At 65.0% G+C, this 52,006-nt stretch overlaps 4 protein-coding genes across 8 annotated transcripts; 3 read left to right on the forward strand and 1 right to left on the reverse strand.

Annotated features, from left to right (window-relative positions):
* The first annotated feature begins 721 nt into the window (after window positions 1-721).
* Window positions 722-16,253, forward strand: PI4K2A (phosphatidylinositol 4-kinase type 2 alpha). Its single transcript, XM_067537082.1, has 9 exons — window positions 722-1,239; window positions 6,061-6,261; window positions 6,521-6,652; window positions 6,727-6,880; window positions 7,629-7,690; window positions 12,688-12,787; window positions 13,174-13,307; window positions 13,636-13,695; window positions 13,872-16,253. Exons 1-9 carry the CDS (start codon window positions 796-798, stop codon window positions 14,031-14,033), a joined length of 1,449 nt encoding a protein of 482 aa, XP_067393183.1. The 5' UTR covers window positions 722-795; the 3' UTR covers window positions 14,034-16,253.
* A 352-nt stretch (window positions 16,254-16,605) lies between these two features.
* AVPI1 (arginine vasopressin induced 1) lies at window positions 16,606-19,202 on the reverse strand. 2 transcript variants are annotated; one of them, XM_067537084.1, is made up of 3 exons: window positions 19,067-19,202; window positions 17,978-18,325; window positions 16,606-17,563 (listed from the first exon to the last, which is right to left on the reverse strand). In XM_067537084.1, exons 2-3 carry the CDS (start codon window positions 18,295-18,297, stop codon window positions 17,416-17,418), a joined length of 468 nt encoding a protein of 155 aa, XP_067393185.1. In that variant the 5' UTR covers window positions 18,298-18,325; window positions 19,067-19,202; the 3' UTR covers window positions 16,606-17,415. The 2 variants fall into 2 exon arrangements, with proteins under 2 accessions (XP_067393185.1, XP_067393184.1); XM_067537083.1 differs by lacking the exon at window positions 19,067-19,202 and adding an exon at window positions 18,472-18,908.
* Window positions 19,203-22,295: 3,093 nt separating this feature from the next.
* On the forward strand, window positions 22,296-26,553 carry MARVELD1 (MARVEL domain containing 1). The gene is made up of 2 exons (XM_067537085.1): window positions 22,296-23,192; window positions 24,598-26,553. Exon 1 carries the CDS (start codon window positions 22,485-22,487, stop codon window positions 23,001-23,003), a length of 519 nt encoding a protein of 172 aa, XP_067393186.1. The 5' UTR covers window positions 22,296-22,484; the 3' UTR covers window positions 23,004-23,192; window positions 24,598-26,553.
* Window positions 26,554-31,996: 5,443 nt separating this feature from the next.
* On the forward strand, window positions 31,997-40,789 carry ZFYVE27 (zinc finger FYVE-type containing 27). Of its 4 annotated transcripts, none has more exons than XM_067537120.1 (13): window positions 31,997-32,095; window positions 32,500-32,697; window positions 32,789-32,859; window positions 33,085-33,271; window positions 33,918-34,013; window positions 34,330-34,442; window positions 35,564-35,706; window positions 36,143-36,214; window positions 36,539-36,559; window positions 36,760-36,904; window positions 37,260-37,306; window positions 38,606-38,687; window positions 40,062-40,789. In XM_067537120.1, the coding sequence occupies exons 2-13, from the start codon at window positions 32,501-32,503 to the stop codon at window positions 40,124-40,126; spliced, it is 1,239 nt and encodes a 412-aa protein (XP_067393221.1). In that variant the 5' UTR covers window positions 31,997-32,095; window position 32,500; the 3' UTR covers window positions 40,127-40,789. The 4 variants fall into 4 exon arrangements, with proteins under 4 accessions (XP_067393221.1, XP_067393223.1, XP_067393224.1 ...); XM_067537122.1 differs by having other exon boundaries at window positions 33,088-33,271; XM_067537123.1 differs by lacking the exon at window positions 36,539-36,559.
* The last annotated feature ends 11,217 nt before the right edge of the window (window positions 40,790-52,006 follow it).

The raw sequence follows: 52,006 nt of genomic DNA on the forward strand, positions 1-52,006 counted from the left end.
CATCTGCAAGAGGAAGTCCTGCTGCTTCTGTCTGAAACAGGCCTGCAGCTGCAGTAGGATAGAAGGGGAACTCGCAGGAGTGGGTGGCGTGGCGTGGCGTGGGAGGGACGCACTGACATTGACTCAGGGGCAGTAGAGCCCAGCGTATGGACCGCTGCAGCTCAACCGACCCTCAGGTGGTTCCCTGGGAGAAGCAGATCCACTCCTTGGACAGACAGAAAATAAAAGGCCCCAAATCAAGCTGGGATGCAGTAAGTGGGAGGAGCTTAGAGGAAGGGCGTGGCCAGTGCAGCCAATGGGAGAAGTTTAAGGAAGGGGCGCGGTCCGTGCAGTGAGAGGGGTGTGGGGAAAGCAGGGGGTTAGCACAGTGGGCGGTGTTGGGGGAGTGGGTGTGGGGGGGGAGCAGTTTAGAGAGGAGCGCGTCATTGAAGTGTGGGAGGAGTTTAAGGAAGGGGCGTGGCCAGTGCAGTCAGTGGGAGGAGTTTAAAGAAGGGCTGAGCTCAGTGCATGCAGAAAAGGCTTAGGGGCGTGATTGGGGGACTGATTCCCGGGGGGGGCGTGGCCAGTGCGGTAAACGGGCGGGGGCTCCGGGAGGGGGCGTGGCCATCGCGGTAATGGGCGGTGCTGGCGGAGGGGGCGTGGCCCGGGCCCCGAGGCTGAGGGCGGGGGCGCGGCGAGTGCGGCCGGTCGGTGGGCGGAGCCCTGCGGGGGCGTGGCCGCGCGCGGGGCGGCCGGCGGTTGGCTGCGGCGGCGGGTCAGCTGACGCGCGCGGGGCCCGGCACAGCCGGCCCGGCCATGGACGAGAGCAGCCCGCTGGTGTCCCCGCAGCGGGCCCAGGCCGCCGACTACGGGCTGCCGGGCGGCGCCGTGCGGACCCTGCCGCCGCTGGCCGCGACCCCCGCCACCCCGACCCCCGCCGCCGGCCCCGGCCCCGGCCCCGGTCCCGGTCCCGGCCCCGCGCCGCCCTCCCCGCCCGGCTCCCCGCGCGGCCGCGACCGCGAGCGCCAGCCGCTGCTGGAGCGGGGCCCGGCGGGCGGGCGGGGCCCCGGGGGGGCGGCGGCGCAGGCCCAGGCCCAGGCGGCGGCGGCGCAGGCCCAGCGCGAGCGGAACGACTTCCCCGACGACCCCGAGTTCGCCGAGGTGGTGCGGCTGGCGGAGGCGGCCAGCGAGCGGGGCATCTTCCCGGAGCGCATCTACCAGGGCTCCAGCGGCAGCTACTTCGTCAAGGACCCGCAGGGGGTGAGGCGGGGGCCCGGCCCGGCCCGGCTGGGGGGGGGGCGTCGGGCCCCGGCCCCTGGCGGCGCCTCAGTCTCCCGGGGGGGCCCATTGGGTGTCCCGGGAGCAAAGAAACCGCCCGAGCCGGGAGGTGGGGTGCGGCCGGGCGACCCCCCCTTTTACCCCGCCGCCGCCGGCCTGGTCCCCCCCGTCCCCAGGGGCTGAGCGAGTCCCCGGGCGGGCCGGAGGCAGCACCGCAGAGTTTGGGTCTCTTCCAGCTTCCTCCTCCGCTGGGCAGTGACGAGAGCCGAGGCCAGGCCAGGCGGTGCTGGCCGGGATGGGCCTGGCCGCTCAGCAGCCCCCCTGTGCTCGGCCCCCCGCCTGTGGGGGTGACCCCGGGCCCCGGCTGCTGCTGAGGGTGGGGGCTGCCCCGGCTCGCTCCCTGCGAAGCGTGGGGTGGCTTCCACCCTTGTAGGTGTCCACGGGGGAGACGAAAGCCAAGGGAAGCGTGCCCTGGGTTGGGGTGTGCTGTGAGTACTTCTCTGGGGACCCCGAGCGAGTGCTCCGCCAATGGTGGGATAGGATCCGGGGTCGGGTGCAGGCCCGGGCTGCGGGGTTCTCTCTCCAGATTCACACTTGCCCACCCCTCGGGGGCTCTGGCTGGGGTGATCCACCCACCAGGGTTTGCCCCACACACGCTCATGTTGTTGGGGCGCTGGGCAGCCTGGGCTGTGGATTGCGGTGTGAATTGGGCAGCAGGTTGGCTGTGTCTCCAGGCTGTAAACATTGCTCAGTCCTGTCTGCATCTCTGAGTGTGCTGCCTGCCGCTGCCAGGGATGGGGTGGCTGGTTGCTAGTGGACCCGCCTGCCTGTGAGCGAGCCATGCTTGACTGGCCACGGAGACCAGGAGGTGGCAGGTCCAGGCCCCTGGGAGGGACTTGCTGGGCGGTGTAGGAAGTGGGTAGGAAGTTTGGCTGCCACAGTCCTCAGCCACGTCCTGCCTCCTCCAGCATGTGGTGACCGCGGCCTAGTGCCGGCTCAGGATGGGGCCCTCTGGGCTGGAGGGCGGCCGAGACCTGAAGTCTGTCAGCCCGCGCTGGTTGAACCCAGTGTGGACCTAAGCTGACTTAGTAGTGCCAGCCCGACGTGACGCTGAGTTGTCTGGCTGGCTCTTTGCTCTCGTTGAAGGTGACTGGGGAAGTGGTTTCGGCTAACCCCAAGTGTGCCCACAGGTTTGCTCTGGTTCACTACATGGCCATAAAGACGGGTTTGAATGTAAACAGTGCGACCGTGGAGTCTGGGCTGTGTGTAGCTGAGGTCTGTGTGGGCCCCGGGATGGCAGTGGCCTAGCCAGGCACCCTGGGAGGGGCGCAGTAAAGGAGATTGATGCTCTCAGCCCAGCTCTGCCCCATTGCCTTAATTGCCTCACTCTGCTGTAGGCGTGGGTCTGCATCCTGACTAGTGCTTCCCCCACTGGGCCCTTCCCGCCTGAAGCCCATCCCTCCCTCCCTCCCACAGAGCGTTCTAGACACTTCCCCACACAGACACACACACTCTGCCTGGGCCCCGACCCGTGAGCTCTCGGGCTTAGACTCCGCAGCCCTGTCCCATGGTACAGAGCAAGGCGTGCTCTCTGCAGGAGGGGGGTGGCCCAAATCAGCATGAAGGCAGTCCTTGATGTAGCTCCATGGCCCGTGGATCCGGTCGGCTGCGCTGCAGCATTCTCCCCAGCACCGCTGCCCAGCTCCGATCAATGCTGGGTGGCTGCCCATGTGACTCTCCCTGCTAACCAGATCAGTCTTGCTGTCACTGCTGCTTGGGCCTGCCTTGGCCATTGCTGCCTCTGGAAGCAGGACTTGGTTTGGCTTGTTTTTTCATGACACCAACTTCCCTGCCCCTGTCAGGGGCCGGCTGGGATTCTGCCCACCCCATCGGCCAGCTGCCGGGGCTCCGGGAGCGTAGGTGGAACAAGGCAGATCTGCCCCGGCCAGAGGTGAGGCAACAGAACCAGTGTGCAGCTTCAAGTCTGATGACATTCCCAGCCAAGAAGTAAGAGCGTGACCTGGAAGCGAGTCAGGAGATGGGGGTTATTCCTGGCTTGGATGCCTGCCTCCTCTTCTCATGGGGAGCCAGGCCTTAGCCTCCCTGTCTGTAGGGCTTTGAGATGGGAGATAGTGCTGCCCGGCAGAGAGCGTTCTCCAGCCAGGAGATTGCAGAGCACCAGTGCCCGTGAGCAGCCATTGCTGCTGGCAGTAGCAGCGCCTGGGGCAGCGAAGCGCACTTGTCAAGCACCTCAAGGAGCGTGTGCAGCTGAGGGGCTGGGGCTGGGTGGGATCCTGCTTCTCTAGCCTTCCCCCCCCCCCCCCCCGGCCCACAGCAATCTCCCAGCCCTGTACGGTCTGTCCTTCCCTTCTCCCTGCTTGTTCATTGGCTCCCTAAGCACTCGGTAAACAAGGAATGAAGCATCCGGCAAGCCCTGGCAGCTAGCTGGGGTGTCAAAGGGACTCGTACAGGGTCACATGGTAAATCAGTGGCAGAACCAGAAGCAAAACTGTCCAGAGCAGCGCTGAAATGTGGCCATCTCTGGGGTGGAGGGCCACAACCCACTGGTCTGTGTGACGGACGGGTGGGGGGAAGTTTGAGGGTACCAGGGAAAATCTTACTGCTGAGGGAAAGGGCCCACCTGCTCTGGCCCTTCCGAGGACGAAGGGCTGAGCTGGCCCCGATGGGATTCAACTCTTTGGTCCCAGGGAGTCCGACTTCCAGACCTGACGCTTGGGCTGCACGGCCGTCCTCTCCAAATGACGGGGCCTGTGCTTCGCTACAGAGCCTGGGCAGGCCGTGCGGTGCTCCAGAGTCCTGGGCCCCCAGCCCGCACAATGCATGTGGCCAGGACCAGCAGCAGGGAGTGGTTTGTCCCCGGGGCAGGGTCTGATGTGCACCCTGCTAAGGGGGTGTGGGGCACTCGAGGGCTCTGAAGCCAGTCTCTGCTCTCATGCAGTGTTGCTACCCTCCCGCTGCCACCTGCATCTCCTTCCACGTTGCCCCCAGGTGGAATGGCCTCAGACCCCTGTGCCTGTCTGCAATCCTGTCTTTGGACGGCTGGGCTCTGTTGTGCTGCTAACACAGCCCTTGGGACCCGGCCCAGCCCCTCTTCCACTGCGAGGGGCAGAGCTGGGCTCTTCCTCCAGCCCGCTTTGCCCACCCGGGTTCAGAGTGGGGCCCCGTCCCTGCCAGGGAGCCTGTTGTCCCCTCTGGCTCAGGATGGCCTGGCTCCGGCGGCTTCGCTGTCACATTTCGGGGTCTCTCCGTGGGGAGACTGTGGGAGTGCAGTGTGGAGAGACGGGCAAGTGCCCTGGGCTGTTGGGGAGTGCCCGGCCGTGCACCACTTCCTGCTTGTGGTCCCAGCTGCGGGAAGTGCCACCCGCTGACGGGGGAGCCTGTGACTGAGCTGCTGAGACTTCTTGGCTCTGGCTCGTCTGGAGGACGGTCAGGTGCCCTGCTGAGTCACCTGCTGCCAGAGCTGTGGGAGGCTGCGGCCTGCTGCTCCAAGCCGGCTGCCCGTCCGCCCCCCGCCGGGCTGCTTTGGATGAGCACCTGAACCCCACGTGTCGGCGACCAGCAGGTAGTATGGAGCTGGCGCTGTGCCCAGCCGTGGGGCCTGGCTCCCCTGGAGAGCCCCTAAGTTGAAGGGGTGCCTCTGACAGTGGGAGGGGGGTGCTGCCAGTGCAGCTGCTGGGGTGCCCCTGTTGCCCAGCTCGGGCTCAGCCCCTTACTACTTCCAGCCTGATGTTGGGTGTCCTGGGGCAGGGTTCGATGGCCGGCATGGTGAGGGGAGCCCCTCCTCCTGAGTGCCCGTGGATCTCGCACGGGCCTGGGCCAGTGGGCCGGGTATGTGCAGCTCGTGCCAGTCCCTGCTCCCTCCCTGAAGGCAGGACAGGCGCTGGGGGATGTCGAGTCCTGGTTGCCTGCACCCCCTGCCACGCACCGCTGGGATCCCCACTGCTGCTGCCCTCTGTAACTAGCTCGCTGCTGTTTCCGCCCAGGCTCCACGGCTCAGACCTGTGGGGTGTGTCAGTCCCAGACCCCCGGACGTCCCCTCCCTTCCTCGATGCTCTGACTCCGGTCTCCCTCTGTCTGCTCTGGCTCTCTGGACCCTGGGCCCTTCTTTGCCCCGTCGTGTGCCTGGCACTGTCTGGGCTGCGTGCCCAGTGCGTGGCTGTGCCGGGGGCAGCTCAGGTTCTGCTCTGCCCTGGCCTGCGGCGACGAATCCTCAGCACGCTCCAGGGCTTGCCTGCTCCTCAGCCAACATGCTGAGTTCGTGCTGCCAGGCGGAGCCGGCCTGGCCAGTGGGAGCAGGCAGGAGCCGAGTCTGACTCCACATGGCAGCTGCATGCAGCGGGTCATGCCAGGATGGGCATGCGTTGGGGAAGGGAACTCCAGGCTTCGGCGTGTCTGAGCAGGCCCCAGCTGGAGGACGAGGATTCTGCGCCTGTTCGATTGCTCTCCAGGCCTGGCTGTCCTCTGCCCATGGGCCAGGCTTCCAGCCACACCCCAAACCTTCCGGATCCTTTACCGAGTGCAGGGAGCTGGGAAATGTCCCTTTCCCGGGAGGCTGGGGGTCCCGGCTCAGCTGTGGATCTGTCAGGGCGGAGGGAGGCTCAAACTCCCTGGTGGTGGAGCCCAACCTGAGCCGGGGTCCCAGGGGTGCTGTGACACGCTGGGCTGGGAGATGGCTGGTGGGGAGCAGGCTGTGCCCTTCTGCTGCCGAGTCCCCGCTTCTCGCCCTACCTAGTGTTTGGGTGGGGGTGGGTTTTCATCCCAGCTCTTCCCCTGTGTCTGCAGAAAATCATCGGCGTCTTCAAGCCGAAGAACGAGGAGCCCTATGGGCAGCTGAACCCCAAATGGACCAAGTGGCTGCAGAAGCTGTGCTGCCCCTGCTGCTTCGGCAGAGACTGCCTGGTCCTCAACCAGGGCTACCTGTCCGAGGCCGGCGCCAGCCTGGTGGACCAGAAACTGGAGCTCAACATTGTTCCCCGCACAAAAGTGAGTTGGGGCGGGGGGCAAACGAAGGGAATTGTGTGGGCTGCTTTTCCATGCCGCCAGCTCCTCCGCTGCCCTGCTATTCCTGACCTGCAGCCCCCAGCTCTGGGAGCACTTCTGTGGGCCCCCAGGCACAGGCAGAGCCCGTACTTGGAGACGATCTGCTGCTGGGCAGGACCCCACCCAGCCCAGCGCCCAGCAGCTCTCGGCCTGCGCCAGCAGGGGCCTGTGCTGTAGGCTGACGGCTTGCTGTCACCCCCAGGTGGTGTATCTGTCCAGTGAGACCTTCAACTACAGCGCCATTGACCGGGTGAAGTCCAGAGGGAAGAAGCTGGCCCTGGAGAAGGTGCCAAAGGTTGGGCAACGGTTCAACCGCATCGGCCTGCCGCCGAAGGTAGGGGCTGTCGGAGACCCCCTGTGGCTGCGCCGTGTCCCTCAGCCCCTGTCACCTGCCCTCTCTCCCCACAGGTGGGCTCCTTCCAGCTCTTTGTGGAAGGCTACAAGGATGCCGATTACTGGCTGCGGCGGTTCGAGGCGGAGCCGCTCCCCGAGAACACCAACCGGCAGCTGCTGCTGCAGTTCGAGAGGCTGGTGGTGCTGGACTACATCATCAGGAACACAGGTGGGGCTGGCGCCGGCCCCGGGCCCCTCCACATTGGCCCTTGCTGACCTGGAGGGAGTCGGGGGCTTGGAGGGTAACGGGTGGGTGCTCAGCAAGTGGCTGCCATGTTACGGGGTGGGCGCAGGGGGCTGGGAAAATGCCTGTCACCATCTTCCCTGCCGATTGCAGTGCTACAGGAGTCCCTTCGCCCGCTGCCACAGGGCAGCCACGGCTGGGATGGGACATGGTCAGACCTGACCAGGCCCATCCTGGCCAGGGCGTGGGGAGGGGAAGGCTTGTCTCTGGCCGGGAAGCCCAGGCCCACGTGACCAGAGCTAGCTCTTCTCTGAGAGGTGCCCCGCTTAGCGCTGTCCTGGGCAGCGCCGCTCCTGAGCATTGTGCCTGGCCCTGCTCTGGCCCCGCGAGATCCTGGCTGGGGGTGGGGCGGGTCTCCTGGTCTGGGGCCCTGAGCTTTGTCCTGCTGCCCAGGTGAGCTGGTGTGGAAGATGCCCCTCCTGGGGGCAGCGACTGTGCTTGTGGATGCTCGGTCCCTGGAGTGGTATTTGGGGGCAGCCCTCACTGGCCTGGGGCCTGGACGAGCTTCCCAGCCACTGTCTGGGTGATCCAACCCCCCCACGGCCCTGGAGGTGTTTGCCTCCCTTCCCGTGTGCCAGGCGCCCCCAGAGAAGACGGCTGCTGCTCTCAGATGGCGATGTGGCTCGGCGCCCACAGGCTGCCTTACTGACATGGCTGGTTCTGCTCCCTGCAGATCGAGGCAACGATAACTGGCTGATCAAGTACGACTGCCCCCTGGACAGCACGAGCGTGCGGGTGAGTGGGGGGAGTCGCTCGGTTAGACTGGCGGAAGCAGAGGCGAGTTCTGAATGCATGGAGGTCCTGGGTCTTTTCTCCCATAGCCTCGGCCCAGGCCCCGGGACGGTTCTCGCCCTCTCTCGCCCGCCTTCCCCGGCGGCTGCCTGATTCCCATGGAACGTGGCTTTTGTGGCGGGGCGGGGCGAGCCAGGGCCCATTCCGTGGGGGTGGTGAGCCGGGCTCTGTTGCACAGGGAGCTGCTGCCAAGTGGCAGGCTGGGGCATGTGCCTGCGATGGTGTTGCTAGGTAAACCCGATGTCCGCACACGAGCCGTGCGCCGTGGGGCTCTCGCTCTTCCAGGCTGCGCGGTCCCAGCCCGGGTGCAGACGGCATTGGCCACTACTTGGCATTGTGTAAGCGGGACAGGCACTGGGAGTCAGAAGGGACCCTTGGGATCATCTCGTCACACCTGCTGTGTAACACAGGCTAGAGACCTGCCCCCAAACAGTTCCTGGGGCAGAGCTTGGAAAACAGCCTGTCTCGCTTCACTGACGGCCAGCAACGGAGAATCCCCCAACCCTTGGGAAGTTGTTTGTGGTTTGATGGCCTTATTTCCAGCCTGAATTTGTGTAGCTTCAGCATTCAGCCATTGGATCCCGTTTTGACCTCTCTCGGCTGGACTGAAGGGCCGGTAGTTGAATTAGTTGTCCTTGGTAGGGATGATACAGACGGCGATCATCACCCCCAGCCTTCTCCTTGCTGAACTAAACAGATGGCGCTCTTTGAGTCTGTGGCTGTAAGGCAGCTTTTCTAAGCCCCACCATTCTGTGACCCCTCTCCAATTTAACCTCCTTCTTGGACTGTGGGCACCAGAGCTGGACACAGGATCCCAGCAGTGGCCGCACCCGTGCCAGCTACAGAGGTAAAAAAACCTCTCTGCTGCTCCTTGAGATTCTCCTGTTTGTGCATCCCAGGCAGAGCTTTGGCTGTCTCGGCTGCATCTTCGCGCTGCTAGATCATGTTACGTTTGGTCACATTTCTAAACTAGAACAAATGGGAGAAAGGTGACGGACTCTGTAGTAATGAACATACATCTCAGGTTAGCACTTGTAGAACATTTGATAAGGGAAGCCAAGGGACACGAGGAGAAACCAGGGCCAGTGGAGTTAAAGGCAATGAGGAGAAGTCCTGCCTATGGTGTCGGTCCATTACTAGCTGGAAATGGAAGATTTATCGATCACAAGGCAGACATGTTCAATACACATTTCTGTTCTGTTTTGGGCAGGAAAACAAATGCTCTAGTTCCGCCATATGGTGGTGATGCTCTGTCCATTCCACTCGTCTCTCTGGAGGCTGTAAACAGAAGCTAGTAAAGTTGGACATTTTTCAAACAGCAGCGCCAGCTAACTTCCATCCAAGAGTTTTAAAAGAACTGGGTCGGGCACTGGCTGAACCCTTAATGCTGGTTTTCAGTAAGTCCGGCGCACTGGGAGAAAGCGAAGATGCCAGTTTTTAAAAAGGGCGAACAAGATGACTGGGGTAATTATAGGTCTGTCAGCCTGATATTGATCCTGGCCAAGATAATGGAGCAGCTGTTGCAGGACTCAGTTAATAAGGAACTAAGGGTGGGTAATGTAACTAATGCAAATGAGCATAGATTTATGCAAAATAGAGCCTGTCAAAGGAACTTGGTATTTTTTATGAGCAGTTTGACAGATAAAGGTCATAGTGTTGATATGACATACTTAGATTTCTGTGAGGCGTTTGACTTGGCATTGCACGACACTTTGAATACAGTCACTAGAATGGTAACATTAACATGGCCCACGTGAAATGGGTGAAGAGCTGGCTAGCTGAGAGGTCTCAGTGTAACTGATAATGGGGAATCGTCACTGGGTGGGTCTGTGTCCAATGGGGTCCCGCAGGGATGGGTTCTTGGCACTACACAGTGTAACAGGTTTAGCAATGACCTGCAAGAAAACATAAAATCATCACTGATGAAGTTTGCAGATGACCCAAAATTTGGGGGAGTGGCAAATAATGGCGAGGACAGGCCACTGATACAGAGCGATCTGGGTCACCTGGGAAATGGGGTGCGAGCAAACAGGGAAACAGGGCAGAGCAAACAATCTGTGTTTGAATGTGGCTAAATGGAAATGTGAACATCAAGGAACAAAGACTGTGGGTCGGGCACACGGGCTGAGGGACTGTCCTGGGAAGATTCCTAACGTCTGATTTATCCTTATTACTACCCACTCCCTCTCCCTTGTGCACACTATCTCTCTATTTCTTACAGCTGCCTTCACTTCCCACTAAACCAGGTCCCTTTTTACCAGCACAGACTTCTTTCTTGATTGGGGATTTTTGGGCATCTGGTCGGGTGTTCTTAAATGATTTCCAGTTATCAGTCAGATCTTTCTCATGAAACCCTTCCTTCCAGATGATCTGGCTCATCATTGTTCTTAGGGTTTGAGACTGACCCTGTCAAAGCACCAAGTGTATATAACTGGTCTGGACTTTATCCTGCTTCCACGTTGTAAGTAAAGCGTCATCAAGTCATGGTCACTTGTACCTAAACAACCGTTCGCTGTTAGTTCTGTGTTCAGTTCCTCTTAGCACAAGCTCTGATATGGGCTCCCCTGTGTTGGTTGCAACAACTTCTTGAGTTAGGAAACTGTCATTTGTAATGTTGGGAAATTCCAGGGGGGTTTTGGAACTGGCAGCAGGAGACCGCCAGCATATGTCGCTCAAATAAAGGCCTCTCTGACTAGGCAGCTTTTTCCTGCATGTTCTAGATAGGTGCGTAAGGAGTGGGCATCCTTGTGTGATCTGAGGGTGTGTGGCAGACACCAGCTAACACCCCATCTTGTGCCTCACCTCTAGGACATCGATCCATAATCATTCAGGGTCACTTTCTTCCAAGTGATCAGTGACTGAAACACTCAATGCCATTTCCCTCTCCTCCCCGCTTGCTCACGTCGTCCTTCCTACATAGGTTATAACCTATACATATGTGAACGTCCCAGCCGTGCAAACCATGGCTTCCGCTTTCAATAACACCAACTCAACTGAATTTTTTCTAATAACTCAGCAATTCAATTCCTTTCTTACCCTGGCTCCTACCATGCATGGACCGGCAAGTCGTGTCCTTTGGTTCTTTAATTTTGTTCTCAATGTCTCGGTTTCGTGCTGCGTGCTCATGTCGTCCCTTTTTTTACTCACTCTTTTGGCCGTTTAACCTCCTCCTGACTACTCTAGCCAGCCTATCCCCCAGGAGATCAGCCCCCCACCCCTTTTACTGAGGTGGAGGCATCCCAAATACACAGCTCCTTCTTGCCACAGAAGGTGGACCAATGTTTCAGAAAACAAAAACCCTCCACCCCGTAGCTAGCCAGTGGTTCACTTCCAGACTCTTCTGTCGTCCTTTGCTCGTGGGAGAGGAAGGATCTTGGAGAAGGTTGTTCTTCAGGACACTGCAAAGGTCCCTGAAGTCATCTGCGGAGCGATCCTGCAGCAGGGTGTCAATGCCAATATGAATAATCAGCACTGGATCCTTGCCCATCAACTCCAGAAGCATCTCCAGTCTGAGTGACATCTCAGCCCCCTGTCCTGCCGTCTGCTTGCCCTTTGCAGAATGTGCTTTAGGTTCTTCGGAGTACTGAATTCCCCACGAAGATCGCCGTCTTCCTTGGACGGTGGGAGACTCTGCAGGCAAGTTTGCTTTTCTTGCAGGTTGGGCTGAGTTGCCATCCACACGTGTCCCGTGCAGCTCTCCCTTTCCATCCACCTGCTGGATCTTGAGAGTTACCTTTCAGAGCTTCCATGTTGAGGGCCTGCTATTGATTCAAAGCTTCTAGCAGTTTGGAATTCCTCCTGGTCACCTTCTCCCTGGTGGCCACAGCCTGCCCACCCTCATTCAGCCCTGCAGAATGCTGCCGTGACATCTTGCCCCTGCTGGAGCCAGGCCTCTGATTTCCCCTCTCCCCGATTCCCTGGTGGCCAGCTCCATTCTTCCCTGAACCTGGGGTCCTGATGTTTTCTGAACCTGGCTGTCTCGGAACTTCTCAGCAGCATCTCAACCTGTCCCTGCAATCCACAACTCTCTTTCTGCAGCACAGCCACCAACCTACACTTCACACATTGGAAATCCCTTCTGGCTTCAGGCAGGGGAGAACACGGCACATCCATAGCCGCTCACCACCATCGCTGGCCATCTTGACGTCACACCCAGCGCTGCAGCTGGAAGGAAAGCCTCCTATACCCCCTCCCCTTCCCCAGACTCCCCTGTTCCCTGCCTCTGTTCGTGGCTCTCGTTTGCCTTTTTATACCAATTCTTCCCTGCTCAGCTCAGTGCCGCCCCGCACTGCTAGGACCGGCTGTGAGGCTGTGGGTAACTCAGCCAGAGGCCAGGGTCTATTACAGGAGTGGGCGGCTGAGGGTCTGTGGCCTGTGACGTGCCGGAGGTCAGACTAGATGATCAGGATGGTCCCTTCTGGCCTTAAAGGCAGTGATCAAAGCCCCCAGGGCTAGAGCCTCCCAGCCGTTAGCAGGAGCCTGCTTGCTCTGGGCCCCAGCCTGCTACACAACAGGCAGAGCAGGCCAGCTCCGAGCACAGGCAGCAGCTCCTGTTCGCAGCCGGGCGCTGGGGTGCGGCCATGCCAGGTTCGCTGCACTGCAGCCCGTTCAGGGCGGGGAGAGCGCCTCTCAGCCAGTCCCCTGGGGCTGCAGCCCCCAGCCTGGCCTCATCCTGGAAGTAAGGCACACCTCCGTGGGAGCGAGACGCCCTCCATCACTGCCGGCAGCCCTGAGTCCTTGGTGCTGTGCAGGCTCCTGAGCGCCTGTCCCAGGGGACCGGGGCATTACGTTGGCAGTGGGGGGCGTCCGGCCGGGATGAGAGCGGGGGAGCCAGGCGGTGGCTGGCTCAGAGCTGGGACCGTGCTGCTGGTGCTACCTGGGGGTGAGTGCTGGGTTCCGGCTCCCCTGCCACAGGTGACTTGTGACCTGCTTCCCTCCAGGACTCCGAGTGGGTGGTGGTGAAGGAACCCATCATCAAGCTAGCTGCCATAGACAACGGCCTGGCCTTCCCCCTGAAGCACCCGGACTCCTGGAGAGCTTGTGAGTCTCTGCCGTGGTGCTGCCAGTCTGGGCCCCATCCGGCCTGGTGCTTTGACAGCTCGCCTTACGCTGGCCACCCCCCCCAGCCACAGCTGCAGGGCTAGGCCTGCAGCCCTGTCCTCGCTCCCCGGAGCCGGCCAGGGGCCGCATGGCACGGCCAGCTGAGCAATGCTAGGAGCAGTGGGGGTGGCTTCCCTTCATCCTGGGGTTGGAGGGGTGTGAAGCCATGGCGAGGGGGCTCTCTGCAGCACCCTCCCACCCCCGGTGGGCGTATCTGTCCCCATGAGCACCAGGCTGTTGGCCGCCCCCCCGCCCGCCCACTCTGCCATCCATGGCGGGGCAGGGCTGGGTGCGTGGCTCTGACTGGGCTCTGCCTTTTCCCGCAGACCCCTTCTACTGGGCATGGCTGCCCCAGGCCAAAGTCCCCTTCTCCCCGGAGATCAAAGACCTGATCCTCCCCAAGGTTTCCGACCCCAACTTCGTCAAAGACCTGGAGGAGGATCTGTACGAGCTCTTCAAGGTCAGCTGGAGGGGGCTGGGGCATGGGGTGGGGGTGATCCTGGGGCTGGTGGGGGGAGGTAGGTCTGTCGGGTTGGTGGGTGGGACCCCTCTGGATGGGGCGTCTCCTGCAGCGGCAGTGAGGCCCTTTCAAAGCTGCCGGGGAGCGTGCATGGGGTGGGTTTTGCTGCATCCTGCTGGGACTGGACATGGGGCTTCTGGGGGTGCAGAAATCCCAGGCAGCTGCTGTCAGGGCAGTGGTCTCAATACAGGTCTGGCCTGGGCATGTGGGTGTCTGGCTGCCGCGCCCCGGGGGTCTCACTGCCTGTCCCTTGCTGTTTCTCTTGCAGAAGGACCCTGGCTTCGACAGGGGCCAGTTTCACAAGCAGATCGCTGTCATGAGGGGCCAGGTATGCTGGCATGGGCTCCTGGGGGGGCTCCCTCTAGACCCATGGGCTGGCATTGTAGGTGGCCATGCCGGGGTGGGGCAAGGAGGGACCCTGACCTAGATGCCCCTCTGTGGGCCGGGCTGCGGCGCCTGGGGCGGGAGGTCCTGCACTAGCATCCCTTCTGCTCTGCTGCCTAGATCCTGAACCTGACGCAGGCCCTGAAGCATGGGAAGAGCCCCCTGCACCTGGTGCAGATGCCGCCCGTGATCGTGGAGACGGCGCGCTCCCACCAGCGCAGCGCCAGCGAGTCCTACACACAGAGCTTCCAGAGCCGGAAGCCCTTCTTCTCCTGGTGGTAGCTGGGCGCTGCCCTGCCTGGGACTGGGGCCGAGCCTGGAGCTGTGCGGGGAGCCCTCCACGCTGGTCTTGCTGCCGGGGCACCAAGCCTGCGCCAGGACTCTCCACATGCCAGGCAAGGGCGGCTGTGTCTGGGGAACCTCCAGCTGAACTGATGGAGCCGGGGCAGAGCCGTGGATCCCCCTTGCTGCAGGGCTCGGACACAGCCTGCTTCCTGAGGCGGGCGGAGCCCAGCTACACCCTGCCCCGCTCTGCCAGCGCAGCCCAGGGGTCGCAGCCACTCAGCGGGCAGAGCCGGGCCTGCCTTCTGCATGCCGTGCTGAGCACATCTGCTTCCCGTGGGGATCCGTCCAGCTCCATCACCCCAGGAACCCCAGCTGCTCACTGGTGTCCGCTGGACGTGGCCCTGGCCGCCCCCCCCCAGGCAAGCAATGGCCTGGAGGCCTGGCCCCAGGGGAGGGCAGTGGGCTGCAGCTAACGGGTGTGATGTGATGTGGGGTGGTGCAGGTGAGAGCAGCTGCTGGAGATGGCAGAGCCCAGGCAGCTCTGGGCACATCGGGGCAGGAGTGGTGCATGTTGGGACCTGGCCCCACTTCCTAGGAAAGCTGAGGGCCTGGCGTGGGGGCTGCTTGTGCCCCCCAGGGCTGGGTGTGGGCTGTTCTCCCCTCTTCTGCTGGGCACGGGGTGGCCTGTCCCAGTTTAGCTGGCTTGTCCTTGTGTCCCACCTTCTCTCCTGCAGGAGGAGGCCTGTGCTCCCCTCTGCTCCTGGGCCAGGGCACTCACCCTGGCTCCCCTCAGCCCTGCTGGGGCCAGAGCCAAGCCCCTGGCTGCATGGGAGGGGGGTGGCCTGGCTTCACTTCTCCAGGAGCGCGAGAGGCTGTGGGGGTGAAGGGAGCCATGCCAGCCTTTCCCAGCCAGGGGGGGGCTGTACTCTGTGTTTACACCCTGCCCCTCCCCCGAGGCTGCTGGGGGGAGGAGGGAGAATGAGCCTTCCTGCCTCAGTAGGGCCATGCATGGTGCAGTGGGTGAACCAGCCCCTGGGGGAGCCATGGGGGGTGGGTGTGCTGGTCCCTGAGCCAGTGGGTCCCACTGCCCTGGGCCCGTCAGTGCCTAGCACTCTCCGTCTGCTGCTCCCCCGCCCCCCATGGTGCTGCTCCTACAGCTGGGGCTGTGCCCACGCCCTCACCCTCCACAGCTCCTTCAGCGCTGCCAATCTGAAGGCCGACCTGGCTCCCAGGCCATGGGCCACGCAGCTGGGCCGAGCCGCCGGCTGCTTTGCAAAACCCCAGCATAGTACCATGACCGCTGCTTTCCTCAGGGCCAGGACTCCAGGGCCGGGGCAGCTCTGTGCATGTGTCACTGTATAGCTGGTCCCAGGGCTGGCCCCCAGCCTGGGCCTTAAAGGCTGCATATGGTCTGCCAGCAAGTCCCCTGGGGTGACCCAGCACTAGCCAGGAGGGGTAGGCTGTGCTGTCCCGTCCCCCATAGGGGCAGGGGTGCATGTTCCCCCCATCGATGGAAGGGGGCTGGGAGCGCCGTGCTGTGGGGCAGGCGCTGGGCTCTCCCCTGGCTGAGTATGGGGCTGTGTGCGCAGAGCTGGGTGTGGGCTGCAGGGGCGGTGGCTGCTGCCAGCACTTGGGGGGCGAGATTCCCTCTTCCTGGCTGCTGCTGCGGCCTGGCTGAAATGTATTGTTCTCATGCACTGTAGAAATGTACGTAAACCAAGGCACATCTCGGAGTCGGGCCTGTGATTCCACAGGGGCAGGGTGGGGGGCACGGGGACCCCTCTGCCTGCTGGCTCCTCTCAGGCAGAGCCCCATAGCCCGCAGTATCCCCTACGGCAGCTCCCCTGCTCTGCGGCCAGGCCCCTGCTGTGCTCGTAGGCATGCTGCCGGCGGCAGGAGTCAGCTGCAGCCAGCTGGGGGCGAGGAGGCACTTCAGAGCCTGTGCCCCCCAGCGCACCTGGCCGAGCCGGCTAATCCACGGCCCCCAGGCTGGGGTTAGTGAAAGGGGCCTGTCTCAGCCAGGCAGCTGCACCTCTCTAGCTGTGCAGCGCTCAGGGTGATGGTCACTTACCCCTGAGGAATGCCCTGCAGCTGTGCGTGCGCATGGGGGGAGCACTGGGCAGAGGTGCCCCAGGTGCTGAGAGGAATGCATGGCAGCTGGGGTGGGGCAGCACTGGGCAGGCCTCTTTCCAGCAGCAGCACCATCTGCCAGGGCCTGTGTAAAGTGGACCCCGCCTGAGTGGGTTGGACCTAGACATGCTGCTGGGGGGGAGGGAGGGGGGGAAGGAATTTGCTGGGCCAGAGCCAGTCCCTGGAGGATGCACGCTGGCTTATAAGAATTGTGCAAGAGGCATGTGAGAACCACCCGTCAGCTGGTGGGAACCCCACTGAATGGGCTGCTGGGCTGGCTGTCCCCCTCCTCCCCCTGAGGGTAGAAAATCACCCCCCCTCCCCTCATACACCCCATGGCTCCAGCCCCCTCTCACCCCCCTGCTTCCAGCCTGGTGACTCCCAAGGGGGGTTTCTCTAGAACCTTTCATTCCCCAGCCAGGGGGAGGGGGGGGGAGAGGACAAGAGCAGGGTCCTGTGGGGTTCACCTGGCAGGGCCATGAATGGACCCTGATTTCCCCTCTTGCTGGGAGGCTGCTCAGGGACCAGAACAGGCGGGCAGGCTGAGTGCCAGGCCCGGGGGGCAGCTGGCCTGAGTTGCTGCTGCGGTAAGTAGGGAGGGCAATGCTGCACCAGCACGAGCCTCACCAGCAGAGCTGTCCCAGGCCTGCAGTAAATCCTGGCAGCAGGGGGCTCAGCCCAGCCCAGAGGTAGCCGCATGTAGGTCTCACACCTGGGAACCTGCTCCAGCTTTTATTAAACATTCACTCCAGCTGCATTCAATAATACCAGGCTGCAGTGCTAAATGAACATAAGAACAGCAGCTGGGTCAGAGCCGGGGTCCCTCCATCCCAGCTGCTTCACAGGGAAGCAAGTGACTGCATTTGCCCCATGTCATAGCCCCAAACCCAGCCTGGAGGTGGGGGAAGGGCTGCCTACTTGTGGGTCACTCCCCTCCCCTGTGCATGGCTCCCCCAGCTGCCAGCACATGTCTGATCAGTCAGATCACAGAGGCAGCTGGCCCAGGTTGGGGGGGGTGGGGCGTGGGTCTGAACAAGGGCCCACAGGCAGCCCTCTGCCAGCTGATCCCACCAGTGACCCCTCAGTCCTCTGCTTCCCCCCCCCCTTCACCTACTGATCTACACCAGCTCGGCCCAGCAGTGACAGAATCCTCCCCTTTGCGTCTCTGCCGGAGTCTCTGGAGCTGAGCCTGGCCCAGGCAGCCCGGAGCTCCCCCACTGGGGGTGAGACCCCAGCACCAGCTGCCCCCTCAGCGTTGGAGCTGGTGCAAGTAGCCGATGGGCCCAGGCCCCCTTTTCCTCTGCCTGGTCCTTGGACCTTCCCTCGGGGGGCCAGGGTGCTGCCCGTCCCTCACGCTGCTGCCAGGGTCTGCGCAGGGGAGGCTGCAGTCCTCTAGCCTGTGGGGGGACAAAGCCAGCGTGAGGGGCAGGGGAATCCCTGGCCAGGAATACGCGGGGCACCCCCTCCCCAGGGTAAGTGCAGCCACGGCAGCTAGCCCCAGTTTGAGGGCAAAGGGACCCCCCCACCAGTCTACACTGCCCTCCCCACGCTATTTGAGCCCCTTCCCCTCGGGCGTTTCTCACTGGAGTGCTGCCCTGCTGGGCCATGCAGCTGGGGAAGGGTTCCGCGGTCCTTCCCTCCCGCCCATGGCTGGGGCTGGGCCAAGGAAAGGCCCCGGCACTGGGAGGGAAGGTTTGGCTGGTCCTTGGTGCTTGTGGGAAGCTGACGCCAGTCTCCCGTCCCACCCCCAGCAGGGCCTGTGGGGTGACCCTGCGGTGCCTGGAGAGGGGGATGGGATGCACAGCCCCTACCTGGGGTGGCTGAACTGCTGCAGCGACAGGCCCCCCGCGCTGTCCTGAGCTGCTGGGCCCAGCTGGGGGAGCTGCCGCCGGCGCCGCCTCTGCCTGCTCCTAAGTTGGCGCAGGGCATGGGCCGTGCGCCGGTCGCCCGCGTACTCGCACACCAGCCGGGCACGCTCCTCCGCCCGCTCGTCCCCGCTGCTCTGGAACAGGCGGCGCAGCTGCAGCGGCCCCATGTCCTCGAAGATGTTGGCGGAGGCTCTTTTCCGGGCCCGGCCCACAGGAGCCTGCCACTGCGGGGAGTCGCATGCCACCGAAGCCGGGGTGCCCATGGGGCTGCCCCGAGGGCGGGAAGAGAAGCTGTGGGGAAGGAAGAAGACAGCCTGAGGCTGCAGGAAGGGATTTGGCTGCAGGCAGCACAGGTCCTGCCCTCCATCACCCTGCCGAGCGCCCCCCGCCCCCCTCTTCAGCCTGCGTCCCATGGGGAGTCCTCCTGGGACTCGCACCTTGCACAAGTCCGGCACCCCAGGCCCATGAGAGAGAGAAGCCTGGGCTGTTCCCAGGCCTGGTGGCCTTGTTCTGTCCTGCCAGTCTGTCCCAGGGCCCGCACTGCCTGCATCAGAGCCACGGCTCCGAGACGTGCTGGGCCCTCAGCCAGCCCCAGGAGGGGCGGGGCCGCTGCTTTCTCTCTAGATAGGTGGGTGTCCTGGTCCAGGGGCCGGGGGCCAGTCCAGGTGTGTCTACACTGCATTAACCCCCCCCTCCCGGCTAGCCCAGGCCAGCTGAGCGGGGCAGCGGCTGTGTAACCGGGGCAGGGGTTCGGCTCCGCCTGGGGTCCAGGCTCCAGAACCTGCGAGCCCGCGGGAGGGGCCCACAGCTTGGCCGGGACACGTGGCAGCCCCGGAGCCCCGCTCAGCTGGCCCGGGCTACGGGCGGGGTCTCAGCTGCCGTGTGGACACGCGCACACCCGTCTGTCCCGGGCGGGGCGGGGCGGGGCGCGGGGCGGCATCTCCCGCCCGGCAGTGACAGCCCCGGGCTCCCGCAGGGCCGGTGACCCGGGGTCGGGGCGGGGCGGGGCGGCTCCGGGCCCGGTACCGGTACCTGCGCGCGGACTCTCGGCGGGCGGCTGCGGTCGGGGGCTGGCGGGGCCGGCACCCCGTGCAGAAAGGACAGCAGCCCCGCCCCCGCCTCGCAGCCAATCAGGAGCCGCCGCCCGCGCGTCCCGCCTTCCCCCTCCCAACGTGAGAGCCCGGCTGCCCAATCAGGCCCCGCGGCGGGGGGAAGGGGCGGGGCCTGGCGCCCCGCAGGGAAACACGTGGCACCCATTGACGTCAGTGGGCGAGCGCTGACCAGCTGTTGGCGGGGCCCCGCCCCCAAGTCCCGCTCGGCCCCGCCCCCCCGTTCCGGGCTCCTAGCGGCGCACGAGGCTCGGTTCGGCACGGCCCGGCCCGGCCCGGCGCCCCTCCCCCCACGCAGCTGAGCCCCGGCCGCTGCTCTCTGGATCCACGTGGCTGCCGGGCCCCCCTGCCCCGGGGTCACCTGCTACCGAGCAGCCTGGGGTGCGCCCCGCCCGGACACAGCGGCGGGGCACGCACCGGCCCGCTGAGCAGCCGCAGCTTTTGAACCCGGGCCCCTCAGCACCCGGCACAGACGCTGGGAGTCCCCTGGCTCGCTGGGCACAGTAGTAGGCTGTTAACCTCCCAGGGACCAGCCCCTAGAGGGGGCGGTGACGCCCATTTTGCAGCATTACAGGAGGCTGTGTGGGGCAGGGGAGAGGGCCGGGGCCGGGCAGGACACAGGGGCTGGTCCGTGGGAAACACGGAAACCGAGCTGTGTCGCCCCAGTGTCAAATGCAGCATGGTAAGAAATGGGCTTATCGGCCCCGTGTAACCGGGAGGAACCCTCTGATGAAGGGCTGGGCAGGCCTGGGGACAGGATCCGTTCCCTCTCCCGGCCCAGCGTTTCTGACACCAAGGAGTGGGCAAGAAGAAAGCCGGGCACTGCTGCCGGGACCTAGGAGGACGCTCAGGAATGCTGCTCAGAGACAGCCATCCATCAGACGGGCCCGCCGGGGATCTCCTGCAATGCGGGGCATCTCCTCACCGCGGGCCAGTGCACGGGGCTGGGTGAGGGGCGCGCACTGGCCTGGGGATGACCCTCTGCCTGGGGGTTGTCGGATGGGGGAGGGGGGGCCGGCTCTGACAAATCCCACCCCCTCCAACCCAGCACTGCCTAACACAGACCTGACGAATCCTGTCAAGGCCTAGACCCACCCTCAGGCTCTGTCTACACACGCTTGGGAGCCAACAGGAGCGAGTCTCCCAGCCCAGGGCGACAGACGTGAGTTAGCAGGGCTCGCGCTAGCGCTCTGAAAATAATGCTTGACGTCATGGAGGCCGTGGGCCTGCCCCTGCGGGCGATGCGAACCCTCAGGGTTCAGCCCACTAAGGGGGTCACTCCCAAGGGACTGGTTACAGACTGGAGCACAGACCAGGCCCCATGGATCCTTGGCAGTGCCCAGCGGGGGAAACTCGCCCAAAGCTACCGTCTGCAGGCAACACAAGCACTCCACAAAGGCTGTCGCAGGTCCCGCTCCTTCCCCTGCTGGCTAGGAGCTTACACCCCCCTTGTAACACTGGAGCGCCCAGGCCCTTGTCTTCCAGACACCCACAGCGTGCGCCGATCCGCTGCCTTCGGGGAAGCAGTGCGCCCCCTTCACTGGCAGCTCCTCAGCATGAGGCAGGTCCACGTGTTTATGGTAACCAAGCGGCTATTTAAGGGAGACGGAGTTACAGCTTCAAATGAAAGGATTTGGAAACAGGAGGCTGTGCTTATTAACGCGCTCCTGGGATTTCTCACCCAGCGCTGGCCGGCCCACGGAGCAGGGAGATGCGCACGCCGGCAGAGCGTTGCCTCCCTAAGGGAGAACATCCTGGGCCATTTCTTCTTTTATTCAGACCCAGACTTTTGGTCCCTTTTCGTAAGCAGGGGCCAGGCGTTTCATTAGCTCCAGCGCAGCCCCGAGGGCCCCTCGCCTGCGTCTTTTCCTGGGGTTTTGCCTTTGTCGCTGCGCAGGCCTGCGTCTGGTCCAGCCTGTAAACGCTTCGCTTCGCCCGCCCTGGCTCGGGGACGTGTGTCACCTCCAGCAGCTCTGGAACGGGATCACCCGCGTTTTACACAGCTCAGAGAATATTTCTCCTGCAAACATCTGGCAATGCCCGAGCTCAGCTGGCTCTTAGCTTCTGGCAGGGACCCCCCCCACAGTCCCCCATCGGTGAATGGCCAGACCTCGGTGTAATGCACCTGTTTGGGCAGGTCTGTGTTACAGAGGCTCGCTGCAAAAGGCTGTACAGACCTCTCTCAGACACCAGCCCCGCCTAGCAGTCAGTCCCACCACAGCCAGCTCATCGCGGCCTGACCCAGGGCAGCCCCAGCCTAGAGGGCTGAGCCACGAAGACTGTGGCTGACTTCTCAGACACCAGCAGGAAGTGCTAACCAGGCCGGTGGGCTGGGTTTTACTTACCCAAAGGAAAGGGTCCCCAGCCCTTCAGAGAACGCACGGAGGGGCCAGCATCCCCACAATTCGCTCCCGGGGGGCTGGGTGCAGGGCTGGTCTCACTGCGGCAGGAAAGGTGAGACGTCTGTGAATACATGGGAGTACCGGGCTGGGACAGAACGAGGTGAGTTCAAGATCCTCATGCTTCAGGACAAAGGAAATCAGCAGCTGAGGTCAGGAAGGCCTGTCCACGCCTCATGCCTGTGGGGCACAGCAGAGAGACAAGGTGGGGGAGGTAATATCGTCTCTTGGCCCAGCTTCTGTTGGTGAGAGAGACACGCTCCGGTAGCTGGAACCAACAGCGTCTCCCTCATGTGTTGGGACCCAGGCAGCCGCCAGGCCACGGCCCGCAGCCAGGCCGGGTGGTGGGATTTGTGCCTTTCTCTGAACACTCAGGGACGGGGCAGGGACCAAGGGACCCCGGGTCTGCTGCTGCGGGACTGGGGACGCCGGCGGGGCACAGCTGGAGGTGGAGACCTGGCATTTTGCTGGGGTCTAAGTGGGAGCGAGTCCCGGGGCAGGGTGCTAGACGGGAGTTCTGCAGCACCTCCAAAGACCAACACGTTTATTTGGGCAGAAACCCCCTCGGTGGGAGGCGAGGGGAAGCGGCGGCTCTGCGGCTGGCAGGAGGGGAGGGAAGTGCCGGCCTCGCCTCTGCCTGCGCCCCGGAGCCAGGCGCGCCCCGGGGCAGAGGCCCGGCTGTGGGTTCCCGGCCTGGCCGCTCGGCAGCAGGCTCAGAGGCAGCCCCTCTCCGCAGCCTGCCTGGAACTGCCTGCCTGGGACTGGGCGGGCGGGCGGCTCTGGCACGTCCCGGGCTTGGGGCGGGGCGGCCGGCGCAGGAAGGACCGTTAGGCGCCAGATGTTTGGCAGCCGAGCGCAGAGGAAGTGGCTGCCGGGGCGGCGAGTGGCAGGCGGCGGCCGGACCCGCACCCGAACCCGGACCCGCACCCCAGCGCTGCCTCCATGCTCCCCGCCGCGCCGCCGCCTCCGCCCGCCAACGCCGCCCGCGGGCCGCTCGGCCTGCACCGGCCCTTCCTGCGCAGCCCGCTGGCCCCGCTGCGCCTGGGGCAGCTGCTCCTGGGCGCCGCCTGCTGGGCCACGGTGGCGGCGCACAAGTACGAGGGCGCGGCGCACTTCGCGCTCTTCGCCGCCGTGCTGGGCTGGCTGCTGACGCTGGCGCTGGCCGGGCTCAGCCTGCTGGGGCGCTGGGCGCTGGTGCCGCTGCTGGGCGCCCGCTGGCTGCTGGCCAACGCGGCCCACGACCTGCTGCTGGGCGCCGGGCTCTACGCGGCGGCCGCGGGCGTCATGGGCCACAAGGCGCAGCGCCACAGCTACTGCAACCTGCGCGGCTACAGCCAGCCCTGCCTCTACCGCGCCTACCTGGCCGCCGCCGCCTGCGCCGCCCTGGCCGCCGCCCTGCACCTGCTGGCCGGTCTCTACTGCCTGGCGCGCCGCGCCCGCGGCCACCGCGACATCGTCTGAGCGCCGGCCCGACGGGGCGGACCGGGCCAGCCCCAGCCCGCCGCCCGGCTCCCGCGTCCCTCCCTCCCGCCCGCCCGCCACCCCGCAGCTCGCCAGGCAGGGACCCCCGGACAGACGGACACGGGCCACACTCCGCCGAAGAGCCCAGCTGAGATGGTCCTCGGGGGGGCCCCCCTTCCGCAGGCACAGGTGGGTGCGGGCGCGGGGGGCGGGCGAGCAGGACCCCGGGCAGCGCTGGCACCCCCCGGAGTCCCTCCCAGCACCCACTGCCCAGCCGGGCCGGGCTCCCGTGCACCAGCCCAGGGAGAACCTGCTGCCCAGAGACCCCCCAAAGTTCCCCCCTGGCTGGGCTCTGAGACCCCCCCCCTCACTAGCCCCTGCCCCCAGCCGCTCGGGGCCAGGGCTGTGCCCCCAGTGCCAGGCTGGGCGGCTGGCGTGCGGCAGGCAGGGGAGTCCCCGGCCAGCCCAGAGCCCCCGGCGGCGCAGCCGGCAGGACAGGCAGTGGGGGGCTCTGAGCCGGTGGCGTTGCGGGGGGGGATGGGTGGAGGTTGGAGGAGGGTCGCCCGTTAAGGAAGTCCAAGGGACGGGCGGATTTCAGAGCCAAGCCGGGCCCCTGCTCCACCGGCTGAGCCCACGGGATGGTGACCCCGATCCTGATGACAGGCAGGGGATGTGCCCTGCCGCCTTCCGACCCGGCGCTGTGAGCTGGGCGGCTGGAGGCGGTGGGGCCCGGCGCTGCGAAGGAGGTACAGAGCGACACCGGAGACGCCGTGGCCGGGGCCGTGCCCTGCTCCGGGAACGCTGCCCCCCACCTCCGCGCCCATGGCCCCGGCCTGCCGCCTCGCTGGGCTGCGACGCTGCTGAGGTGCCGTTCACCCCTGAGTCAAACCCTCCTGCGAGGCGGGCGGCAGGGCTGTGCCCCGCTGCTTGCACGGGGGCGAGGCGGGACCACTCCCGCTGCCGTGTGCGGCTGGCCTGGGCTGCCAGGCGCTCGGAGTTACTGCCCGGCTCTTGTTCTCATGTCCCTTTGGGGACAGTTCATCGGTACCAACCCAGCGGGCCTGCCTGGCCGGCAGCCAGCCCTTTCCCCTGTCCCTGAGGAGAGCTGAACTCCTTCACACCCACGGGGGCAATGCAGAGAGAGTGGGGAAACCGAGTCACGCGTCGTTCATGAAACGAACACACGCGTCTCCCCGTTCTCGGCAGCAGGCGGGGAGCCAGGACCCGCGGTGCCTGCAGTCAGCGCCAGGGGATGCCTCGTGGAGGGCCCCACTGCCTGCCCCCGGGTTAACAAAGGGCCTGGATGAGGGGCCTTCTGACCTCTGGCTGCAGGGTTAACCCTTTGCTGCCTGCTGAGGTGTGAGGGAGATGAGGCACACCCCGGCAGAGCCCGCAGGCAGCGGGGATTGCACACGTGGCTTCTGGCTGTTGCTCTTGGGGTTCCCACACCCCATCACCTGTATCAGTGGGCAGGAGCCAGGACACAGGCGGGGTGGGCAGAGCTGCGGCAGCGTGACCGGGGGGCGGGGGAGCAGAGGTTGGGGGCTGGGGCCGGGGCGTGGCTGCTCTGCTAGTGACTCTTTTTCCCTTGCAGTTGGCTGAGGTGCCGGCTCCGTCCTGGCCATGCCGTGGCTGCCCCGGGCAGGGCCCGCTGCTGATCTGGCTGCTGCGACGCTCGCCCCGCAGACCTGGGCGAGGACCCGAGAGAGACGCCAGCAGCCCTGGGCTGCTCCGGGAGAGGATGTGGAGTGGGCAGACGTGTCCTGGCCCCGTACCGTCAGGCCGACTCCCCGTGTGCTGCGCTGGACGGGCCGGGGCTGCCAGGTGCCCTCTGGACTCGCGCACAGCCCCGCCCCCGTGCACTGGAGAGCTGGGTGCCCTCTCCCTGCCCTGGCTTTCCCCCGACACAGCCTGCACGCTGCCCCTGCCCCCCAGATGTGCCTGGTGCTTCCAGCTGTGCCCCCACCCCTGCCTGGGGGCATCCCACCCTTCAGTCTAGGACGTGCCCTGGGCGCCCCCCAGGCCCGCGCCTCCTCCGCCGCCCGGAGTCTAACGCTGCTCCGCGTACGGTTCCCGGGGCCTGCTCGGCGCGGCTGGTGTGGGAGCTGGCCCCGCTGGCTGGCCGGGAGGACGGGGCCGGAGCCTGTGGCAGGGCGAGCCCGGGTGCCCCGGCCAGGCTGGGTGAGACCCTCCAGCACCTCGAGGCTGGTACTTGCCGCTGCACGGGAAGCTGCCCCCCCGCCCCCGATGCCCCTACCCTGGGAGGCCCCCTCGAAGCAGGCGGTCTGCTGGGGTGGCAGGGAGGGGCTCTGTCCCTGGGCGTGTTTCCCAGACCCCTGCCCATGTCCCCCCGCTTGGTCTGCTCGTGGGCCCTGCTGTTTTCTATGGATTCACTTTGCTAAATAAAGGATAGCTGGTAGGAGCCGGGGCTGTCTGTGGTGGGGCTTCGTGGCGGGGCCGGGGTGGGGGCTGGGACTGCAGCCTTGGGGGGCAGGGGGAGAGCCAGTTGCGGGGGCTCCAGCCCCATCACATTCCAGTCCCCTCAGCAATGGGGTCTCAGACCTGCCACCCTCCCCTCCCTTTGCTCCATCCTCACGGGGACCCCAGATTCTGCCCCTGGCCTCTCAGCTCCACCCCGGGCAGCTGCTCCCCTTCATACCAAGGGGGCCCTGCTGACCCCGACTGCCACAGCAGGGCCCGGGCTGTGGGTCTGGCCGGGCGCTAGGGGTCCCCAGCAGAGCTGCTGGCATGTGACGGGGCTGGAGCTACCGGAGGGGCAGCACCTCCTGCACCGGCTCAGGGTGCAGCCCTGAGCAGAGTCTGACCCTGCGTCCTCACAGCAGAGACGTGGTGTCAGACACCCACGCTGGGCCATCCACCCCGGCGGCCTCCCCAGCCTACCCACACCCCCTGCCCTTCTGGCTGCCCCTTGGCAGAGCCCCAGCCTGGCGCTGGGACCGGGACCCCTGAGGACGCTGCAGCCATGTGTGTTTATTGGGCCACAGGCTGGGCTGCCCGAGATGTGGGGTGACTCACCGAGGGGCTCGGGCATGCCTGGCCTTACGCACAGCCCCAGGTGGGCCCTGGGCCGCGCTCCTGGGCCCCGGCAGCAGCATACATGAGAGGAGAGGGCTTCCTGACCCCACCCCACCCCACCGGCAGGACCAGAGTGGGGGGAGCAGCCTGCCCCCTGCCCCAGCAGCAGGGGGTTGTCAGCCCAAGCCAGCCCCATGTCTCTGTGGGACTCCAACAGCCCTAGGGGCCTCCTGCCCCATTGATGGGGGGCCCTGCCCTGGCTCATGGGAAGGCAGATCCCAGCAGGGCGGCGGGTGGCATTACCGCACTCCCGCAGGCCGGGCGAGCCCAGCTCTCCAGTCCCAGCAGCCGCTGCGCGCCATGGGCACTTCCCGGGCTTGCCCCACACCGTGTTGTTGCAGGCCTGGCTCAGCCCCAGACCCGGCTGTCCACAGCAGGCCCTGGGGCTGCAGGCGGGGGGGTCCTGCCTGGGGCTGGCCGGGCCGGGGTGCTGCTGAGGCCCAGGGGAGCGTCGGCCGGGCCGCGCCGTGTCCCTGCCAGGCGAGGCAGCCAGAACGAGGCCCAGGGCCCCTGCACACGCGTGTTGAGGCAGCCAGGGCTGGAGCGAGCCCAGGGGCTGCGTTCCACGCGGCCCCATCACTTCCTGCCTGGCCTGCTGCTGAATGGGCTCTCTGTGCGCCCGCGGGGGGGGGCCGAGGCAGCGCGATGCGGGGGCGGGGGGCAGGTGCAGGGCGCCCAGAGCTTGGCGCACACAGGCCCTGTTCTTGCCAGCAGCGGGTCCTTTGCTCCAGGCAGGGCAGAGCCGGGGTGCGGGGGGGGGGGGGGGCATGACGAGACACTGCGGGGGGGCAGCGGGGGGCCTTGGCAGCGCTGGCGGAGGGGCGGGAGCTGGTGCTGTGCGGCTGGCACCTCACCAGCTCCAGATTCACCAGCAGGAGTGTGAGGCCCCAGGGCCCATGCAGACTCGTGTGGGGGGGGGCTGCCTGCCAGGGGTTTGTTACATTCCAGCCCCCCCACGTCTAGTCTGGGAGCCGGGGTGGCAGCAGTGCCAGCCGTGGGATGGTGGCCCCATCTAGGGGGGAGGGGAGAAGCTGTAGCCCTCTCCCCCCATGAGCAACGGGTCAGTCTGCTTGCCCCTCCCCGTGTAATGCTGGACCCCGTGGAGTCCCCCCCAGGAATGGGGAGCAGGGATCTTGCAGCTGCTGCCCCCTGCGCCTGGGTGGGGTGCGGAGCCCCAGGCTGCAGCGGTGGGGCTGGGGCTGGCTAATGAATTGCTGGCCTGGTGGGGCTCAGCTCTAACCAGTGGGAATGCCTCCCCCAGCTGCCGTGAGAGCCCCTGTAGCCGGCAGAGGCCCCCCATGCCTGGGAGTGCGGGCACTGCCCTGCACAAGGAGGGGGCGGGCAATTCCAGGGGGAGCCTGGCAGGGGATGACACTGTGGGGACCCTCTGGCAGGAGATCTGGCGTGGGGCTGCGGGAGAGATGTGGGTCCTGGCCCCCTCGGGTGGGCGAGGGACCCTGGAGCAGGGAGCACATGGTCAGTGACTGGGCCGTGTAAGGGGGGAAGGGGCTGGCAGAGCCACTGCGGGTTCCCGGGGAGCCAGGTTCTTCAATCCAATACCAGGGTTTGACTTCGCTGCCTGGGGGGGGGGGGGGGTCAGGCCACAATCCTCCAGTCCAGCACATGGGACCTGGGCACGGGGGAATAGAACCCAGGAGTCCTGGCTCCCAGCCCTGCCTGTGCTAGCCACTAGACCCCACTCGCCTCGCACAGCCGGGGAGAGAAGAACCCAGGAGTCCTGACTCCCTGTTCCCCACTCTAACCAGTGGGGCTGGGCTTGCAGGGACTGGAACCAGAACAAACGCCGAGCGGGGAAAGGCAGGAGTTGCTGCGGAGGGGCAGTGGGAAGGGCCTTTGTGTGGACCAGCTCCCGGCTCCTCCCCGACCTGCAGGGGGGAGATGCTCCCTATGAACTGGTCCCACACCCAGCTGTCCCGTGGGGAGATGTAGCACCGGGGAGCCCCCGTGGCTGGCCCAGCTCCCCCACGCTGGGCACAGGGCCGGTGGGGCTCAGCCTGTGGCTCCCTTGTGCCTGCAGCCAGCATCCCATTGCCAGCTCCTGGCCGGGCGAGGAATGAGACGGGCCCATCTGCTAGGGGCGCCTGCCTTGCCCGGGCTGCCTAGCGCCTGGCAGGGGGTGTGGTACGTATGGAGGTGCCAGGCCTCGGGCTGGGCTCCCCAGCAGGGCCCTATATCCATATGCCGACGGGCAGGGCCTCACCCGCTTGGCCTGGATGGTCACCTGCTCTACGGCCTCTCCCCTCCCCACTCACTGCTGGGGGCTGGTGCTGCCAGGACTCCAGGTAGAGTGCCCCCCCCTCCAGGTCTTGCACATGCCCCCAGGGCCCTGGGTGACGAGCATGCACCAGCTGCCAGCATGCCCCTGGGCACGGGGCCCTCGGCCTGGCAGCTGCCTGCTCTGTGGTAGGCAGGGAGGGGGCTGGCTCCCCCCCACCGCGGTGGGGAGGCTGGGCTGGCGGGAGCCCAGCTCGAGGGGCTTTGGGGGGGTCTGCACTCGCTGGGGCAGGGGTGGGTGGGGTTTGACCTGTAGACATGCAGAGCCTCCCAGGGAAGAGGACTGGCCGGGCATGGGGCAGTGCCGCTGGCCCAGCGAGAAGGGCAGCTGGGCCGGGACCCTGGCTTGGGGACGGAGGGCCTGGCTCTCCCCCACCATCGTATGCAGTTGTTCCAGCTGTTCACGGTGCCTGCGAAATGCTCCAGGTGCCAAGTGGGAGAGAGCTAGGGCCTGTCTGTGCCCTCGTCCATCACGATGCCTGCTGCAGGCTGTTCCTCCCCTGCGCCCTCCTGCACGCGGCGCTTTGGACGTGCTCGGCTGTGTGCACACGAGGCTGGGCCCAGGGGTCCCGGGGCGGCAGTTCTCTGGGTGCCTGGTCTCAGCAGGGCCGTCGGTCAGAGCGCGACAGGCTCCGGGATGATGGGGTTAGTGGGGGACGATTCTGAAAGAACAGCCAGCCCGGGTCAGAGCCACAGCGCGTCCAGCCCAGTAACCTGCCTTCCGAGGGAGCCAACAGAACGGGTGGTTATCGAGTGAGCCGACCCGTCGGTCAGTCCCAGCTTCCGGCCGTCAAAGGCTAGGGACCCCGGAACTCGGGGCTGGGCTAATGGCCATCGCAGGGCCTGTCCTCCGTCAACCTAGCTAGTCCGTTTTTGAACCCGCTGGACTTTTAGCCTTTACAGCGAGTTCCCCAGCTGGCTGTGCTGTGTGATGGACTCCTGGTGTTTAAACCTGCTGCCTGTGAACCGCGCAGGGGACTCGTTTCCTGTGTTACATAAAGGAGTAAATAACACTTCCCCATTCACTTCCTCCACACCAGCCATGATTTTATACATCTCGGTCAGATCCCCCTTGTCTCTTCTGTCCCGGCTGAACCGGCCCTGTCTCATCACCTCACACGGGGGCTGTTCTGTACCTCTGATCATGTTTGTTGCCCTTGTCTATACCTTTGGAAATTCTAATATCTCTTTTGAGCTGGGGTGACCAGAGCTGCACGCAGCATTCACGCTGTGGGTGCACCAGGCGTTTCAATAGCGGCATTATGTTTTCTGTCTTTTCCGCCCCTTTCCCAATGACTCCAAACATGCTGCATGTTGAGTGGATGATTTCAGAGAACTCTCCACAACGACTCCAAGATCTTTCTTGAGCAGTAAGAGCTGATTTCGGCCCAGCGTTTTGTATCTATAACTGGCATTGTGTTTTCCAGTGGGCACTTTGCATTTGTCAGCATGGAATTTTATCCGACATTTCGTTGCCCAGTTCTGCGGGATCGCCTTTGTAACTCTTCGCAGGCTGCCGGGCACTTCCCTGTCTTCTGTCATTTGTATCGGCTGCAAACTTTGCCACCGCACTTTTCCTGTGACCTCTTCTTCCAGATCATTTATCAACATGTTGAACAGCTTCTTTAAGCTTCCTCTCTGCTCGCCACTTTTGGAACTCACATTCTCGCTCTTTCTCTTGGGCTTGGAGCCGAGCGATCTCCAATCTTGCAGCTGCTTCACTGCCAGACATCTTTACGTTTCCCTGGGCTTATTTCCCTCTCCCAAAATAAACAAAGAGAAAATAACCACCTGTGACTATTCACATCCCCAGTACCAGTGCTCAGTCAGAGCAGCAAGCTGTGCATAGACCCTGCGCTCACTGCGCCACTGTGACGTTCCCCCCCTGCAATCTGGACTGGTGTGAAGCTGTGTCACCCCAATTCTCACTCCTGGGCCCCAACTTACCCCGCTGTGCTGTGTGAACCACCCACTCCTGGGTCGGCCCACACCCAGCCTCCCGCCAGTACTTGGTCCCTGGCCCAGTGAAGGAGCGCTTCTGGCCAGACACTCATGGGATAGACCCCCAGCCACCACCCCCAGTCCCAGATGTGACCCCGAGAACTGCCGTCTTATAGGGTTCAGTGCTGCACCCTGCCAGCTCCTGTACGCTTGTCTGTCAGTTTATCACAGACATTGCTAGGCACCAGCTCTGTCCCTGTGTGAGGTCTCTGCGCACACTCAACCCACACGCCCTGCGTTAGATAAAACAAACATAAGTTTATTGACGACAGCAAGATTTGAAGTGTCCCTGAGTCCGAGTGATATAAACCAAGACATTAATCATGCGTCAAGGAGCTGCTCACAATTAACTGAAAGGTAATGCGCAGCCGGAACTGAGATGACCATTGCAGTGGTTTATCTGTGATGCCAGCTTACCCCACAGGCCGGCTGCGATGCCTCCAGCTACCAGGTCCCCCCGGGGTAGATTCTCAGTCTTTGGTGTGGCTGAGAAGATGGGTTCCCAGGGAGACTCGAGCCTGAGATAAAGACACCCCAGCTTTTAACACGTTTCCTCGACCCCTGGGTCAGGTGATCGGCCCTGTCCGGCCGTGGGCGGCCAAAGCGCTCACAGGTGCTCAGGCCAGTCCAGCGTTCCTGTGTGCAGGGCTCTGCGGGGCTGTAACCCAGCTGTGTGTCTGTCTGCAGCTAGTCCAGCCTGTCAGACACACGTGGGGGCTATGACACAGCGGTTTCACATCTGTGCGTGTGTGACGCTGCAGGGAATGTTCAGTGTGTCGTGGGCATCCCAGAAAGACCTGCCATGGCGCACTCTGCGTCAGCCACACACGGTTACACTGCCAGGGTGACCACGAATGAGACACAGATCACACCCGGCGGGTGCACATGGGGCACAGCGTGTCACGGGGCATCCGCAGTTGTTAGTTGCTAGGTACCAGACGTCTGGGGGTTGGATTGGCCATTGTCCTCATGGACCCTGCATTGGCCTGGGCCCCCAAGCCAGGTGCCATCCCACCTTCGTCATAGCCTGCCCCAGGTAAACCGCCTTCCCCACCACCTGGTTCTCCATGCAGCACGTCAGGGAAACTGAGGCACAGACCGTATTCAGACCAAAAGGTACGGGAAATCCCCCCTCGGTGGCAGTGAGCATTTGCAGAATGTGTCACTAGTTAGCTGTCTGCCTTCCTGGGGGACCCTTCCCTTTGCTCCCACCCGTGCTTTATCAGCCCCCCCTTCCCAGGACATGGAGAGCCCCGGCTCAGAGATCCTCCCCGCAGGGACGTCTCTGTCCCAGCCTGGGCTGCTCGGCACCGCTCAGCCTCCCCCGCCCCCGTGTAAACGCTCCCTGCAGCTCTCCGATTGCACCGGCAGCGTCCGGCCCAGGCGGCGCCCACCCTGCCCGCCGAACGGGGCGAGCCCAGAGCCTGGGGGGCGGAGCCCTGGGGGATGGGGGCGGAGCCGTACCGGGCTAGGGGCGGGGCCTTCTGCGGCCGGTCACAGGGCGGGGCTTCCTGCCAAGTCCCGCCCCTCTCCGCGCTCCCGATTGGCTGTCGCGGACATTGGGCGTGTCCTGGATGGAGGGGTCACGTGGCGAGGTCGGAAGTGGCGCGCGCGCGCGCAGCCGGCTCCAGCCCGGCCCGGCCCGGAAGCGGATCTTTGGCTGCGGCCCCAGCGCGGGGCCCGGCTCGGGGCTGCGGCAGGTGAGCCCCGCCCCCCGCCGCGCCGCCCCCCCCCCCCCCCTGCCGGCCGGCCGGGCAGCCTCACCCCGCCTCGGGAGCGCGCGGCGCGGCACCGGGGATCGCCCCGGACCCGGCGGCCCCTCCTCCGGTTCCCAGCCCGGGGCGCGGAGCCCTGCCCCTGCCCCTTCCCCGGCGCTGCGCCTGCCCCCGCCCCCGCCCCCGCCCCCGGCGCGGTGCCCGTCTCCGTCCCGCTGCGCTCCGGCGCTGGGGGCTGAGCCGCGCCTGGCCCGGGCTGCGGGGCCCGGTGGTGCCGGCCCGGTCCGCGCTGCAGCGCCTCCCCCCGGCTGCGGCCGGCACTGCGCTGCCACCCCCCGCCCCGCCCCGCCCCGCCCCGCGCCGGCCGGCGCTGACTGTCCCGTGTGCAGCATGCAGGTGACGGAGCGCGAGGCGGCGGGGAACGGGCTGGAAGCGGGCCCGGCTCTGCCCGACGCCCAGACCGAGCTGCCCGCCCCGGCCAGGTCCCCGGCCTTCGACCTCTTCAGCCTGGTGCTGTCCGCCAAGCGGCTGGAGATCTACCTGGAGCCCCTGCGGGACGTGCGGGACGGGATCCGCGCCCTGCTGTGGTAGGTGCTGTGCTGGGCCGGGCCGGGGGGGCTGGGGCCAAACCTCCCCTTGGCTTCAGCTCACACCACTAACCCGGCTCTGTGCCCGCAGCTGGCAGATGCCTCTGTGCTCGCTGCTGTCCTGCCTGGGCCTCGACTTCCTGCTGCTCACGCTGAGCGAAGGTGAGGGGGGCAGGGGCCTGGGGGGGGGGCGGGTGGCATGGTCAGGAGGCAGGTGGGGGGGTGGGATGCGGCTGGGGTAAGGTTCCAGGGGGTCGGCTGGCTGGGCAGGTGGGGCAGGGAATGGGGGGCGGTGGGGCTGCGAGCGCGGAGATGGAACCAGCGGGGCGCTGCCGGGGCCGGTTTTGCTCCGGGCTGGGTGGGCCTGACGTGTCCGGGCTCCCGCAGCAGCCTGGTACTCGCTCTGCGCCCTGCTGATCCTGCTGCCGGCCCTGCTGGGCTACCTGCGGGAGGCGTGCCGGGCCCGCCCGCCGGCGCCGGAGCTGGAGCGCCGGAAGTACCACAGCGTCCGGCGCGAGGACCTGCAGAAGGTGCGGCTGGCGCGGCACGAAGCCGTCGCCGAGGTGAAGAGCTTGTAAGTGCTGGGGCCCCACCCAGCCGCCAGCGCTCCCTGCTGCTGCTGCCCCGGTGCCCTGCCCGCCCCCTGGGACGGGATCTCCTGCCCCCCTGCTCAGGGCCCCCCCCCCGCCAAGGACTCCAGCGCGGGGGCCGTTGGCTTCTGCAGGGCTGTGACCCACCCCCCCCACACTCCAGGGCACAGGCCTGTGGGGTCGGACGGGCTATTCCATAACTGCCTATGGGGGGCATAGTCCCCCCTCTGGTGCTGGCCCTGCCCAATGGGTGCTGGGGGGCTGGGCCCCACTCTCCCTGGACAGTGGGTCACCCCGGGGAGCCGGTGACTTCCTCTCTTGTCCCAGCATCTGCCCCTGGCCTGGGCCTGGCTGGCCGTGCGGGGTGCAGGGTCCCAAGGAGCCCGGGAGGTGCCCGTGTCCTGCTGGGTCTGGGCGGGTGCGGCTCCTGCAAGCACTTCCCGGCTGGGGGAGAGGCAGGGCCTGGCACCCTGGACACCTGGGTGTGGTTCCCGGCTGTGAGCCGGGGCAGGTCTCTCCCGGAGCCTGGCCGCCCCATTGGTGAGGGTGGCAGATGTGCCCTGAGGGACTTGGGGGGACCTGGGTCCATGCGTGAGGTGGGCACCCCCTGACAGACCCTTCCTTCCCCAGTCTGATCCAGCTGGAGGGTTTCCTGAGCCGGCTCTGCTGCGGCTGCGAGGCAGCGTACCGCGTGCTGCACTGGGAGAACCCGGCCGTGTCGGCCCAGTGAGTCCCCCCACGCGCCAGGGAGATTTTTGGCTCCAGGGGGGGTGGCTGGGGCTCCTTGGAGGGGCTGCAAACCAGGCCAGCGAGCAGGGCGCCTGGTGTGTGCGTGGGAGGAGTCGGTGCATGGCTCTCCCGTGTTTCCATGGGGGGGGCACCCCAGGCTCTGGGGGCGAACACTGGGCGTGCAGCTCTAGGGGGTGGGTACGTGGCCGGGGCACAAGGGGGGGGGCTGTGCACACACTGCGGGCGCGTGGCACGGTGGCGGGGGTACCCGGGGAGCTCCTGCTGTTCTGAGCCCTTCGCCCTCCTTGTCCAGGTTCTATGGGGCGCTGCTGGGCTCGCTCTGCGTCCTGTACCTGCTGCCCCTCTGCTGGGTCCTGGTCCTGCTCAACAGCACCCTCTTCCTGGGCAACGCCGACTTCTACCGAGGTGAGGCCCGGCCCCTCTGGGGGCGCCCGCCGGTGTGGTGGGTTCCGGGGGCAGCAGTGGGTCTGACGGGCTGTTAGGGGGCACGTACAAGCTGGGCCCATGCTGGCTCCCCCCGGGGCTGCCCCTTCCCGGTAGCGAGACCTGCCGGGTCCGTCACTGCTGCGTTGCCCCAGCCGGGAAAGGCCGTTGGCCGCTGAGTGGGACTGGGTGCCTGGGCTTGGGCCGGGGCTGGATCCGGGCCGCCGGCTCTGCTAGGGCCGGCCCTTGGCCACAGGGGGACGGGTCAGCCAGATCGCAAGGGTGGCTGCGGTAACAGCCAGGGTCCCGTCCGGCAGCCTGGCTCAGCCACTCAGAGCAGTGAAGACCCCCCGCTGGGCCAGGCCCCCCTGCTGCCCCCTCTGTGCTGAGGTCTCCCCTTGCTGGCCCCTCTGGTCCAAGGATCCTGGCTCTGGCTGTGATCGCTGCGGCCTGGCCCCCAGCCTCCAACGTCTCATTTTGCACCTGGCTGGGCCGGCGGGGTAGCCGCTGGCCCTGGGCTTAGACCCGCCAGAGCCCCCCTGCATTGGCATGAGTCCCCATCTCGTCTGCTGTGCTGTGCTAGCTACTCACGTGGCCACATGACCCTCACCCCCCGGCTGGCCTGATACCAACGTGGCCCTTGGCCCAGGGGGACTGAGTGACTCTGCCAGGGCGGCCGGGAACCCCCTGGGCCCCTCCTGTGCCAGAGTCCCATAGGAGCCGTGCCCTGGACCCACTCGGGTGCAGCCAGTCAGGGCTCTGGTGCTGGGAGTCTGCTGCTGGGGATGGGGCTTGCTGGGGGCTCCCTGGCTCTGTGGTGGGGGGGGGCTCCCTGGCCCTGTGGGGAGGAGCGGGGGGGCTGCTGTCCCAGCCAGACCCTGGGTGCTGGGGGCGGGAGGGGGCCATGGCTGCCCTGTGCTGTGTGTGCTGGGTACAAGGCCGCCCCGCTGCATTGGGCCCCTCTGCTCTCTCTGACGGGCTCTGGGCCCATGGCTGGCAGCGGGCTGGGCTCAGCCCTGGAGCCGCCTGCTCGATGTCCCTGCTGGTCCGGGAGCTCTGGGCCCTGCCCCAGGCATCTTGCCCCACGCCCGCTCTCTCCCCAGTGCTGCTGGAGCTCAAGGCAGAGGTGGAGCAGCGCCTTGGCACCACGCCTGTCGCCACCGCCCTGGAGCCTGCGGAGCCCGACGCCGGAGGAGGGGGGGCTGGCGCCCCGGCGGATCGGACCCCCACGCCCACCAGCACCGAGGTGAGCCGGCCGGGGCTGGCAGCTCCTGCTTCCCAGCCCCCAGCTGGAGCTTGCCTGTGCTGGCCGTGCCCATGCGGCTCCCTGCCCGCAGCACGCGTGGCGGGGCCCTGGGTCCGTCTCCTGCGCTCGGTGCTGCTTGCTTCACTGCTGGGCGAGGGGATCCGCTGGCCGGGCTGGCCTGGGGCTCAGCCTCTCCATGGCCCCATTCGGGTTGGGGGCTGGGGCAGGCCCTGCCTCCGTGCACCGGGCTGATGTCTGTGCTCTGGGTGCAGCAGGGCTGGCCTGGCCCTGGGCTGGATGACGTGACCCCTCGCCCCAGGAGTTCAGGCTCCCTTCTGGGCAGGGGGGAGCGCCTGGGAACCGCCGCCCGGCCAGGCTGCTGGCCTCTGGCCCGCCCCGTGTGGGGCCCTCGTGACATGCGCCTGTGTCCCCGCAGGACCTCACGCCCGGCAGCGTGGAGGAGGCAGAGGAGGCGGAGCCTGACGAGGAGTTTAAAGACGCTATCGAGGTGCGTGTCTGGGGGGCAGCCAGGGCCATGGGGCTCTGCCGAATGTGAGCCGTGCGCCCCCTGGGGTGGCCACTGGAGGGCACCGGTGAGCCACCGCCGGGCAGGGACTCTGCCCTCCCCACTTGGAATGAGAGGGGCTGGTGGGGGGTGGGGAGCGCTGCTGCCCCCAGGCCCATCGCTGCGGCGTGTCCCCTCTGTGTGGCAGACGGGCAGAGCCGAGGGCTCGGGGAGAAGCTGGGCGAGGCGGGGGCTGGGGCGGGCAGGGTCCCTGCTGCAGTCTGTTCCACGGCTACTGCCTCTCTCTTCTCGGTGCTGCGGGAGCAGGAGACCCAGCTGCTGGTCATGGTGAGTACCAGGCGGGGCTGGCGCTCTGCCGGGTGCTGTGCCCGGGGCAGCCCACCTGCCTGTAGCAGAACCTGGCCGAGCGCCCTCTGCCAGCTCACGCCCCGTGGCCCCACGGCGGCTCGGCCAGGGCGGAGCTGTCTGGGCCCGGCCCGGCCCCCCGGCTGCTGGCCCGGCCCGTGGCTGATCTGGGCTCTCCCCAGGAGGACGACGAGGTCTCGCAGTGCTCCGCGGACTTCGACCCCAGCCTCCCGGACAGCAGCGTCATGAGCAAGAACGAGGTGCTCCGCAGCAAGGTGTCCCGGCTGACGGAGCGGCTGCGCAAGCGTTACCCCAGCAACAACTTCGGTAGGGTGGGGGCGGCGCAGCGCGGGGCCGGCCGGGCATGCTGGGATGGGCTGGGGGACTGCTGAAAGCCAGCTGGGCAGGGCAGCCCCTTCCCTGCCGGTGTCCGTCGGGGCTGGGCTGGGCTCTCTGGGTGCCAGGCTGGTCTGTCCCTGAGCCAGCGCTGCTGCTTCCGCTGTGCTCTGTGCTGGGCCCCGGGGCTCCGAGCTGGGATCCGGCTCTCCGGGGCGGCAGGGACGGCACCGCAGCTGTGGGAGCTCGGAGCGCTGGGCAGCCGCTACCCGCAGAGCTGGGGCAGTTCAGCCCCCTCTGTCCGCCCAGCGGTGCCCACTCTGACCCTGCGCTCCGTCTCCTCTAGGGAGCTGCACCGGCTGCGCGGCCACCTTCTCCGTGCTCAAGAAGCGGGTGAGTTCTGCCTGCAGGCTCTGCTGGGCCGGCAGCTGCGGATCCCTTTGGGCTGGGCCTGGCTGAGGGGGTGCAGGGGGGGGGCTGATGGGGCCCATTGCTGGAGCTGGCGCTGCAGGGCTGCGTAACCCCCCAGCCTCGGGGCCCCGAGTGTCCTGTGCCACGGTCAGTGCCCCCCTGGCTGCCGTGTGGTCCCCCTGGCCACTACCTGCCCTCACCTGTGCCCATGTCAGCGTCCGGAGCCTGCCAGTCTCGGGTCCCCGCAGGCCTCGCTCTGGGCAGTCAGCGATAGGTGTCCCCCGAACGTCCCACTGCAGGGCCCAGCCCCTGTCCCACTGGCCGCTTCCAAAGGAGCCGGGCCCCCCTGCTTGGCTGCGTCTCCTGTCACCGCAGGGCGTGGGCGAGACGGTGCGGACAGGACACGTGTAGCGCAGAGGGGAGAGATCCCAGCGCAGGCAGCGGGGACGCTGGGAACCGATGGTTACGTGTGAAACGATCCTCCACGTTGTCTACGCTTTGCTGCCGAGGCGTTCTCCGCCAGCCCTGTCCCAGCGTCTCCTGCCCGGCGGGCCCAGGTCCCCTCTCCCGCCGGCTGCTTGTCCGCACGGACTGAGGGAGTAACGGGGGGTTCAGCTGCCCACAGCGTTAAAAGGTTCATGGTCTAGGCTGGAAAACTAGATCGACCCAGCCGCGTGGCCGAGGGGTGTGAAATTCACACCCTGTCGACCGAACCACCTAGAAACCATCTAGCCACTGCCCTGGGGAGGTGAGCTCCCCCCCTCGCTACACTGAGCGTCTACATGGAGGCACTGCAGCGCTGCCGCCGCACCCTTTCTAGTGTAGACGCAGCCCTGCTCCTAGCTGGGGTGACTCCTGCTGTGTTTTCCATTGGCCCCCCGCCTGCGGGCGGCCGCCCGTTGTGAGCCAGACAGGCAGTGCGAGGGAAGCGTCTCCCGCCTGCCGGGACTCTGCCCGTGGGACGATCGCCTTTCGTGTCTCCACAGCGCGTCCTGCTGCCTGCCCCGCCCTGTGCTGGCCAGTGGGACGCCGGCGCTCGTTAGCGACCTTACGGGACGTTCGGGGAGGGGAGGGGCAGGGAGGCGGAGCCAGGCAGTGTCTGTACCCTCAGTACCCTCGTGCCCTCTGCCAGTTGCCATCAGGCGTCCTTGGGTCACAGCCCCTGCCCGGGGACAGTCTCCGGGAGAGCCGAGGGGCGCTCCTCTGCCTTTCCCGTGGCTGGAGGCGCTGCGCAGCCTGGCCCCGCCTCGTTGCACGTCTCACCTGCGCGTCTCTCCCCAGCGGAGCTGCAGTAACTGCGGGAACAGCTTCTGCTCACGCTGCTGCTCCTACAAAGTCCCCAAGTCCTCCATGGGAGCCACAGGTGAGTGGGGTGCTCCTGGCTATTCCAGCCCGGCCTCTCCCCGCTGGGGCTGCCGTGGGGGGCAGGGCAGGAGCGCTGGCTGAGGGGTGGGGCTTACGGCTACTCCAGCCCCGGCCCCTGCCAGGCAGTGGGGCAGCAGGTACAAAGAGATCTCACAAAACTGGGTGGCTGGGCAACGAACTGGCAGCTGAAATTCAGTGCTGATAAATGCCAAGTAACGCGCACTGGGAACCCTCATCCCAGCCAGACGCACGCACACAGGGCTGGGCTGTGACTTGGCTGTTCCCGCTCCAGGGAGATCTCGGGGTCACTGTGGACAGTTCTCACTGTGCAGCGGCAGCCACAACCTGTTAGGAGCCAGTAGGAAAGGGAGAGATGAGGAGACAGAAAATATCATGTTGCCTCTTTATGCACCCCTGGTGCGCCCAGACCTGGAACCCGGCCTGCAGAGCTGGGCGCCCAGCTCAGAACGTGGTCTAGTGGAACTGAAAGTGCAGAGAAGGGCAACAAAAACCGTGAGGCTACGGAACAGCTTCCATATGAGGAGAGATTAGAGACGGGGCCTGGTCAGCTTGGCACAGAGATGACTGAGGGGGTAGGGGAGAGGTCTATAAACTCAGGACTGGTTGGAGACAGTCAGTAAGGGAGTGTTGTTTACTCCTGATAACAAGAAGCCGGGGTCATCCAATGAACTGAATAGGCAGCAGGTTTAGAATGTACAAAAGGCAGTATTTCTTCATACAGCACACAGTCAACCTGTGGAACTCCTTGCCAGAGGATGTTGTGAAGCCCAAGAGTATAATGGGGTTCAGAAAAGCACTGGATAAGTTCCTGGAGGCTAGGTCCATCAATGGCTATTAGCCGGGATGGGCAGGGATACAAAACCCTGCCCTGAAGTGTCCCTAGCCTGTGTTTGCCAGAAGCTGGGGGTGGGTGACAGGGTGGATCACCGACAATTGCCTGTTCTGTTCGTTCCCCCTGCAGCGCCCGGCAGTGCCCACTGTGGGCAGACAGGGCGCTGGGCTAGGTGGACCCTTGGTCGGACCCCGTCTGGCTGTTCTTATGGGTGGGGCGCAGGGGACCATGCGGTGGCCCTCGGCGCTGTGGTGGAGGAGGGGCTCTGCCGGGGGTGATGGTGCGGCCAATCTCTGCCCCGGTGGGGCGTGGTGGTGATGGGGGCAGGTGTCTGCCAGGGGGGGGAATCATGGTGAGGGGTTAGTGGTGACTGAGAGAGTCTCAAGGGCGGGCAGGAGGATGTTTGGTGGGTGATGGGGAGCAGTGGCACCGAGGGTGGGGGGCCAATGGGGCAGGTCTGTGGGGGGTGGCGGTGCCAGTGGGGGTGGGGTGGGTCTCTGACGGCTCCTTTCCTTCCAGCCCCGGACGCCCAGCGGGAGACGGTGTTTGTCTGCGCGCCGTGTAACCAGGCTCTTGTCAAGTGAGCCGAGCTGCCCCCGGCGCAGGGCGGGACAGCGCCAGGATCCCGCCTCGCTGGGCTGGGCTGGGCTGGGAGCCGCCCGCCTGCCCTGGTGCTGCAGGCCTACGGCGGGGGATGGCCCCACGCCTCTGCTCCATGCTGCTGGGCCGGCAGGGGACCGAGCCCAGCCACCCTCCCCTCTGCCCTGAGTGGGGGCGCGCCAGGAGCATGGCCAGCGTAGCTGCTCCAGCACAGGTAGCTTAGGGAGACTGTCGGGTTTGCAAAGCCACGTGGGGAACGATTTGCAAATTGCCCTGTGAGCCGAGTCCTGGGGCCTGCCCTGTGTTCTGAGCAGAGCCCTCCTCACCCCCAAGGCGGGGGAGCAGAGACCCTGGGCAGGGCCTGGCTTCCCACTTGCACTCCAGGGGCTGGCTCTGCCCATCCGGGAGGGGCTGGTCCTACTCCAGGGCCTGGGCCCACAGTGCCCCCCTGCTCTGCTGCTGCCCTGCCCCCCAGAATCTAGGCAAAGGATTCACTCCCCCTCCACCCCACATCCTCTCTCGGTGAGGGGCGGTGGGCGGGCGTCGCAGCTGCCTGGCCAGAGGCTGGCACATGTCAGGCTGTGTCACGTGGGCATTACTGTGTGAGGCCTAGCTGGAGGGGACCAATAAAAGCCTCTGTCTGCTGACTCCTGTGTCCCTCTGTGCACGGGGCTGCACGTGCACTGTAGGAGTAGAGCCAGTGCCTGGGTGCCAGCTCTGCTGTGGGGGGGGGAGGGAGGCTTCCCTTCTGTGTGGTGAGGGGCTGGGGCAGCGGGGGGGGGGGGAGCACCAGGGCTGTGTGGGCAGGGAACAGGTCTGCCTCAAAGGAACAGCTGGCCTTGGGCAGGAATTTCCTAGCAGCGTGAGGGCTGGGCAGGGGCCTCCCTTACCTCCCCTCCCCCCAATAGCAAACTGCCCAGCCTCCCGCTGCTCCTGGCAGCCTGGGTTCCTGCCCCTGGACTAGACAGGCCCCAGGGGGTAACGTGCCTCAGAGCTAAAACAACTGCAGGGGCTGCTACGCAGAGACCTCCGCCTGCTTTGCCCCATGGCAGAGGCACCAGGGCCACCCGCTGCACCTGTCGGCGCCAGGCTGGGAGCAGGGAGACTTCAGTAGCCTGCGTCTGTTCTGCTGCCCCCCGTCTCTGCTGTCATCCCTGGGGGCGGTGGGGGGAGTTACCAGGGCTGGCACCATGGCTGAGGACCAAAAACGAGCCATTCTTTTTAGGTGACAAATCTGAGGAACTGTCCCAGACTGACGTGTTATTAGAGTTGGTTTTGGAGCAAGTTGATACATTAAGCAGTAACACGTCACCAGGACCAGATGGTTTCACCCAAGAGTTCTGAAGGAACTCAAATGTGAAACTGCAGAACTACTAACTGTGCTCTGTAACCTATCATTTAAATCAGCTTCTGTCCCAGATGACTGGAGGGTAGCTAATGTGATACCAAATTTTAAAAAAGGCTCCAGAGGCGATCCCGGCAATTACAGGCTGAACTATAGTAAAGAAGAGAATTACCAGACACAGAGATGAATAGGATTTGTTGGGGAAGAGTCAACATGATTTTTGTAAAGGAAAATCATACCTCACCAATCTACTAGTTTTCTTGAAGGGGATCAAACAGCATGTGGACAAGGGCAATCCAGTGGATATAGTGCACTCAGATTTTCAGAAAGCCTTTGACAAGGTTCCTCACCAAAGGTTTTTAAGCAAAGTAGGATGTCATGGGATAGAGGGAAGGTCCTCTCCTGGATCAGTAACTGGTTAAAAGATAAGAAACAAAGGGTAGGAATAAATGGTCCCTTTTCAGAATGGAGAGAGGTAAATAGTGGTGTCCCCCAGGGGTCTGTACTGGGACCAGCGCTGTTCAACATATTCATCAATGATCTGGGAAAAGGGGTAAACAGTGAGGTGGGAAAATATGCAGATGATACAAAAATTGCTCAAGATAGTTAAGTCCAAAGCAGGCTGAGAAAAGTTACAAAGGGATCTTGCAAAACTGGATGATTGGGCAACAAAATGGCAGAGGAAATTCAGTGTTGAAACATGCAAAGTAATGCAAATTGGAAAACATCATCCCTACTATACATATAAAATGCTGGGGTGTAAATTAGCTGTTACCACTCAAGAAAGAGATCTTGGAGTCGTTGTGAATATTCTGTGAGAACATCCACTCAGTGTGCGGCGGCAGTCAAACAAGCTAACAGCATGTTGGGAATCACTGGGAAAGGGACAGACAATAAGACAGAAAATATCACATTGCCTCTTTATCCATCCATGGTATGCCCACATTTGAATACTGCCTGCAGAACTGACTGCCCCATCTCAGAAATGTATTGGAATTGAAAACTGTGCAGAGAAGGACAACTAGAATGATTAGTTTCCGTATGAGGAGAGATTAATAAGGCAGGGACTTTTCAGCTTGGAAAAGAGACGACTGAGGGGGAATGTGATCGGTCTATAAAATCATGACTGGTTGGAGAAAGTACATCAGGATGTGTTAGTTACTCCTTCTCATAACACAAGAACCTGGGGTCACCCAATGAAATGACTAGGCAGCAGGTTTCAAACAAACAAAAGGCAGTATTTCTTCACACAACACACAGTCACCCTGTGGAACTCCTTGCCAGAGGATACCGTGAAGGCCGAGACTATAACAGGGTTCAGAAAAGAACCAGGTAAGTTCCTGGAGGCTGGGTCCATCAGTGGCTATTAGCCGGGATGGGCAGGGATGCAAAGCCATGCTATCAGTGTCCCTAGCCTCTGTTTGCCGGAAGCTGGGAATGGGCAACAGGATGGATCACTCAATAACTGCCCTGTTCTGTTCAGGACACTGGGCTAGCTGGACCCTTGGTCTGACCCAGTCTGGCCGTTCTTATGTTCTGTCCGGTCGTTGATGGTACGTAGGGAAACGGCAGCTGTGACGCCCCACACTAACGTGTCTGGGGTCGCTGGACCTGTCTGTGGGCCGGGTGTACCATCAGCCCGTTACGCTGTTTAACGTGGTTTGCACAGCCCCAGAGGCTCACAACAGCCACTCGACGCTGCCCTTGCTCTGCGGGCTAGGGAGGTGATACGTGAGTAAAGCTGCAGCCTCAGACTGGCTCCGTCAGCGGCGTATTTGTCAGGGTGCAGTGGGGACACGGGGACACTGGCATGAGCTGGCACCTGGGCCGCCAGCACTGCAGCGGTGAGTGGGCATCGTGCTGCTGCCTGCACGGGGGGGCCAGGCTGCGGGCGGGGGGGACACGCATTCCCATGGGTGGGTATTGCTCTGTTCTGGGGCCGCTCGGCCCCGTGCGTCCACCCTCCCCCAGGGCAAGGCGCCGGCGGCTGTTCGGCCTTGCGTGCGCTCTGCACTGTGCCAGTGACCCAGGGTCCGGGCACGGGAGCCGGCGTGGCCTGGCCGGCCTTCGGTATATGCTGCGCTCGTGGTGCCTGCTGCGTCGGGGGTCCCAGGTATCTGCGATGGCAGCCCCGGGCTACAGCGGCCGAGCCCACGCCTGCTCCACGGCTGCACCAGCAGCCCTGCCCTGGCCCTCCCCTCATGTGCCGGGCCTGCCCCCACCTGGGGCTCTGTCCCCTTGGGGAAACGGCACCATAAGGAGGTGGGTAGGGCCCCGGCCTTAGCATCCCCACTCGACAGGCGCCCGTTCCTCGGGGCCGCAGGCTGCGCCTGCCCCGCTTTCCCCCCCAGCTGGGCTTGCATGTGTGTGTGGGAGTCTGCAGTGACCCCCCGCAGCGTCTCTCCTCCCCAAGGAGGCGCTGTGCTCACGTGGCCCTGGCAGCCCGTGGCTCCGTGCCAGGCCCTAGGAGCTGGGCTAATTACCGGCAGGAGCAGCTCAGCGTGGGGCTGTGCCAGGGCAGACACCAGTTAGCTGCCGGGCTGCGTCAGCCGGCTGCTGTGTCCGGGAGATCCCAGCGCCTGGCTCTCGGCTGCCCCCACAGCAGGGGCCACGTGGGGCGGGTTGTCACAGCTCACAGCAGCCTGGCTCCGTCAGGCCCCGAGGATGCACCCAGGGGCTGAGCTCCGGGACCCAGGTGCCCGTTGGGGGTTCCTCCCAGGGGCACTCCTTGGGGAGCTGTGTCCCGCTTCTCCATGCGGTTGCCTGTCAGAGGACGGCAGCGCCCGGGTCCCGGGACAGCGCCCTGAGGCCCGTGTGCCTGGACTGTTCGTGGAGTCCTTTCATCTGGACGTGCTTCATGAAATGATATACAGACATCACATCGTCCAGCACTGAAATGCAGCCACCTCTGGGGTGGAAAGCGGCAGCTGGGTGTGCAGCAGTGCCACACCGACATGGAACGCAGCGTCCCCGCCGCACAGGGGCTGCCAGGGCGGATCAGGACGGCAGGACATCCCAGCCAGGCTGGAATGGGGCCAGGGGGCCGTGTTACGCAGCCTGACTCGCCCCCAAAGTGGCCCGGGGCTCTTTAACGATCGCACAGGGCAAGAAGGCATTTAAAGACTTGCCCAAAAGACAACAGTCCAGCCCCTAGCGCCGCACTGTCACCTCCTGGCTGGGCTGGGCCACTAGCTCCCCGCCCTGCCCCCCAGCTTGTCCCCTGCCCCCCAGCACTGCCAGGGAGCCTCCAGGGGAGGCTGGCCAGTGAGCCGTGCCCGCTCGCCCTCCGCTGCCCTGAGGGGAATGCTTGGCTCTCAGCCCCCTGCTCTCTGTCCCCCAGCGCTGCTGCTGCTGCTGCCGCCCCACAACTGTGTGGGGCCTCCCGGCCGGGCCAAGGGCCCTGTGCTCCTGGAGTGCTGTTTCCCACTGCCTCAGTTTCCTCTCTGAGCGGACCAGATCCCCCCGGCCCCCGCTAGTAACCCAGCACTGGCAGGAAAAGCAGCAGGGCCGCCCCCGGACAAGCAGGTGCTCACCTCCCCCGTGGCCAGGCAGGGTCAGACGGGGGAGAGAACCCAGGAGTCCTGGCTCCCGGGTCAGTGCACAACTGCAGCCCATCCCCCGAGTCTGGCCTCTACGGTTTTCTCTCTTCCCCCTTTGATTTTATCCACCACAGCCCCCCCCCGCACACTCCAGCACCCCTTCCCCTGCACCCCGCCCCCTGCACACCACAGCCCCCCTGCACACACCAGCACCCCTCCCCCTACACCCCTCCCCCTGCACACTTCAGCCCCCCCATTCCTCCCCCCGCCCTCTGCACTCTCCCCCCCCAAGTGTCTCTGTCTCACCCACCGTACTCGGGTCCCACGGCTGGGTGAGGGGGGTGCTGCTGTGCCAGGGGGCAGGCGGGTGAGCAGGTGTGGGGCGGGCAGGCAGCAGGGCCAGGGATCCCGGTGCAGGGAGAGGCGCCGCAGGGCAGCGGGCACATGTGCCTGTCACTCTGGGCGAGTGACTCCCGACGGCCGCGGGGCTCCAGGCAGCCGGCAGAGCCGGGCCGATGGGCGCTGCCACCTCTGCTGCTGGGGCCACGGGAGCCACTTCCAGGACCGGCCCGGGCCAACAGGTACCTCCGGCTCCCCCTCCCCCGCAGCCCAAACCCCCCCGGCATTGCCCAGCCCCCCAGCTTTGCAGAACCCACCCAACACTGCCCTGAATACAGCCCGGGGGAGCAGGGCACTCTTGGCTCAGCCCCCCCCCCCCCCCACACACACAGCCCCTCCACACTGCCCAGAGCATCCCAGCACCCGCGGCCCCCGCCCTGCTGCCAACCCCCAGCTCCAGCCTCGCTCAACCTGGGAGCCCCTGGATCAGCCCCCTCAGGCCTGGGGATGACAGAAACCCCACCACCCCTGCATCCTGCACCCATGGCGGAGCCGGGGACGTGCTGCAGCTCTGGCCGTGTCGGGGGGCCATGCTCTGGTTCTGGTTCTGGCTGGGAGAGGGAGGGGCTGCACTCCAGCCCTGGCCGTGCCAGTTGGGGGGGTTGCCATGCTCTTGTGCCAGCTGTGATGGAGTGTGGGGGGGTTGCACATTCTGGCCCTGCCCATGTCGGGGGGACACGCTCTGGCCCTGGCTGGGTGGGGTGAGGTGGGGACACGCTCTGGCCCTGGCTGGGGAGGGGGGATGGACATGCTCTGGCCCTGGCTGTGTGTGCAGGGGGGGACGCCCCTCGGGACAGCTGCTCTGCATGGGTAACGTCCCAGCAGTGCAGGGCCTGGGGCCGGGGCTGCTAGCCCTGGTCCCACCTGGCCCTCGGGGACAGGCTGCTCTGCAGAGGGCCGGGGAGCTGGCCTGCAGCCTTGGCTGGCTGCCCTTCCTCGCGCAGGCTCCGTCCCGGGCTGCGTGCCCATTGCCAAAGCCCTGGCCTGGCACGGCTGGGTTCGGGACCATGGGGCCCCGGGAATCTCCGGCAGCTGAGCCCCCCCGCTCTGCTAGCCCTGGTCACCTGGGTTGAACCTGGCTGTGTCCTGCCCTGCCCGCCCCCCACTTCATTTCTCTGCAACTCCTCCCAGTTCATCCTCTTCTCAGCCCAGTGACCTCCGGGGCCGGGTCCCGCAGCTGGCCTGCAGCCTTGGCTGGCATTGGCCCTTCCTGGCACTGCCAGGTGAGGTGGGGCCAGGTTCCCTGTGGGGCTCTGCTGTGGGGCAGGAGACCTCTCAGGAACGCTGCTTTCCCAGGCGTCTGGAACCAGCCCCTCCGCGCACCGAGCATCTCCTGGGCCAGGTCAGCGCTTAGCTCCAGCACGTCCTGCCTGCGCTGCTCTGCCAAAGGTCACCGCGGGAACGCGCCTCGCCCCCCATCCCCTGCCATTACAGGCAAGGGCCCCTCCCCTCCCCCAACCGCAGCTGAGTGTGGGCTGCCATGTGTGTCTTCCTGCCTGTGAAGAGGAACTGGATCAGGGAGCTGATGACAGCCCAGCCCCACCTGCTCTGAGTCAGGGCAGCAGTTGGGGAGGGGGTGGGGGTTGTCATACACCTGCCCTGCTCCTGGGGCAGACGCAGGGCCAGGGCCAGGCCCAGCACAGAGGAACCTTCCCCGTGAGAGCGGTGCCGTCAGGGGTAGGGTGGCCTGGCTGCCCACGGGGGAGATGCCAGGCTCCGGGGACACGGCTGCAGAGGGGTCAGAGAAGCGGCTGAGAACCTGCCCTCCCGTGAGAGATGCCGGGAGCTCAGCCTGGTCGCACAGCAAAGCGCTGGCGGGGAGAGGTGATCCCAGCCGGTGCTAGCGCTGGGGAGCAAGTCTTTGCTGTGGGCGCTGCAGCCGAGCAGAGGACACGCTCCCACGCTCCGGAGGCTGAAGCTAGACACCAGGCTGGAAATCAGGCGTACATTTGGGCCAGGGAGGGCGATTAAGCACTGGACCCGTGTCCCCAGGGGTGGGCTGGATTCTCCCCCCGTGGCCAGTTCAAACGAAGAGGGGCTGTTTTTCCAAAGCCAGGACCCGTGGGGCTGACTCTGGCTGTGCTGCACAGAGAGGCGCACGCTCTGGCCGTGGGATGATGGCTCTGCTCACAAGGCCAGGCTGTGTTTGCCTCAGATGCTGGGCGTGGCAGAGCGACGCAGGCTCCCGTGGGCTGGGCTCACCCGCGCCCTTCGCCTGCTTTGGGCCGCTCCCCTTCCCGGCATTGCACAGAGCAGCCCGGGGGCCGCTCTGTGTCCTGCCACGCTGGAGCATACCTGGAGCATAGGAGCACCCTGGCCCTGCCCCAGGGCTCCTGCCAGGGGTGGCTGTGAGCTGGGGACAGATTCTACCCCCGGGGGCCTCCCCCTTGGGGAATTCTGGGGGGCCGCTCTTAGCAGCTTTAGGGCCATGGGGCGGCCAGAAATCTCCTTGCTGGTGCGTGTCCCGGCAGGGCCCAATGGCTAACGGCTGGATCCTCACTCCCCGGGCAGGGCGGGATTGTCGCCGCGTAACAGGGGAATCGTGCTGCAGGGCAGGTGCAGGGTGAGCTGGGCAGAAGCGGTGGCTTCTGGAAGGAGCGTGGGCTCTCACCGGGGACCTGCCTACGGCTCAGTCGGAGACCACGTGGCCTGACCGTGGCGTTCACTGCCGCTCTGCGCTGCCCAAGCTGCACGATACGTCACCCACAGGTCTCTGGGCTACCCTGCGGATTTCCCCTGCTGCCTCCAGGTGGGCGATGGATGGAGTCTGATCTCAGCGCCCTGAGGACAGGTTTCCAGCAGGTGGAGGAACAGCTGATCTGGAAGTGGGCAGGCCAGGCACAAGATGCCAGGACAAAGGAGAATTTTGTGTCCATCCCAGAAGGAGAGACGGGCTTGCTATGCCACTGGCGAAAGCAGCCTGGAAAACCCTAAGCTTACTGCATTTGGAGGGACCTTACACTGTAATTAAATAGCTAAACAGTTTCTCCTTGCTGAGACAAATATGGAGCCAAAGTGGTTCCATCCGGAGCTCTTTATTGACCTAAAAATCAGACAGGAACCCTACAAAAAGTGGAAGCATGGCCAGATTGCTAAGGAGTGCAGAAGAACAGCACACGCTTGTAGGAACAAAATCCGAACGGCTAAGGCACAAGCGAGTTACACCTAGCAGGGCGGCGATGAGGACAGGTTATTTAAACACATCGGAAGCGAGAGAAAGACGAAGGAAAGTCTCGGCCCTCTACGCAGCGGGAAGGGAGAGCTAATAACAGCAGCAGAGCTCTGCTGTTTAGTGCCTGTTCTGCTTCAGGCTGCATTAAACCAGTGACTGGTGCCCAGGTCCTCCACTCAATTCAGATTAACCACAAGGGAAGGACACAGGGCGACGTGGGGAAAGCCCCGGTTAAGAACATGCAGCTTGGCGAGATGTGCTGAGGAAAGTCACCGGCGGGTACTGAAGGAACTAGCTGAACCGTGAGCTGTTCTCGGTGGAGCACGGGTGAGGACCGGAGAAGGGCAAACACAGAACCTGTCTTTGAAAGGGGACCAAAGAGGACTTGAGGAATCCTGCACCAGGCAGCCTGGCTTTGGCAGCTGGACAGAGCCTGGAACAAATGGTTCAATAATCAGTTTGCTGCCAGGGTGATAAGGACTAGTCAGCCTGGGCTGGTCATGGACAAATCATGCCAAGCCGACCTAATCTCCTTGTCGACAGGGCTACGGCCTAGTGGAGGGGGAGCAGCAGGCAGGAGAGAGAGCTCGATTTCCTTTAGAGCCAGTCACACGCAAACCAGGGAACCGTGGCTTGAATGAGATTCTTCGAAGGTGGCTACAGACAGTGTTCAAAGAGCTGTGATCAGCGGTTCACTGTCCAGCTGCAGAGTGGGGCAGACGCATCTCTAATGGGATCTGGGAGGGCTCAGTCCAGGGTCCGGAACTAGTCAATATTTTCATGACTGACTTGGCTAATGGCATGGAAAACATGCTTCTCAAATGTGCAGCTGACCCCGGGCTGGGAGGGGCTGTCAGCGCTGTGGAGGGCAGGCTTAGAACTGAAAACGACTTTGAGGTATTGGAGAACTGGTCTGAAATCTACAAGCTGAAATTCACTACAGTCAAGTGCAAAGCAGGGCAGGTAGGCAGGAGAACTCAATGCACAGCTACAGAATGGGGCATCGCTGGCAAGGCACCCGGCCTGCGAGAGGGGCTGGGATACAGTGGCGCACACATTGAATGAGAGTCAACAATGTGATGCAGGCTAATCTCCTTCGGGGGCGTAGTACCCGGCGTGTTGTGTGTGAGACACGGGAGGCGTTGTCCCGCTCTGCTCGGCACTGGGGAGGCCTGTGTCCCACACTTTAGGAAAGATGTGGACAGATTGCAGAGTCAGAGCAGGACAACAGAAATGATGCACGGTTTAGCAAACCTGCCCTAAGGGAAAAGGGTGAAAACCTGGGCCTGGTTAGTCTTGAGAAAGGACAGCTGAGGGGGGCCTGCTAACAGCGCTGCCTGCATGCGAGGGGAGAGCAGCGCTGGCTCTGTCCAGTCACCTGCCTGGCCTGGCGCTGAAGGCTGCCTGCTTTGCTGGGCCGACGTGCAGGGTGTGAGCATATTTGGGCTGATGGGCCGGGCAGAAGCTCACGGGGCTGGGGGGGGTTGGAAGTGCAGGGCAGCTCACTGTGTGCTGAGGGAAGGGACCCAGCTGGGAGAGTAATTACAGCTCCTGCAGCAGTGCTGGGAACGGTGCCGCCTCCACTGCCAGGAGGTTAAAAATAGCAGCTCTTGGCCGCTGGCGGTTGGAGCGGAAAGGCACAAGCCCCCTCGCCACCCAGGCCTCTCGCCTCCGCGTGCTGGCTACAGGAGCTGTGAGGACGCGCAGTGCCAGCCCGGCTGTGGCTGCTGTTGCAGAGCATCCCTCACGTCTATGGCAGAGCTTCGTGGGTCGCGCTCCTTCCGGCCTCTGAGCCAGGGGATTCAGGGTCAAAGCTACCTGGCTCTGGGCCCTGTGTGGGGCCAGCCCTGGGGTTTCTATAGGGGGCTGTGGGCCCAGCCTGGGGCAGACCCAGGGGTGCCAGGGGCCAGCACCGTGACTGCCTTTGCAGAGGCTCACCCCTGGTTTGCTGCTCACTGCTCAGGCGGGGGCTCTGGCCACAGCGGGAGAAGTGAAGGTTTCCTCGCCCACCGTTCTTCCTGGGCCCAGCCATCCGCCGCCTTGCTGCCAGCGTGGGGCTGCAGCCCTGGGGTGTCTGTCCGCGTAGCAGAGCCAGCCTGAGCCGCGCTTGTCCTGCTCTCCGAGGGTTTGCCCCCGGGGCCGGGGCCTCGCGTCGGAAGTGGCTGGCGGTGGGAGAGGAAATCGACGTGCCGCGTGCGGACATGCCAGACTCGCTTCCAGCCCTCCGGGGCCCCGGGCTAGTGTTCCCCTCCCTGCGCCCGCCCCGCCTGGGGTGTCTGTCCGCGTGCGCTCTGCTGTGTCCGGCGGCCGTGCGGCTGTTTGTGGGGGTCTGTGCCGGCTCTGCCTGGGGGACGCTGCTCAGCCCCTTCCCAGCTGTGCAGCGAGGTGGAAGGGGGGCTCGGACAAGCCCACAGGGCACCTGCCTGGTTCTCGGGGTGCTGCAGCTCCGCCACAGCCCTTACGCTGCACACGCACCCCAGCTGGGGTGACGTCCCCCTGCCCGCTGTGGGGTGGTGCTGATCTCAAGCAGCGGGGGAGGGGACTCTGTGCCGGGGCTGACGCCAGGTGCTCAGCGCTGCACAAAGCAGGAGCCCCCCGGCCCGCAGACACGTCCGGGCCGCTCCGGGCAGTGCTGGCTGGGCACACGCAGGCAGACGGGCGCACAGGCGCGTGCAGACCCAGGCAGATGCTTTTCCCAGCCTAGCAATGAGCCACCCTCCCTGCTTGGGGGCTCTGAGCCCCAGAGGCTGCTGGAGGCAGCTAAGCTCCTTGGCTGGGGGGGGGTGGGGGGGGGCTTTATTCAGACAGTCAAAGGCAGCGTCGCTATGACAACACATCCCGTCCCGCCAGGCGGTCTGCCACTGACGCAGGGGATGACGCGCTGCCAGGCAGGAGCTGGGGGCGTGGGGCCCCGGGCTGGGGGGCTCTGGGTCTGTCAGGCTGAGGGACGGAGGGGCGCGTGTGGAGCCCTGGGGCGTACGAAAGCCCTGGCTTGTGCTCCTCCCCCACTGGAAGCCCCCCGGCGGGCTGCAGGGCAGGGACGGGCTCTGGGGCTCAGGGCACCCATCTGGCCACAGGGATGTGGGTCTGTCCCTGGCTCCAAGGCTGCCTGGGCCGGGTAGGGTGGCAGCAGCGCCCATCCCAGCAGGCTGAGCGAGGGGCATGCAGAGGGCGGGGCGTGGCTGACCCCTGGCTGCAGCGGCTGGATTGACCCCCCCACACACACACACACTGGTGCGGGAGTGGGGGGGGGGGGCAGCAAGAGAGGCTGCCAGCGCCATGGGGGCTCTCGCAGAGGTGCTGACAATAAAAGCCGGTGCCATCCTCACCATGCCGTGCCAACAGCCTGGGCCAGCGTGGCCACCACAACCCTGCAGACACCAACCTGTCCAAGCTGCCGGTTGGCCAT

This window comes from Emydura macquarii, unplaced genomic scaffold (genome assembly GCF_026122565.2).
Source record: "Emydura macquarii macquarii isolate MOO-44397 ecotype Brisbane River unplaced genomic scaffold, CSIRO-AGI_Emac_v2 contig_3692, whole genome shotgun sequence".
NCBI lineage: Eukaryota > Metazoa > Chordata > Testudines > Chelidae > Emydura > Emydura macquarii.

Bases quoted from the DNA above. Each gene is read 5' to 3' on its own strand.
- MARVELD1 (XM_067537085.1), top strand. From the start codon at position 22,485: ATGCTCCCCGCCGCGCCGCCGCCTCCGCCCGCCAACGCCGCCCGCGGG.
- ZFYVE27 (XM_067537120.1), top strand. From the start codon at position 32,501: ATGCAGGTGACGGAGCGCGAGGCGGCGGGGAACGGGCTGGAAGCGGGC. The intron at 32,860-33,084 runs GTGAGGGGGGCA...GGGCTCCCGCAG, and splicing joins GCTGCTCACGCTGAGCGAAG to CAGCCTGGTACTCGCTCTGC. The intron at 38,688-40,061 runs GTGAGTGGGGTG...CTTTCCTTCCAG, and splicing joins GTCCTCCATGGGAGCCACAG to CCCCGGACGCCCAGCGGGAG.
- PI4K2A (XM_067537082.1), top strand. From the start codon at position 796: ATGGACGAGAGCAGCCCGCTGGTGTCCCCGCAGCGGGCCCAGGCCGCC. The intron at 1,240-6,060 runs GTGAGGCGGGGG...CTGTGTCTGCAG, and splicing joins TCGTCAAGGACCCGCAGGGG to AAAATCATCGGCGTCTTCAA. The intron at 6,881-7,628 runs GTGGGGCTGGCG...TGCTCCCTGCAG, and splicing joins CTACATCATCAGGAACACAG to ATCGAGGCAACGATAACTGG.
- AVPI1 (XM_067537083.1), bottom strand. From the start codon at position 18,716: ATGCAGTGTAGACACACCTGGACTGGCCCCCGGCCCCTGGACCAGGAC. The intron at 18,326-18,471 runs GTGCGAGTCCCA...CCTTCCCCACAG, and splicing joins GGGTGCCGGACTTGTGCAAG to CTTCTCTTCCCGCCCTCGGG. The intron at 17,564-17,977 runs GTAGGGGCTGTG...GTCCCCCCACAG, and splicing joins CAGCAGTTCAGCCACCCCAG to GCTAGAGGACTGCAGCCTCC.